The sequence below is a fragment of the Astatotilapia calliptera genome, chromosome 16 (assembly GCF_900246225.1).
Source record: "Astatotilapia calliptera chromosome 16, fAstCal1.2, whole genome shotgun sequence".
NCBI lineage: Eukaryota > Metazoa > Chordata > Actinopteri > Cichliformes > Cichlidae > Astatotilapia > Astatotilapia calliptera.
Genome location: NC_039317.1, coordinates 2,684,878 through 2,756,966, shown reverse-complemented (window position 1 = coordinate 2,756,966; position 72,089 = coordinate 2,684,878). Strand labels below are relative to the sequence as shown.

The window sequence follows — 72,089 nt, the reverse complement described above, 5'->3', positions numbered from 1 at the left end:
GTCTGGCAGAACTCTGCTGATGTGGCTTTAAAGTCGTCCTCCTAAGAGAATTGGATGCAACAGAATATATTTCAATCCATTTAACAGACCTATTGAAATCTTTAATATTATGTATTGAAGCCCTTTTCCTTTTATTGAATAACATTAAGAATTTTAAGTTATTAATAATATGTCGTCTTTTTGTATTAAGAAGCAATTATTTCTTACCTTACAATGGCCAAGAAGGAACACTAAACCTATAAGCATATTTGGTTTCAGCATCTGTCTGTGAAAGAATCCCACTCACAAGTTCTACTGCACAGTGGGTGACACAATGATGTTCTGCACAGCTTAAGTACTTGTTTTGATAAGCAAGATAAGAAGCCAGTTTTAGAAATTGTTTCAAAAATCTATTTTGTATCTCTCTGTAACTTTTTTTAGCAACTGAAAGTTATTATGCTCTTAGTGTAATCAAGAAATCAAAATGTGAAATAGACAAATTACACTTACAGATGTGCAAGCTTTCAGCTTACAAAAGAAAGAAATGATTTAATTTCTCTTTTGGGTGTTAGAAAGCCCATGGACCCCGGACTCTGATTTTGAAAGCCATCGATTAACAGCCTGTGAATGTAAGAGAAAAAAAGTTAATCTGGAGAGAGAGACAGAGGAGCAGCTGTACAAAAAGCATAAAAGAAAGCTGACGTCCAAAAATAACTTTGTCACTCACTGGACAAGAGGACCTGTGCATTACAGAAATCAACCAGGCAAACGTATTTTTAAATGTTAAAAAGAGCTTTGGGAAGCAGCCACCAGAAGATGAGTGCACTGTGGTCTTAAATGGATGGACAAAGTCACTCAACATTTTATCCCTTTATATTCATTAACCTGAGTAGGTGAATATCACAATGAGGCAAATCATAACAACAGGACCCTGTTGTAAAAATGTGTTTCAGGTCCATCTTAGACAACGTGAAAAGAAAACAATGTGGTTTACCTGCAAGACATGGTACCAGCATAGAAGGATAGCTGACTCTGGAAAAACCTTCTGCAAAGCATTTATTTCCGCAAAGTCTTTGTCAACCATAAATGCTCTACAGAAAAAAAGAAAACACTAAATGAGATTAAACAGTATGAAAATGTTTTTGCTATCTCAAAGCACCACTTCAATGCCAAATTAAACATTTCAACTCACAAGTAGATATATAAAATACTGCATACAGCCTATAGGAATAACTTTAACAACTGGAAAGGAAAGTTTTTGCAGCCCATGCTGCAGCTATAGCATTAGATTCTGGCATGTTATAACTTTTTTGAAAAGGAATTATTTCAAAATTAATAGCTGTCAATGTATTATTTACCTCGGGGAAGTTGTGAAAAGCTCACAAACTATTCCAAGAACAGTTTCCAGGGTTTTCTGACTTTCGTTGCTGACAATAGCATAGGCCACAGGGACTCCATGCCCATGATCATCTCTTACAACAAGTGTGAATAAGGGAAATGAATACTGGTTAACGCAGTGCGTGGTGTCAACAAATACTAACTGTTTTGCATAGTTCTCCATGTTTGATTTCATTACAGGTGTCTGCAAAACAATCATTAGTTCTTGGTCAGATGTGTATGGTTGATAGAAGAGAACATGTTCTTGATGTTTTCCATTAAGTAAGGTATGTACACTTTGACTGTCTCCACAGTTAAAGTGCTTCTTCCTCATCATGCAGGTTCTAACACTGTCAATGTCACGTGGTGTGACAAAATGCTCTCTGTTGTGAAGATCTCTGTGTCCATGTTCTTTGGCCCATTTATGACATTCGGTTAGTATGATGGCTGGCTTAGTTCCAAGGGAAAGCAGTTCCTCAATCTTCCTCCTCAAATCACTGGAAATATTGTTGAAATGTGCGTCTTTTGGGTCCGAAGGATCATGCCCATCATGCTTATCATATGTACGCTGCACGATGACTGTGTGGTCTTTCCAACATTTGAGTACTTTAAATGAAACATAGGCCTTACAGCCCACTGCTCTGTAGCTGTTTCGACTTTTTTTTTCCAGCTCTGATGCAGTTGAATTTGTAATAGTCTCTTTTCCTGTCTTTACCTGAGGCCACATTTAAACATTTATATTTCCAGTGCGCATGCGCCAACCAGCGTGCAGCCTGTTACAGTCGCTCCTGCTTTTCTCTTAGTTTAGCTCTTTTTTCTTACGTATTCTTTTTTTTTCTGACTTGTATTTTCCTCCGTTTTCTATCTCTTACTCAATCATGTGGATTGAGAGAGTTTTTGTTCTTCTGGTGGCCGTGGAACTGTTACTTTTATCATGGAACGGGACCGCGGCACATCTCCTACACGCACGGACTGTTTACTCCAGAGATCAGCTGATCGCCCTGATGCCGGCCGGCTCGCTGGCCAGGCCCGCAGAAGTACCAGCTGAAATTTGGAGGAAAACACATCGGGGATGCAGAGGTCAAGGACAGAAGAGAAGAAAAAAGGTGACGGTGAGACAGCGGAGGCTCGAAGCGAGGAGGAGGTTTAAACCGTGTCTGCCGTCTATCGTGATGGGAAATGTGCGATCGTTGGCAAATAAAATCGACGAGCTCTCAGCACTGGTATGGAGTCAGAGGGAATACCGAGAGTGTAGCCTGATGTGTTTCACCGAATCATGGCTGCACCAGGTCATTCCCGATGAGAATGCTTCCGTGGAAGGCTTCCACACTGTTCGGGCGGACAGGGACAGCATCGCTAGCGGTAAGCGTAAAGGAGGTGGGCTTGCTGTTTTAGTTAACAACCGGTGGTGTAACCCTGCCAACATAACAATCAAAGAAAGGATTTGTTGCCCGGACACTGAACTGTGTGCTGTTGGACTCAGGCCGTATTATTTACCCAGGGAATTCTCTCACGTCATCTTGGTGGCTGTTTATGTTCCCCCCTCTGCTAACCCCACAGCTGCATGTGACACTATCCACTCTGCCATAGCTCGGCTACAGACTCAGCACCCGAGTGCCTTTATTGTGATCTCGGGTGACTTCAACCATGTATCACTGGACAATACACTAACAACATTCAAACAATATGTGGACTGTCCCACCAGGGGAGAGAAAACTTTAGACTTACTGTATGCTATCGTCAAGGATGCATACAGCTCCTCCTCCCTCCCCCCACTTGGTAGGTCAGATCATAACCTGATTCACCTCACCCCCCGCTATGTGCCAATTGTGAGGAGGGAACCTGTGACCACCAGGACTGTCAGGAGGTGGTCAGAGGAGGCAATAGCGGAACTACAGGGCTGTTTCGAGGTGACCGACTGGGAAACACTCTGTGAGCCTCACCCCGAGGACATCAATGAGCTTACTGAGTGTATCACAGACTACATAACTTTCTGCACCGACTCCATTGTTCCAGCTCAGACTGTTCATTGTTACCCAAATAACAAGCCGTGGGTGACTAAGGACATCAAAGCCCTCCTCAACAACAAGAAGAGGGCTTTCAGAGGGGGCAACAAAGAGGAGGTGAGGAAGATCCAGGTGTTACTAAAGGACAAGATCAGAGAGGCTAAGGACAATTACAGGAGGAAGCTGGAGTGGAAACTCCAGCAGAACAGCATGAGAGAGGTGTGGAGGGGCATGAAGACCATCACTGGATTCAGGCCAACCAACAGCAGGGGAACTGAGGGAGGTGAGAATAGAGCCGACGAGTTGAATCTGTTTTTCAATAGATTCGACACCACAGTGTCTGCTCCCACCCCCACAACCTCACCTGCAGTCAGCCTGGAATCCAGAGCCACACCACTGTGCCAGCCTCTCTCTTCACATGTTGCCTCCTGTGAGATTCCTGACACCCCTCCCCCACCCATCACCTTCACTCAATACCAGGTTGAGATGCAAATGAGGAGACTTCACTCAGGCAAGTCTGCTGGACCAGACGGAGTGAGTCCCCTCGTCCTCAAGGCCTGTGCCCCCCAGCTGTGTGGAGTCTTTCATAAACTGTTTATGCTGAGTCTGAGTCTGCAGAGGGTCCCGGTGATGTGGAAGACATCATGCCTCGTCCCTGTACCAAAGACGCCTCGTCCCAGTGGCCCCCAGGATTACAGGCCCGTGGCACTGACCTCCCACATCATGAAGACCCTGGAAAGGCTCATCCTGGACCAGCTGCGACCCATAGTAAGACCACATCTGGATCCCCTTCAGTTCGCTTATCAGCCTCGTCTCGGAACAGAGGACGCCATCATCTACCTGCTCAATCGTGTCTACGCCCATCTGGACCAGCCAGCGAGCACTGTGAGGGTCATGTTTTTTGACTTTTCTAGTGCTTTCAACACCATCAGGCCGACCCTCCTGGGTGATAAGTTAGCAGCGATGCAGGTGGATGCTTCTCTGGTGTCCTGGATTGTTGATTACCTGACAGGAAGACCACAATATGTACGTCTCCCACAGTGTGTGTCTGACAAGGTGATTAGCAACACAGGGGCACCACAGGGGACTGTCCTCTCCCCCTTCCTCTTCACCCTCTACACCACAGACTTCAGCCACTGCACAGAGACCTGCCATCTTCAGAAGTTTTCTGATGACTCTGCGGTGGTTGGATGCATCAGCAGGGATGATGAGACAGAGTACCGGGCTGTGGTCGACTCCTTTGTCACGTGGTGTGAGCAGAATCATCTGCAGCTCAACTTGGCAAAGACCAAGGAACTGATCGTGGACTTCAGGAAGACCAGGAAACACTTGACCCCTGTTTCAATCCAGGGGGTCAGTGTTGGACATTGTGGAGGACTATAAATACCTTGGAGTACACATTGACAATAAACTGGACTGGGCTAAAAACACCACAGCACTTTACAGGAAGGGCCAGAGTCGTCTCTATTTTTTGAGGCGACTGAGGTCCTTCAACATCTGCCAGAAAATGCTGAGGATTTTCTATGAGTCTGTGGTGGCCAGTGCGATCCTCTATGCTGTTGCATGCTGGGGGAGCAGGCTGAGGGTCGCAGATGCCAACAGACTTAATAAACTGATCCGTAAGGCCAGCAATGTTGTGGGGATGGAGCTGGACTCCCTCAAGGTGGTGTCGGAGAGGCGGATGCTGTCCAAGATAAAGACAATGTTGGATAACACCTCCCACCCACTCCATGACATGTTGGTCAGCCACAGGAGCTCGTTCAGTGAGAGACTGAGATTACCGAAAAGCACCACTGAACGACACAGGAAATCATTCCTGCCTGTGGCCATCTCCCTGTACAACGCATCCACTTAACACACGGTTTGCTGCTACAGCTACACATGTTTCTTTTCCAAATATTTATTTATAAGTGACTTATGTATGTATGTATGTATGTATATGTATATATTGTACTATTCTTAGTTAGCATATTGTCTGTCTTGTCTTAATGTTGGTTTAAAATGGAGCACTGTAACAAAAAATAATTTCCCCCAGGGATCAATAAAGTATTCTGATTCTGATTATAATGTCCATGAAGAGTTAATGAGTTCAATTTTTCTAACACAACACTGAATGGGTCCTCCTGGCATTGTGACACATGCACACAAAGTTGTGTATCTTTTCCAGTTCTTTTTTTTTCGTCATTCAGAACACTTCTTCTAATTATATCGTCCATTTCTGGTGGAAAAATAACGAAGGTTTAATTAGTCAATATTCATTAATTCATTTTAACTTGTTTTGGGGTTTTTTGCAATACAATGTAAATATTAAATAAAATATTAAAAATATATTGTAACGGTGGACCCAAGAAATACCAGCCGGAGCGACTTTGACAATGCAGAACTTTTTATTAAACTCGGGGTTGTACGTGGACACATATACTCCCGCGCTCTCTTTCTCTGCTGTCACGTCCGTCTCCTCTCCGTCTGTCACTGCCAACATATAAAGAGACACAATCACTGTCAGATCCCAGCACACCTGTTCACCCCGCCCCTGCGCCGCCCCGGGAGCTCACTGCGTCACCCCTCCTCTGCAGCTGGCCAAGGACCACACCCACGCCACACATATATATATATATATATATATATATATATATATATATATATATATATATCCAACTACCGACCAATAACCTGCCTCAGTACTACATGGAAGCTCCTGTCAGGCATCATATCGGCTAAGATGAACAGGCACATGGGTCAATACATGAGCGGGACACAGAAAGGAATTGGCAAGAATACCAGAGGTGCAAAACACCAGCTACTGGTAGACAGAACAATCAGCCGAGACTGCAAGACCAGACTGACCAACCTGTGCACTGCCTGGATTGATTACAAGAAGGCCTATGACTCAATGCCCCACAGCTGGATACTGGAATGCCTAGAATTGTACAAGATCAATGGGACCCTAAGAGCCTTCATCAGGAACTCAATGGGGATGTGGCGTACAACACTAGAGGCCAACTCCAAGCCCATAGCACAAGTTACCATCAAGTGCGGGATCTACCAAGGAGATGCTCTGTCCCCACTGCTGTTCTGCATAGGCCTGAACCCCCTCAGTGAGATCATTAACAAGACTGGCTACGGATACCGACTACGGAACGGAGCAGTTGTCAGCCACCTCCTGTACATGGATGACATCAAGCTGTATGCCAAGAGTGAACGAGACATCGATTCACTGATCCACACTACCAGGCTATACAGCAATGACATTGGAATGTCGTTCGGACTGGAGAAGTGTAGTCGGATGGTAACAAAGAGAGGGAAGGTAGTCAGAACTGAGGGGATTGAACTACCAGAAGGCAACATTGCAGACATAGAGGACAGTTACAAGTACCTGGGGATCCCGCAGGCAAATGGGAACCATGAAGAGGCCGCTAGAAAGGCTGCAACCACCAAGTACCTGCAGAGGGTCAGGCAAGTCCTGAGGAGTCAGCTGAATGGTAAGAACAAGATCCGGGCCATCAACACATACGCCCTGCCCGTGATCAGGTACCCTGCTGGGGTAATAGGCTGGCCAAAGGAGGAGATAGAAGCCACTGACATAAAGACAAGAAAGCTCCTGACCATGCATGGAGGGTTTCACCCCAAGTCCAGCACCCTGAGGCTGTACGCTAAGCGGAAGGAAGGGGGCCGGGGACTGGTGAGTGTCAGCACCACAGTCCAGGATGAGACAAGGAACATCCAAGAATACATTGGGAAGATGGCCCCAACTGACCGAGTGCTCAGTGAATACCTCAGGCAGCAGAAACCCAAGAAAGAGGAGGGAGACGAGGAACCATCATGGAAGGACAGGCCCCTGCACGGTATGTACCACCGGCAGATAGAGGAGGTGGCTGATATCCAGAAATCCTACCAGTGGCTGGACAAAGCTGGACTGAAAGACAGCACAGAGGCACTAATCATGGCAACACAAGAACAAGCTCTGAGTACAAGATCCATAGAGGCTGGGGTCTATCACACCAGGCAAGACCCCAGGTGCAGGCTGTGTAAAGATGCCCCAGAGACAATCCAGCACATAACAGCAGGGTGCAAGATGCTAGCAGGCAAGGCATACATGGAACGCCATAACCAAGTGGCCGGCATAGTGTACAGGAACATCTGTGCCGAGTATAACCTAGAAGTCCCGAGGTCAAAATGGGAGATGCCCCCAAGGGTGGTGGAGAATGACCGAGCTAAGATCCTGTGGGACTTCCAGATACAGACGGACAAAATGGTGGTGGCTAACCAACCGGACATAGTGGTGGTAGACAAACAGAAGAAGACGGCCGTAGTGATCGATGTAGCGGTTCCGAATGACAGCAATATCAGGAAGAAGGAACACGAGAAGCTGGAGAAATACCAAGGGCTCAGAGAAGAGCTCGAGAGGATGTGGAGGGTGAAGGTAACGGTGGTCCCCGTGGTAATCGGAGCACTAGGTGCGGTGACTCCCAAGCTAGGCGAGTGGCTCCAGCAGATCCCGGGAATAACATCGGAGATCTCTGTCCAGAAGAGCGCAGTCCTGGGAACAGCTAAGATACTGCGCAGGACCCTCAAGCTCCCAGGCCTCTGGTAGAGGACCCGAGCTTGAAGGATAAACCGCCCGCAGGGGCGTGCTGGGTGTTTTTTTATATATAAGCTCCCAGGCCTCTGGTAGAGGACCTGAGCTTGAAGGACAAACCGCCCGCAGGGGCGTGCTGGGTGTTTTTATATATATATATATATATATATATATATAATATAAAACAAACAGGGGCTAAAAGAAGCTAAACTTTCATATGGTATGTCTCTGGCAACTTCTACATGATGTCCCAGGGACAACATCTACACGATGTCCCAGGGACAACATTTACGCGATGTCCCAGGGACAACATTTACGCGATGTCCCTGGGACAACATTTACGCGATGTCCCAGGACAAATTTGTAAATTTCTGGATTACTGTTAATCTCCATAGAATCAAGAACTCATGTCCAGTTTCACAGCTATGGACCAGTTAATTATGTTTCCAGGTGATAGTTTGATTCATAGATTCAGCACACAACCATAAGTCTAGGCCTTTTAGTCCAGATTCTCTTCACTTATGTTTGTAAAATGATCAGGGAAGCTACTGCAATTTTGCCTGACATTGTTATGACAGCTTTATTCACCTGTACATTTATTATATATCATAATATATTGACGGGGGAGGTATATTCACCTGTACTTTCATAATAAATCATAATACATTGACACGCAATTCTCTGTCTGGAGAACACTGGTTCGCAAGTAGCCTATCACTAGCAAACAAACAGCTATCCATTTCAAGGAAAACATGTATTATGCTTACCGTTTATTAAAGAAAAGTATCTTGAGAGGAATTGAAATTGCTGGATTGGACGACAAAAGGTTGAAATTGCTGGATCGGCGGACAAAAGGCGATTTCTCGAAGAACATTTCTTTTTGTAAGGCGGGTATTTTTCGAAGTCGCAAAAGTATGACGTCACAAGAAGGTGATTGGTTACTTGTAATGTGGACCCTGGAACAACATTTATTGTGATGGCAGCTACATTGTAGCCACAGCCACCCTGGGGCGCACTGACAGAGGCGAGGCTGCCAGACACTGGCGCCACCGGGCCCTCTGACCACCACCAGTAGGCAACGGGTGAAGTGTCTCGCCCAAGGACACAACAGCCGAGACTGTCCGAGCCGGGGCTCGAACCGGCAACCTTCTGATTACAAGACGAACTCCCAACTCTTGAGCCACGATCGCCCCATTTGACATATGTGAAACATGTCAAATGTATCCCTCATGAGTGATATCGAGTCATCTTGTGCCACAAACAACATTCCTGTCACAAGGTAGAAGCTGCAATCACTTTTTGGCAGTGATTTTTACTTCTTATTCATTCATTTGACATTAAAATGACTTTTTAAAAGAGTAATCTGCCCAAGAGGACAGCAGAAATTACAATAAATATAATAATAGTTCTCTAAACATATTTTAAGTGTCCCAAAAGGACTGGGTTTGTTTTCATATAGTTACAATAACACAGAGTTATAAATATACTTGGAAACAATGGGTCGTTATTAAATTTGATATATAGCCTTTTGTAAATCATGTTCACTAAAGTCTATTTACCAATATAAGTAAAGACATTGGAAATCAGTTTTTGTCAGACGATCACTTTTTGACACAACACCGGAGGTAAAACAGGTATGATCCTTCATATCTGGAGTGGGAAGGTGCAGACATAAATTCAGACATCTCTGGATGTTTAAGAGTTTAGAATTTCTCTGGTTGATTGGCTTTAGTCAGATAATTCAGTAATCACTCAAGATTAGTTCCCTAGTACTCCTGAATTCAAAGAAATATGTGCTTTCCCACAGGTGAACTCAGGTGACATGAAAGAAGTAGTGGATGTCCTCCTCCTCTGGCACAATGGTAACTCAGAAAAGCTCCTTGGAGTAAGGAGATCTGGCTCAGAAGTGGTTCTTTCTAAGAACGTATATCTGTATTTATAAATGACATACTAAGGATGAGTAATGCTTAAATAATGAGGAAAGTAAGCAGTGACCAATGACACGTTTAACAATGTGTCATTGTTATCCACTATTCTATGTTTGTTTATGAGTACAAGATGCTTTTTTCTATCAAATAACCTAAAAAATGACTGACTGCATCCTTTAAAAATACTAACTTAAATAAACCAAGATAACCCAGCAGTCCATAGGAAATAATTTATTTTAACTGCAAATGTAAAAGTAAACATAAATGAACCACAGAGGAAGTGACATGACTTTGAGGACAGATGTGATCAGGTGGAAAGTGCAGAAAGCTGACTGATGTCGATCTGTGGCTGCATTCAATGTTGGCCTGTCCTGTATCAGGCATTCAGGATTTTCTTTGATGGCCATTTAGCTCTTATGGCATGAACTTGCTCAGTGCATTATTATTGGCTTTTCTACAGTCTGATATTTGTTTAATAATTGATCGATACAATGTATTAAATAAGTTGATAAATAAGATGTTAAAAACGTCATCATCATATCAAACATGATCGATTTGGAGCGAGTTTGTTTGGCACATGCTGACTGCATTCTAATTGTAACCAGAAGAGGAGACGAGAGCAGAGAATAAGAGTGCAGCAGTTTGGTGAAAGGAACAGGAAAGGTGAAGAAGAGGTGAGCATCCAAAAGACGAGCAAGAGGACAGTTTCAAAGCAGACATCACGGCACAATAATATGGAATCAGAACGATGCCACCTTGAAACGAAACCGAAAAAAATATTGAAACCGAAAAAAAATATTGTAACTGAAATAAATGTACTGAAAAATCTTGTATTGAAACCGAAAAAAAAATTGATAGTGAAAAACAATTAATTGAAACAAATTTTTTTGTTTTCGCTTACAATTTTATTTTATTTTTTCGGTTTCAAACCATTTTTCAGTTTCAATCTGCTGGCACTGTTTTGGCGTCCGGGGAGCGCTGGGGGGGGGGGGGGGGGGGTGTTTCCGGCCCGCATGTATTTGCATACATTATAGAGGCCACTAGTGCTGACCAAGCTGCCATCTTTCTCTCTTCCCATCTTTCAATGGCTGCTTCAATTTCAGCTTGAACCTCCAAACCGCAAGTAAGTAATCATTTTTTGTCATCTTTTCTTGCTGTCCCACTGGGCTGGATATTAGTTTAGTTTTTTTTAGCTACATCTGGTGAAGTTGTGGTAAAATGCTGGTATTAGCCTATTCGTCGTAGCAAGCTAGCCTGAAGCTAATATTTGCTAAATTTAGGGACACCCGTGTCTCTTCAGGAGTTGGAGGCCGGTGTTCTAGGAGCGGATCTCAGGATTTCAACAGGCAGTGTTGGGCAGTAACATAATACATGCACCGGCGTTACGTATTTAAAATACAAAATATGAGTAAATGTATCCGTTACAGTTACTGTTCAATAGGTGATATTGAGAATACAGTTAGTTTGTTGAAATAAATGGATTACATGGCGGTATTTACCTGTTTCATATGTTAGGCTATGGTCTCTCTATTTTTGGTAATTCCACCCCGGTGGAAACCCAAACAAAACACGCAATAAGAGCCTCTAAAAATTATTATGCAAACATTATTTAATATGAAGGCAATAGCAGAGTGTTACAGGCATCGCCCTAAACAATGTAGCCTCATGGGCAGTGCTGCAGGGAGAATGGACTGCCATACCCGTTATGTGTCTGTGAGCGAGGGAGGGAGAGAAAGGAAAAGTACGAGCTGTCACCGGGCAGAAACAGGAGCTGGAAGCATGTAAATATAATAATAACCACTAAAGCCAAAAAGAGTGCCTGACGAGCCCAGCTGTAAGTAAGCTGTTAAGACTCGACTGTACACCATGTTCATGTTTTCCTCCGAAACAATAAGCAGCCTTTCAACGCCTCTCTCTGTCTCTCGCTAGCAAAGTCGACCCAGACAACAAAGTAAAGCTAGTTTTCAGCTATGAGCCCGACACGAACCCGACGTATTAGCCAGAGGTCCCTTTACTACGGTTCGGAGCCGCTGACCTGTTTTATATACGCGCTGAATAGTTTTCTACACGAGATCGCTGCAGCCTTACCTAATGTCCACCTACTGTTACTCATTTATATTAAGATTTTAACATCTAGTTGGTGTTGGTATGGCGAGTAGCCTTCAGTAATAGTAATAAATCACACAGCAATAGCACATTCATGTAGTTGTAAAGTATTCAGAATACATTACTTCTATAATCTTTGGTGGAATTGTTACGGGAGGTCTGTTAAGAGAGCCTCCATGCAAAAAGAATAGGAATTCTAGTAAGGACCAGCAACAAACCACCACGCACACACTGCAATGGGTTACACAAGATTTATTTGTTCTTCCTCTAGGCAAACTACCGGCTGAAGACAACCCCGGCCAGGGATCCAAAGCCCAAAGACCACCGCGGTCCGAGTTCTTCGCCTAGTTACAAACAGGGGAGAGAGGGTCACTGCACGAACACGCAACCAACCGTATCAATCCTGCAGCTCCATAAAACAGGTTTGCCACCCACCTTTTCAGGCTTTAACTTTGTTCGAGGCTGGGTCTCCACATTACCTCCCGGCAGTTAAACTTCCCCGAGCTGGTCCAGTTCTTCTTATCGGGGCGCAGGAGGTCTCCAGTCTAGTGCTCGTTTTCCTCTTTTCCAACACGTCCTTTTTTTCCAGCACGTCCTCTCTTTTCCAGCACGTCCTCTCTTTTCCAGCACGTCCTCTCTTTTCCAGCACGTCCTCTCACAGCTCCATAGGAATACGTCCTCCTTTCCACGTCCTCCGTTTCGTTAAAAGCAAAAACCAGGCCAGGCTAAAAAAATCCTTTCTATTAAAAATGCGCACACTTTGTCCTGGATCTCCGGGGCTCTCCTGCTTCACCGAGGTCCTACTAAAAACAACAACAACACTTCCTGCTTCCTCTCCCCTTTATAAAGAGGAACTCCAATCAGCCGCTCCCTGTATTCAACTCCGCCTCACTGGCAGCTAGGCTAGAGTAAAATCTCCCCTCCCACACAGGTGCAACAACCGTAAATAAACACAAAAACATGCAATTAATCCAAAACAAACTCAAAAACAAAACCAACAAAACTTAGGGGGGGGGGGGGGTTTCTCTCCGTCCTTTCCCACCATGCTATACTCCGTAACACCCACCCCAACTTTTTCCTAGCCCGTCCTCGGGCACTCTACTAAGTATATCGAGGTGGGGGCTTCCCGAGATTTTCACGGGCAGATCTCCTTAAACCCTCCTGAGTTGCAGGGGCGGACTTGTTGGAGGACGGATAGTGACCTGGCCCTGGCATCTGCTGTGCCATACTCCATAGAAGTAACCACTGGTCTGAGGCTGTCGCTATATCATGCGCAGCTGCCGTTCCTGGTTCTAAGGCGCCACCTCCTGTTTTATCATTGACGGAAGGCAAGAAAGTACATATGCGCAGGCGATTACGATGGACCACTCTAACAGGCCCATCTTTACCTTCTGGCCGAACTCTGTAGACTGGGTTCATAGGGTTTGGCTGGCCAACTACAATTTGGATCTCTTCCTCCCAGTGTGCTGCCAGTTTACCCTGTCCGTCCCTTCTTGTCGTATGGACTAAAACCCTTTCCCCCGGGAGCAATGGTGCTGCCCTAGCCCCAACATCATACCTGTCCTTCATCCGGCCTGCAGCCTTCTGGCTGCTCTTTTCCACCATCTGGTATGCCAGCCTCAAGCGCTCATGATGTCTCCTCACCCACTCCTGCGTCGTGGTTGACTCCATGGGTCTCTTCGTCCCCATAAACAGCTCGCCTGGCAGACGAGCATTCCATCCAAACATCAGGTAATGGGGGGTGTAACCTGTAGACGCATGGACAGAGTTATTATAAGCCTGGAGCAGTTCGGGCAAACATTGTACCCACCGAGTCCGCCTCTCTTCCTCTAGGGTGGACAGCATATTTATTAATGTCTGATTGAAACGTTCACAGGCCCCATTTCCCTGAGGATGATAGGCAGTAGTTCGACTTTTCCGACAATTATAATACTGACAGAGCTCCTTTATGAGGGCGGACTCGAAATTAGCACCTTGATCCGAGTGCAGTTGTTCTGGGCATCCAATTGGCTGAATAATATGTCTCAACAACATCTTCGCTGTAGTTGCAGCGGTCTGGTCCCTGGTAGGTATTGCCCAAGCATACTTTGTAAACAAATCAGTGGCGACCAAAATGTACTGGTATGAGTCTGCCGGTCTACCTAATGTCAGGAAATCAACTGCCACGGTTTGGAGAGGTGCGTGTGTAAGAACAGGACTAAGTGGGGCCCGACCGTCACCACGACCTTTATGACGTACACACCGTTCACAGGATGTTGTCCAGTCCCGCACTCTCTTCTCCATTTGAAGCCAATAAAAACTACGGCGCAGCATCGAAAGTGTCTTTGCCACCCCCAAATGACCATTCCTTTCATGGAAAGCCTTCCATGTTGGTTGCTGTTCCTCCAAAGGAACAAGGATTTGGTAGTACGCCTCACAGGTGTTGGAATCCACCCCCCTGCGGACCAGAACACCCTCCAACAACTCCAGCCGTGACCATTGTTTCATGTAGTTTAAGACTGCAGTAGGCTCCTGGCGTCTTTCCTCCCCAGATGGCATCTTTCCTCGGGCCATGTAGTATCTCACTCTATGCAGCGTGGGGTCCTGCTCTTGTAAGCCTTGCCAGCATCCTGGATCCCAATCGATGTTCACAGCCTGAACCCATGCTTTTTCGTCCACACTCTGTGGAGGCACCAAATCCTGGGGTTGCACCTGCAATGGCATTCTAGACAGAACATCAGCATTCACATTTTCCTGGCCAGGCCGATACTTAATATCAAATTGATAATTTGCGAGCTGGGCTACCCACCGTTGTTCCACTGCGCCCACTTTTGCAGTCGATAAATGGACCAATGGATTATTATCAGTATAAACTGTGAACAGAGACCCCCATAGATAATCTTTAAATTTCTCAGTCACCGCCCACTTCAAAGCGAGCAGCTCCAGTTTAAAGGAGCTATAGTTTGCATCATCCCTTTCGGCGGGTGCTAAGCTTCTGCTAGCATAGGCTATCACACATTCCTTCCCATCTTGTACTTGAGACAGTACTGCACCAAGGCCCACTTTACTGGCATCCGTATAAAGCCGGAAGGGTAATCTGAAATCAGCAAAAGCTAAAATAGGAGCCTCGAGCAATTTCTGCTTCAGAAGATCAAAGGACTGCTGACAATCCTCATCCCAATTTATGGGGATATTCTGTTTTTTATTCTTCGGTACTCCCACTAGCAGCGAGTTAAGAGGCCTAGCAACACCCGCAAACCCTGCAATGAACCGCCGATAATAACCGGCAAAGCCCAAGAAGGAACGCACCTGATGAATAGTCTGCGGGGCCGGCCACTTCTGTACAGCGGCAATCTTATCAGGGTCCGGAGCCACACCCTCACTGTTCACCAGGTGACCCAGGAACTTCACCTGTTGCTGGAAAAGAACACATTTATCAGGTCGCAACTTCAGCCCATAGCTCTTCAATCTTGCAAACACTGCCTGCAGATGTTCTAGGTGGCTGTCAAAATCCGGTGAATATACTATCACATCATCCAGATAGACAAAAGCGGACTCTGTGATTTGACTTCCCAAACAACTCTGCATCAACCTTTGAAATGTTGCTGGAGCATTACACAATCCAAAAGGCATTCTTTCAAACTCATACAAGCCAAAAGGAGTACAAAATGCAGTTTTTTCCCTGTCAGCTTCAGAAACTTTCACTTGCCAATACCCACTTGCTAGATCAAGGGTGGAGTAGTATTTTGATTTAGTCAGCATCGTCAAGGTCTCTTCAATTCTAGGTAATGGATGGGCGTCTTTATGTGTCACTGCATTCAACTTGCGGTAATCCACACAAAATCTCAATTCCCCATTCTTTTTCCTTACCAGGACAATGGGTGCTGCCCAGGGACTTGTACTCTCTCGCACCACCCCTGATCGAATCATATTATTCAGCAATTCTCGCACTTCCTGATACATTTTAGGGGGGATTGGCCTATACCGCTCTCTAATAGGAGGTGCCATACCTGTCGGAATAGAGTGCGTAATTACATCTGTGTGGCCATAATCCTCTTCGTCGGCAGCAAACACATCGCCCCACTTCCTCAAGAGACCATTTAACTTTTCCTGCTCCTCCATAGATAGATTCGACCGCCCTTGTGTCATAACTTCAATGTGAGGAGCTTTACCAGATGGTTCCGAGCTCACCTGGGATACGCCCACTTCAACGATGCCTGGCCTGGTTTGCTCAAACGTGACTTCAAAAGGTTCCTGAATGTCGACATTTTCCGTGGAGAATGTAGCCAGGGCCTCATAACGTCGTAACGTAATAGGAAAAGGATTGAGATTCCTTACTTTGATGGGGACCCGGCCTCTATAGACAGTTCCTAGCGATCGAGCAACGGCAACTGTACTAGGCCCTTCCAATGGCTCCACCAAGATACATTGTCCTTTCCTCAGTGTCTGTGGGGCCCTAGCCCAAATCACCTGCTCACTGTGTTCAGGGATCTTCACCGGGTGGCGGTAAGCGGGTCGCAGGGTCCCTACTTGTGGTACGGGGACAGCTGCCTGAATTCTTTGACAGTCCTGAAAAGCAGATGCCCAGGCTTGTTGAGCGTCTACAGTCGAGCCAACAGGCCAGGTCTGGGTCTGCGTCTGAGGTTTCAAAAAAAACACATCCCAACATGGAACGATGATGTTCATACCTAATATAGGTAATGCATTAGAATTATTGGGGTCGTCCTTTGAAATCACAATTCCCATATCTTTTAGGGTAATGTCTCCCACCTGTACTTCAGCTAACACATAGCCCACGTAAGGAATAGCCAATCCATTCGCGGCCTTCAGCTTTAGCCAATTAAGATCACTCTCTTTCCCCGGCTCCTGTTCACCAAACAATCTCCTAAAACAGGCTTGTGGCATTAATGTTACATTAGACCCAGTATCCAGCAAAAATGTCACTTCTTTACCATCAATGAATACTTCTACTTGACGGCATGCCCCTAAAAATTGAGGGTGGTTTAACTGAGTTGGACCACTATCATCCTTTCCAATCACCTGGCCCATAGCGACTGGATTTACTCGTTTAAAGCCATCTGAGATGAAGTGCCCCGACACTCTCTTGCCATGTGTCCACTAACTCCACACCTACTACAAATAGGCTGCCCATGCTCATCCCACTTGTGCGTGGTCGCTCCACTAACCGTGGGGTTTGCCTTGTCACCGGGGGTGGCTCGGACACTTCAACACCTCCCCTATATTGAGGGGAACTAAGGTTCCACCTTTCTCGCTCACCTCTAGGAGCTGAAAACGTCCGTGGCATTGGTGCTGGTCGGACAAATTCCCTCAGCTCCTCCTGAAGAGTATTTTTGAGATCCATAATTTGCTCCTTCATTTCTGCAAGGATCTCCACTTTAAACTTATCTCTCCAATTCAGAGTATCCTGCCACTTTAAATCCCCTCTTACTACAGCACAAGCGGAGTCCTCATGTACGCCATACAGCGCATCCGCTTCCAATTGCAGAGCCTCTTTACGCACCTGTTCAAATGAGAGGTCAGGATCGTGCCTTAATAAACGCCGCAGATCACGCTGTATCTCACCCTCCCTAAGACCCAAGACAAACTGATCACGCAGGTGCAGGTCAGCCCGCCGAAACCCTTGTGGCTCTTTTGTCTGCAGGCGATGGCCCAACTCCCTTAAGCGTAACGTGAACTTTCTAATAGGCTCTTCTGTCCTTTGTCTACATTCATAAAACATGGCACGCAGGGTACCCACGGCTGTTTTGTCCCCATACAGTTCTTTAAGCTGAAGAAAGATTTTATCTGGCGTATCCCGCTCCGCTTGTTCCAGAATAAGAATTTCACGTCGTGATTCTCCTCCTAATGCACTCAATACAAAATCACATTGCTGTTCTATCGACCACTTTTGAGCACGGAGCATTGCGCTAATTTGACTCTCCCAATCTTCATAATTCATATTAAGCCCACAAAATTTTGGTACCCAGGGCGCACCGATAAAAAATGGTGACGCCATATTCCTGGTTTCAGATAACTCATCCGCCATATTAATCAGTCTAAGGCAGGTAGGTTTGTATACTGGTCACAAATCCTGTCGACAACGCCAAATGTTACGGGAGGTCTGTTAAGAGAGCCTCCATGCAAAAAGAATAGGAATTCTAGTAAGGACCAGCAACAAACCACCACGCACACACTGCAATGGGTTACACAAGATTTATTTGTTCTTCCTCTAGGCAAACTACCGGCTGAAGACAACCCCGGCCAGGGATCCAAAGCCCAAAGACCACCGCGGTCCGAGTTCTTCGCCTAGTTACAAACAGGGGAGAGAGGGTCACTGCACGAACACGCAACCAACCGTATCAATCCTGCAGCTCCATAAAACAGGTTTGCCACCCACCTTTTCAGGCTTTAACTTTGTTCGAGGCTGGGTCTCCACATTACCTCCCGGCAGTTAAACTTCCCCGAGCTGGTCCAGTTCTTCTTATCGGGGCGCAGGAGGTCTCCAGTCTAGTGCTCGTTTTCCTCTTTTCCAACACGTCCTTTTTTTCCAGCACGTCCTCTCTTTTCCAGCACGTCCTCTCTTTTCCAGCACGTCCTCTCTTTTCCAGCACGTCCTCTCACAGCTCCATAGGAATACGTCCTCCTTTCCACGTCCTCCGTTTCGTTAAAAGCAAAAACCAGGCCAGGCTAAAAAAATCCTTTCTATTAAAAATGCGCACACTTTGTCCTGGATCTCCGGGGCTCTCCTGCTTCACCGAGGTCCTACTAAAAACAACAACAACACTTCCTGCTTCCTCTCCCCTTTATAAAGAGGAACTCCAATCAGCCGCTCCCTGTATTCAACTCCGCCTCACTGGCAGCTAGGCTAGAGTAAAATCTCCCCTCCCACACAGGTGCAACAACCGTAAATAAACACAAAAACATGCAATTAATCCAAAACAAACTCAAAAACAAAACCAACAAAACTTAGGGGGGGGGGGGGGGGGTTTCTCTCCGTCCTTTCCCACCATGCTATACTCCGTAACAGAATACATTTTAAAATTAACCTTCCCAACACTGTCAACAGGTTAGCACCTCATACCACAGTGCAGCAAAGCAGTCTCATGAGCGCTGGGAAGGACGAGCCCAGAGCCCAAAACAGACAGTGCAGGAGATGACAAGGTTAGTAATTGTGTGGTGAAAATGATACTTTGTTATCTTGATTGGCAAAAGAAAAGTAAATACAAAATCTGCTTCTCACATTTAGGGCATTTCCAAGATTTTTTTTTTTCTAAACTTCAATTTCTTTCATTACAGCTGTCCTGTGCCAGAAGTTCTGTTGACCCACAGTGAGAGGCATCATTTCAGAAACACCAGGAAGACTGAAACTCGTCACCAGGATCAAGCAGGGCTCGTGATCTTCACCAGCAGCTCCCTCACAAGAAGGATAAACCCAGCATTTCATAAACACTGATGGAGACCTTTGCTTTGTGTAATATTAGAAGTACTCAGATAATCCTCAGAGGGTCTGGACTTTTACATAATATAATAGAATAGAATTCAACTTTATTGTCATTGCACATGCACAGGTACAGGGCAATGAAATGCAGTTTGCATCCATCCAGGAGTGCTTTAGTGATATCGCTATATTACAATATATATTAGCAATAATATAGATATGTAAGTATATTACAGAAATGGGTCTATTATGGTATGTTACAATGCACACGGTATGAAGTATGTTAAGAATATTCTATAACTATAAGTATGTACAAGCTGTAGTGAGTACAAACTATGTACAGGCTGTGAACAGGATATAAATATGAAAAACTATACAGAATATGAAATAAATAACTTTACAGAAATCTGAGATATACAGCTATACAGAAATGTGAACTATGCAAGTTATAAACAGTTGTAGGATTAAAAATTATCATATGTACAGAATGATTATTTACACAGAGCTATACAGTAGTGCAGGTAAGTAATAGCTATAGCTATAGACTATAGTAATAGCTTTAAGTCCTGTAGAAAGTTAAATATATGTTGTGCTCACTGGTTACTCTAGTCTATCCTCACCTCCTCCATCACCGTGTGGTACGCTGGAGCCACTATCAGGGACAAACAGAGACTGCAGCGTGTTGTGCGCTCTGCTGAGAAGGTGATTGGCTGCAGACTCCCATCTCTGCAGGACCTGTACACCTCCAGGACACTGCGGCGTGCAGCTCGGATCTCAGCTGACCCTTCTCACCCTGGACACAGTCTGTTTGACCTGCTCCCCTCAGGCAGGAGGCTCCGGTCCATTCGCACCAGAACCTCTCGCCATAAGAACAGTTTCTTCCCCTCTGCTGTTGGACACATGAACAATAACCGTATGACTGTTCCCACCACTAACACATGACCCTACGCTGTGTTCACTGCATCATTCCATGTTTGGCACTGATCACCACCTGCACTCATGTATATATCATGTATATATCTATCTATCTACTTAGCACTTTTAATTCTTACTCTTACTCTGATTCTGAATTACTTTATGATAAATAACACACTATTGTCAAAAAACAGTGAAAGAATTCCAGATCACAAGTTTTTAGTTCAAATACAAGTAACAACCTTTGACTTTAATCAGGTTTTATTTAATTGTGTCAGAGAAAACATGTGGTCTTCATGTAGCTGAGTACATTCAGTGTTTAAAACAGAAGTTGTGCAGGTCTGAGATCAGCAGTTTTCTGAAACACCAAACTGAGGTACTGTTAATGCTGATGTATAGTGACACAGTTACAGGGGTGATTAATCCTTTTGACTTTTTGTCTTTAAATTTATCAATAAAACAGCTGCAGCTTTCACTGACAGCACATGTGGTACTTTAACCTTTGTACTGTTTTCTTCAGTTAATTTTGGAGTTACTACAAAGATAGATATAGGATGATCTGTGTGCTGTCACTGGGTGGTGCTGAGGTCTGAATCTGAGGACAGCTCCTGTAATCACAAACAGAACAGAATCATCACAAACTGAAATATCAAGTTTATCTCTCAAATCAGAAATAGAGCTGATCCTTCTCAGTCCTCACACTCGGGATCTGAAGTTGTTCAGTCCTACAGTTCTGCCGACAGCTGTTTATTTTTTTTATTTGTTTTAAAGGCCTTACTAACACATTTTCTAATATCATGTTTACCTTTGAGTTGTTGATGCTTTATAAATGGACATCTGCAAAGATGAGATGATGGAGCAGGTTTCAGTCGAGGTTCAGTCTGCTGCTGCATCCTGGTCACAACATACAGAGGTGTTATCAGCTCAGTATTGAACAAGAAATATTAATGCTTCAAATTATTTGTCCTAAAGGATGCAAGCTGTACAGAGTACTGCACACGTGACTTTGTGAACATAATTCATTAAAAATAATTTGGACAGTTTTTTAACCTGAATATTTGTAACAAACAGTAAAAAAAAACAAAAGCTAAAAAAAATAATCAGGGGAAAAATGTAACATTTTAACTTAAGCTGCCAAGCGGAAGTAGTTGGTTTCAGTACATAAGTATCGGGCTTTGCTATTTAATCCGTAGCTATTGACTAATGAGGGGAATTTAAAAGTTGGCGTTAATGTCCTTCCACATGTGGAAAGCGACAGAAAACATGCTGCTGTTTGCACATATTTAATAATCAGGTCTGCACAGGAGCAGAAGCAGAGTCCAGCCTGTTGCTCTTACAGTATAATACTCATAATAAAAGTACAGTAACCGTGGTTAGTCACTGAGCAGCCCGGTGCGTTTCTCTTGATTTCTTTAGTCAGGGTAAATTCATTCACCTGCACGGGTTAGCTAAACGAACTTTACAAAACAAGTTTCCCCGACAGCCGAGTGCTCATTTTAGCTAGCTAGGTCCTTAGGTAGCTAGCTAAGGACCTAAATTACGGATTAGCTTAACACATTTAACTTACCAAAAATAATGCGGTGGGGCCTCAGGTCCTCCTGTCCGGTAGTCCAATTTACTGAAGAACACCTCAGGCTGTCACTTTGAAATAGTTGGTAATGTAAACGCTGGACCTCTCGGCATCTGCCATTCCCGAACAGACACGTGCGAGTTTGTCCATGACCGCAGCCGCGTCGTCAGTGTTTTCTCCAGTCATTGGTCAGCATTATAATATATGCAAATACATGCGGGTCGGAATCCCCGCCCCCCAGCGCGCCCCCGTACACTAAAACAGTGCCAGCAGAGTGAAACTGAAAAATGGATTGAAACCGAAAAGTGGATTGAAACCGAAAAGTGGATTGAAACCGAAAAAAAAAAAAAAAATTGTAAGCGAAAAAAAAATTTTTTTTTTCAATTACTTGTTTTTCACTATCAATTTTTTTTTCGGTTTCAATACAAGATTTTTCAGTACATTTATTTCAGTTACAATATTTTTTTTCGGTTTCAATATTTTTTTCGGTTTCATTTTAAGGTGGCATCGTTCTGATTCCATACTATAAAAGCTGTAAGAGCAGAGATTCATTCATATCTTTACTATTTTTTCTTTAGCTTTTACTCCCGCTGCTTACAGTAAATCAAATATAAAGTACAAACAAGAAAAACTCAAATTGCATTGTTGTTCAGTATAATTCTGTGACTTCAACCTTTAGCTAACGTATGATGTTTGACATTTTATATAAATGTGACTATAACATATAGTCAATAATATTAAAAAGGTGCTGTTACTGAGTGAAACAAAGATTTCAGGTCTGGATTTAGCCCCAGTGTTTTAAGATCCCAGCAGCGCTCGTATTTATGGCCACATTTTTCAAAGAGACGAGCTTTCTGGGTGCTGACTCAGAGGGACCACTTTAGTTCATTGAAGCTTTAATGCCAGTTTAGTTTAAGACATTAAACTGGACACGTTTCGAATCAAATTGATAATAACAGAGCGATGCTGGACATAAAATCGGGGCTGTATCAAGACATGAGGACTAAACCCCAATTCAACCAGACCCAGAACTGATCCGGAATTAAAAAAGGACTACAACAGTTCAAAATCAGGACTACTGAGGATTTAACAAAGACAAAACCAGAATCAGAACTAGATGATAGTAGCACTAAAAATCATCATAGACCTGCACTACACTTATTTTTTTAATTCTACCAAAGTCCACTATTTAGATTTAGAAAAGTTTATATAATTATTGAGCCTTGTTGTGCAAACGAGCCTGCATAACTTAATAAATATAGAATTTGAAAAATAGCAAACCTAAAAAGAAACACTAGGTACACTGTAAAACCCAATAAGTTAATTTTACTCAAAACTTTTGGTGAAACTGATTACATAAAATATTTTAAGTAACTAAAACTTAAAAATAAAAGTTAAATAAACACACTTTATTTATTAGCTTTAGATAAATATTTTTAAGTACCATTGATAAATGTTTTTATGTTATATCCACATTTTTGGTTTAGTACTCTCTACTTGATATTTTGAGTTTCAAGTACAAATCTAGCTCAAGTAACTTTAAGGAATTAATTTTTAGTTTCAAAATGTTAACCATTTTAAGCTAATACAACTCAAAAATTTTAAATACAAATGCTTGTAATATCCAAATCTACTGTGTTTTGAATTTGATTTAAAAAAAAAAAGTGCCCAAAATAATTACACTTGTAAAAACATAAGACAGAAAATATAAATTCAAGTTACAGATTTATTGAGTTACTTTGACACAAAAAGCCCAAGGTGGCACAAGGTTACAATATTAGAAATAAAGAATTTCACAACATGTTTTAAGAGTATTCAAATTTGATTAACACATGAGTATGGCCTTTTTATTAAAAAAACAAACAAAAGGAAAAGAAAATCCTGCATTATTAGGTGGGAAAACCGAATGAAAGTAATAGTATAGTGCAGCTAATACACTGAAATATAATTGGTAACCTTTTTAATATGCCAGTACTGTGGTTATGCAAAATGCTCATTTGTAGAGTGCAATCACAGTCTCAACAACAAAGCAATAAAATTTTAAATAGAAAAATACTTCTTTAGAGACATAAACAAAGTGTTATAAACCTCCTTAGCGCCTTATGTCAGTTATGAGTAGTTCAGGAGGAACGTTCCTTAAGTGACATTCAAGATCCCACCTAGAAGCCAGAAATGAGATTGTCCTTCATTTTCTCTATAGATTTACAGTTATCTGACTAAAAACACAATCAAAATCAACTAAAACACAAGTGATAATGGGGGGAAAAAATAAATAAAAATAATAAAATCACCCCTTTTACTTTGGATGTGGCTTTTAGATAATGAAGTATGAAACAGAGTCTGCAAAGATTTCTTTATGCTATTCTCTCTTTTTATAAAAAACTTATCCAGACTTGGAAACATGATAAACTGAATTACTTGCTTTAACAGGCACTTGAGGGCTGTGTAGGAATCCTGGACATTATTCTGCTGCCAAAAGATCATTTTTAAGACTCAGCACTTTGGGCTTCAACTTCCCACCCTTCAGACCCATCAAAACTTTCTGAATAAAGTCAAAAATGTTGGCCAAACATTTTGGGTAGCTTAGGTGCAGGACGTCAGTCAGTCCAAATATTACTAGAAATGCATCAGCCAGGGTGGTGAAAACAATGATCATGTTACCCTCGACCAAAACTGCAGTCTTCTCAGGGCAGAAGAATGTTGCATCGCTGGAATTGGCTCTGATCAGGAGGAGTCCAAGTGGCACTTCACTAATATCTGGTCTATCAGAATGCATCATCTACAGAAAACAAAATTACTACATGTTAGTGCATTCCTATTTCTCTTAGTTTCATCTATACAAGTCACATTTCTGGATTATTACTAGCTCAGAAATCAATTGTTTGAACAACAAAAAAGCCACAACACACCAAGATTTGAGAAAACAAACTGACAAAAATAGTACTTTTAGTAAAGCAAAGTCATACCTCTTCGTAGCAATAACAACAGAAAGTCAATAGGAGTTATATATTTTTTTCATTTGTACAGTGATGTATGGTTGGGCTAGGAACATTATAGAAGGTCTACGCACATTAAAAACATGTAGTGTTTCCATTATGTGACATGGACACTGTTGTAGACAGATCCAAGCATGGAGATGCTTCTCAAACTCTCAAAGTGTCATAATGTTTTGAGAAATCTAAACAAGGATGCTACTAAGATATTGTTCACAACTTTGTCCAAAACTTACATCCCATGTTTTGATGAAGGTAGAGGTGTCTTCGTACAAATAGGCAGAGAGGGCATGAAGCACACCAGCACTTTGGGCATGGATATCAGCTTGTTCCTACATCACAAGAAAATTTTTATTTTAAATTATTGGCTAACCTAGTCAAGAATGGTAATTAAAATTGAAAAATTGATCAAATCAAATGAAGCTCAAAAAACAAGACAAAACTCACTAACCTGGAGATTATAGCTTCTGAAGAGCTGAGACAGGACATCAGACACGTTCCCTGTGCAAACAGCTTTCTTTCTGAATAAGCTCTGGAGCCGGGGAGCATGTTGGTCCAGCACAGCATAAAAGTGGTTCTTCAGGTGGAGGTTTGTAATCCTGTGGAATTCTGCACAGATCTGAACACACAGGATACATTTGTGTTTACAAGTTTCAATTAGTCTATAAATCTTTGCAAAATACATCAAAATCCTTACACTCCAAAGGCATAATTTGTTCAGACAGGCCAGATAACAGGGGTTGATATAAAATACATCTTGTTAGATACATCTATATACATTCTTACCTGGGACTGGGATTTCAGAGTAGGCCAGCAATCCAGGATCTGACCTACTGGTAGGTCGTCATTGATGATCTCTTTGCATTGCAAGGCCAAAGTTGTGAGCATCAGCTTTGTAATCAGGATTCTTTTCACTTTTCTCGACTTCATCTACAATCTGTAGTCTTAGCTGGTCAAGGTAAACAGCATCTTCACCCCTGAAAATTTACTTCTGCCCTGGCATGGACATAACAGTAAAACACAGAAGACAAGACAGACTACACAGAGAACAGAAAAGACACACAACCAAGGAGACACAGATGAAACATAACCAGCCCAGAACTCAACTAAACCTTAACTAATAATAACAACAATACAAGAACTTCACCTCATTTCAATATAACATAAGAAAGCAAAACTACAAAATAAACTCAAAATGCTGGTTCACAGACCCAGCCCCTGACAGATAAAAAACTAAGTCTTTCACTAATGAACACTGGGCATCAGAATAAAATAAAACGAAAAAATAACTGTTTGGCAAATATATTATTGATGGATTCACCCTTAAGCTAACCTAAAATAGACCAGGCACAACAATTTTACAGTTCAGAAGATTCTACATTTCAACTTGGTATACATAACTATTTGCAATGTAAACCAAGTTCTACCGCGTAATTATGTAATGATTATTCACTGCTTTTGTAAGTATGTCCTGTGCCTACAATTTTGCTGCCCCAGTTTTAATATGTACAACTCCAGAGAACTAAACGTAAGTTTTAAGTTCCACTAGTTAGCAAATGGGCTAGCCAATATCAATATCCACGTATGCGCTAAGTGTGAAGCAGCGCAGCAGTGCATATTGATTCAACAATTTAACCACAAGGCAGTTTATAATCTGCAAATCCAGAAATGCCTTCTAAAGACTTCTTTTAAAATAGTAAGAGATTAGAAAAGTTATTAACACATTATTAGTCCCAGGGACTAATAATGTGTTATACGAAATATGAGCGTATTAGCATAATTCATGCAAACACTTTGGGGCCAAGCCGACATGGATAAAACGACGCATGCATGTAATTCTTAAATGCCTGCTAGAGTTGTACATTTATGACGATAAAAACCCATATTACAACGGAGAACTATAGTTTCAGAAAAAATAAAACTTACCACAAAGCGCTCCTGAAGATGCCGCGAAGGCGGTAAATGCAGCTAGCCAAGTGCAGAGGGTTAGCTGTTCCAGTTCAAAAGTCCGTAACATACCATAGCATGCCCTCCTTTATCCAGCGTCAAAGGCAATGCCGCAAAAAACCCGTTGACAAATGTTTTTATTTCTGTTCGGATATTAACGTTCCACAAGTTTCTTTCGGGGTAATGAGCGGGCATTCGCACTCGAAGCGAGGAATCCAAGATGGTTGCCAGCACTTCATAAAGAAACAGGTGGCGCACGTAGGTACGTACGTAGGCACGTAAGTGACGTCAGTGTTAAAACTCAAATTATTTGAGCGCAATGCTAGAAACTAATCAATATATTCAAGTACTGATAACTTGAAAAAACAAAATTGTTCAAACTACTTAAAAAAATAAAGGTGTATGAACTTATAACAGGTTTTTAAGTAGTTGGAACTCATTTCATTTATCAAAGTATTACTATTCGGTCTTACAGTGTACGAGATACATGAGTACCTGTGATACGGTGATACTTTTGGTAAACAACCATTTGACTAACATGTGAGTCTCACCTGCTCTTGTTCCATCTCTGTTCTGTCCTCATTCTCCATCTCCCTCTCTGTTCCTCCCTCTCCCTCTTTGTGCTGACAATCATCAAATATACAGTTGAAACCAGATATTTACATACTCTTCAGATAAAAACACAAACACTTTTTTAATTGTAACATCAAATCAGACTAAATGTTTATTTTTTTAGATTGATAAATATAAAAAACATATTTGTTAACTTTAAGAGTAAAGAGAGAAACTGTCTGTATTTCTTAATTGTAAATGGCACCAAATTGTATTCAAAATTGAGCCACACTTATGGAGCTCCACAGTTCTTTTCCTGGTGTTTTGGTTGACATCTCTTGATTTTCCCATGTCAAAGAAACAGGCTCTGTGTTTTGCCTTATATGCATCCACAGCTGTGCCACCAATTTACTCACATGGACTCTACTAACCTATCAGAAGCTTCTTCAGCTCAGAATGGAATCGTCTGCAGTTTTCTTATTAATTAACAAACTTAGTGTATATGTACTCCTAAATTTGATCAAAGTGATAAAAAATAGACAGCTCTGTCTCTCTTTATTCTGACATTTAACTAATTCAAAAGATATTTCAATATTTATCTAAAACAAAAGTTTACTCTAAATTGATGTTGTACAGTAAAAATGTTTTATGTTTTCTCCCTAAAGTGTAAATATCTGGTTACAAATGTGAATATCCTGCTGTGTACTGAAATCCCTCTTGTTTTGCATAGAAATATACTGAACAACATACAAAGCATAATATATAAAATAACATTTACCTGAGTTTTTTCTTTGAAAGAACCCTCTAATGTCCATTCTTATATTTCAGTACATAACTGAAACCGATTTAGTCGGGGAGGGTAAGAACTGAAAATATGAAATAAACACACGTAAGCTAAGACTCTAAAAAAAAATAGCATTTGTTCGGCTTTTCATTTCGCCATTTGTTGATTCACTTGAAGAGCAAGTAACGTAATATTGGTCAAGTGATCAGTTTGATATCAATCTTTCGTGATTCACCGTCATATTTACATTATTTGTACGGTACGAATGATTTGCTTTGGTACCTGCTCAAACTTAAGCTCTCCTTAGTATGGCTGGCTCCGTTTCTCCAACAGCGCACTCACTGCTGGCAGCAGCTGCCCCGCCCCCTCGCTCAGTCACTTAGTGCCTGAGCTCGGATCATACCAATATCAGGGGGGATTCACGCACAGTCGTAAATGCAAAGTAGATGCAAATCTCATTGAGATGCAAATGAGGAGACTTCACTCACTTCACTCAGGCAAGTCTGCTGGACCAGACGGAGTGAGTCCCCTTGTCCTCAAGACCTGTGCCCCCCAGCTGTGTGGAGTCTTTCATAAACTGTTTATGCTGAGTCTGAGTCTGCAGAGGGTCCCGGTGATGTGGAAGACATCATGCCTCGTCCCTGTACCAAAGACGCCTCGTTCCAGTGGCCCCCAGGATTACAGGCCCGTGGCACTGACCTCCCACATCATGAAGACCCTGGAAAGGCTCATCCTGGACCAGCTGCGACCCATAGTAAGACCACATCTGGATCCCCTTCAGTTCGCTTATCAGCCTCGTCTCGGAACAGAGGACGCCATCATCTACCTGCTCAATCGTGTCTACACCCATCTGGACCAGCCGGCGAGCACTGTGAGGGTCATGATTTTTGACTTTTCCAGTGCTTTCAACACCATCAGGCCGACCCTCCTGGGTGATCAGTTAGCAGCGATGCAGGTGGATGCTTCTCTGGTGTCCTGGATTGTTGATTACCTGACAGGAAGACCACAATATGTACGTCTCCCACAGTGTGTGTCTGACAAGGTGATTAGCAACACAGGGGCACCACAGGGGACTGTCCTCTCCCCCTTCCTCTTCACCCTCTACACCACAGACTTCAGCCACTGCACAGAGACCTGCCATCTTCAGAAGTTTTCTGATGACTCTGCGGTGGTTGGATGCATCAGCAGGGATGATGAGACAGAGTACCGGGCTGTGGTCGACTCCTTTGTCACGTGGTGTGAGCAGAATCATCTGCAGCTCAACGTGGCAAAGACCAAGGAACTGATCGTGGACTTCAGGAAGACCAGGAAACACTTGACCCCTGTTTCAATCCAGGGGGTCAGTGTTGACATTGTGGAGGACTATAAATACCTTGGAGTACACATTGACAATAAACTGGACTGGGCTAAAAACACCACAGCACTTTACAGGAAGGGCCAGAGTCGTCTCTATTTTTTGAGGCGACTGAGGTCCTTCAACATCTGCCAGAAAATGCTGAGGATTTTCTATGAGTCTGTTGTGGCCAGTGCGATCCTCTATGCTGTTGCATGCTGGGGGAGCAGGCTGAGGGTCGCAGATGCCAACAGACTTAATAAACTGATCCGTAAGGCCAGCAATGTTGTGGGGATGGAGCTGGACTCCCTCAAGGTGGTGTCGGAGAGGCGGATGCTGTCCAAGATAAAGACAATGTTGGATAACACCTCCCACCCACTCCATGACATGTTGGTCAGTCACGGGAGCTCGTTCAGTGAAAGACTGAGATTACCGAAAAGCACCACTGAACGACACAGGAAATCATTCCTGCCTGTGGCCATCTCCCTGTACAACGCATCCACTTAACACACTGTTTGCTGCTACAGCTACACATGTTTCTTTTCCAAATATTTATTTATAAGTGACTTATGTATGTATGTATGTATATATATGTATATATTGTACTATTCTTAGTTAGCGTATTGTCTGTCTTGTCTTAATGTTGGTTTAAAATGGAGCACTGTAACAAAAAATAATTTCCCCCAGGGATCAATAAAGTATTCTGATTCTGATTCTGATTCTGAAATTCCCACGGTGTGCACTATGTCCTTCGAATATTGTGTGTACTTTTTGTTTTATACAGTTGTCAGCCAGGCATCTAACTATGAAAAAATTACACTCCAAAAGACCCCGGGCTTCTGACAAAACAACCCAGTAAGCCACCCCCATGCTCCTTCCCTGGTGTTAGTGTGACGCCCTGCATATTTAAAGGATTAGGATAAACTTCCGTTCTTACTGAATCTGTAACATTGCCTTGATCTGCCTACATCATTTTTTAAATAGTTTGCGTTGTTAAATGAGTTTTGTGTCACTGTGCACCAGTGTTGGTCAAGTTACTTGAAAAAAGTAATCAGTAACTAATTACTGATTACTTCCCCAAAAAAGTAATCCAGTCACTTTACTGATTACTTATTTTTAAAAGTAATTAATTACTTAGTTACTTAGTTACTTTTAAAAACACGATTTACAACCTGAATAGGTAAGAAAGCGATAGATCTTTCAGCCCAATTCTACTTTTTCTACATAATCCATCATACAAAATGTAATCAAATGAAAAAGTCTCTTTTTAAAACTTGTTTTATTAGTTTTAACCTTTTAACTTTATGCATCAAGCAAAAATTTAATTATATGCAACATTCTCTGACTGGAAGAAATTTGTTTAATATTTAAACCTATTTTCTGCACATTCCAGCACATAAAATATATATTTTTTGTGTGTTTACACTCACTCTTTCAAATAGATGCAAGTAAAACACAGCAGAAAATAAATAAAATCAAATTTTTTGTTTACATAGAAAGTAAAGGAAAAATGTCTTTGAGGTCTTTCCAGTGTTTTCGAAATTGTGTTTTTCAGATACACATCAAAACTTCACACAGAGAAACACACACACAAAACAACAAAATAAGTCAAATTACACGTCTCATTCCTTTTTTTGAGAATCTATGGGCTCAAAATGTGGTCATAAATATTTTGTACTTGTAAAAAAGATTTGTGCGTGCGTAAAAAAGATTTGTATGTGTAAAAAAGATTTGTGCGTGCGTAAAAAAGATTTGTATGTGTAAAAAAGATTTGTGGGTGTGTAAAAAAGATTTGTGTGTGGACTTAGCCCAAAAAAACCCCTGCAAGTTACAAATACGAATTTTGACCCTATTTTTCTTCCTTTAAGCTGATTGGTCAATGTCATGTCAATCACAAATTAAACAATCCAATCAGAGAACAGATGGGTTTGGCTGTCGGAGGGGCACTTTTTTGAACTGCAGGTCTTTGAAGGGTAATCTCTATATAAATATCCGATAGCAGTTAGGTCCCCTTACTTTCAGCAGCTGTTGAAAAGATAAAATTGTGGTATGTCAGTGGTTAGAAATACCATTATTACTTTAGGATTAGTTTAACACAAAGTCAGGGCTGACCCAGGACCATTGCTGTGAGTCACAGTGCGCAGCATAAAAGTCCTTTCACATCAGAGGCAGGATGTGCTGCTAATGCTAACTGCTAACTAAAAGCCAAGGATCCAGAATTTGTTGCTGGCTGCTGAGCTCTGTGGGTTTTTGCAGCAGCTCTACCTGTACTAGATGCACCTGCTCCTTGTCGTTTTTATCGCTGACTTTATGTGAACTACAAGAGTTTCTGTTTTTTTTGCTAGTTCTTCAAATGTTCAATAAAATCATGTATGCTAATTCATAACGAAGAAAGCTTTGTAACAAAGACCGTCATTTCCAAAACACTGCCTGCCCCCCCTGCGTCCGCAGCGCTGTTGAAAAGGCTGTGGAAGTCCCTGTATTAAACACGTAGACCTGTGAAACAACAATCACCAAACTCGGACGACAACAGACTGTTTTCCTTCGTGGTGATGAAGGAAAACGCTGGGTTGGCATGTAAAAGGGCATTTATTCCCTTCAAAGACCTGCAGTTCAAAAAAAGTGCCCCTCCGAGAGCCAAACCCATCTGTTCTCTGATTGGATTGTTACATTTGTGATTGACATGACATTTACCAATCAGATGAAAGGAAGAAAAATAGGGTCAAAATTCGTACTTGTAACTTGCAGGGTTTTTTTGGCTAAGTCCACACACAAATCTTTTTTACACACACACAAATCTTTTTTACACACACAAATCTTTTTTACACACACAAATCTTTTTTACACACACACAAATCTTTTTTACACACACAAATCTTTTTTACACACACACAAATCTTTTTTACACACACACAAATCTTTTTTACACACACAAATCTTTTTTACACACACACAAATCTTTTTTACACACACAAATCTTTTTTACACACACAAATCTTTTTTACGCATGCACAAATTTTTTTACACATACAAATCTTTTTTACACATGCACAAATTTTTTTTACACATACAAATCTTTTTTACAAGTACAAAACCGATTTACAAGTACAAAATATTTATGACCACATTTTGAGCCCATAAGAATCTCCCCACTTTTAGTTTTCATGGAAACAAACTTGTGTAATTGATGACATCATTTAAAATAACTTTGTCAGGCCAGTGAATAGCTGCCACATAAGTATAAATCTAAATCATACATGTGGGTAGGGGTGCATAGTCAGTAAAAGTCGCCAAGTCTCTGCCGAGCTCCAAACCTGCTCTGCCACAGACAGAAGCATCAAAAATGTGTGCTGGGAGCTTCATGGCAAGGATTTCTACAGCCAAGAAAATCTATATGTATGTGGCCAAGAACCTTAGTCCATGTAGGGCATCTTAGCACAGTTTACTTGTGTCAGCTAGTGGGAGGGCAGAGAGCGCAGCCTCTTCATTGTTTTATTGTAGAGTGACAGGAACTGCCTATGAGCTTCTAATCAGGCATTAGTGTTGACAGAAAATCTATCAAAGGAAATACATTGATGAAAATCAAAGAAGAGAAAATGTATGTGATGTTCCATTTTCCTGAGAACTGATTGGCTGTGATGACTCCTTCAAGTACCACATGCTACTTTGTCCTGCTAGTTAAGCCTGCTGTCTGTTCTCAGGCCTCCTCCTGTTTTACTGGCATATATCCGTCACCAGAGGGCTCCACTGACCTGCCTGCTGACATCAGAGCACACCCCTGTGTCATGTGACCTGGCAAAGCTGGACTCAGACCTGGCCCAGGCAAGTTCAAAGGCAGCTGTGGTAGAGAGAGCAGGGAGTATAGGCTGCATCCCAATTCAGGGTCTGCAGCCTTAAAGTATGCAGCCTTAACGGTCCACAAGGGCCGCGTACTCAAAGACCGCTAAGGCCGGAAGTGCGAGGCTTCTGAAATGGGACGGTCTAGCCTCTGTCGCGCTGCCCAGGTTGCCTAGCAACCATGATACTAACAGCTGGAAACGTTTCATACAGCTTTGTTTGACAGAAATGAAGGAGAAAATCTTTTGTTCATTTGTTTGTTTGTTTCTACATGAGCTTTGATTAGTTGAGTATCTGAGGCTGAGACCACAGGACTGTGAAATCATGATTATTGGGCGTCATTTCTGTACTGAACAGTCATTTAAGATTAGCTAGTAAATAACAATTAGCTCATGTTGCTCATGAGACTAAAGTCATCTTACTTTGGTAATGTAAATATAATATGGCCAATATAAAATATAAGTGATTTTATTTAATTAGGATAATTAGGGGTAAAAGTTTGAGTTATTGCTGTTAATTCTGGGGTGAATTTTAAGATAATAGGTAGTGTGGTTAAGTGAACAAAATGGGCTTAAACTGATGTGTTATATTTGTTGACTGTGGCGTCAGTCAGGCAAGTTTTAGTTCAGGGTACTCGGTTAAATTGTCCAGCAGAACGCGGTTCGGGCATCAAGGGATAACTGGAGGGCTGAGAGCTCACACGGATGCTTCTAAAAGTATATAAATTGATTTAGGACCGGAGCGCAGCTCCGTAGAGTGCAGTTTCGTTCAGCGTTTGGCACCGACTAATAGCTGCGGACGCGTGGTTATTTTTAGCCCGGAGTAGCCTTCCGCGGGGCTCGAACTCCCGTTAACAGGCGAGGCAAATCTAAGGGTGATGGCCTTAATATACTGCATTTTTTGATTGAAAGGGTGAGACCCGGCCGTTACCATTCAAACGTAGGGGACTGGTGAGCTTTAAGTATAGCTGAAAGCGTGTGGCGCCGGACGTGGAGCTCCTTCCTCTCTCACCTGCGGGAAGCGGTTATAAATTACTTTAGTGTTTAGAAATCTGACCGCGGCCGGAGAGGGCGTTCCCGACGCGGGGTTTATTGACCAGCAAGGCGAGGCCTGGGCTTGGAAGCTTTTAAATTAGTCAAAAAGTTAGGAATATCGGTATGGAAATAAAGAGAGAAATAAATGAGATAAGTGGTTCTGGCATGCGGTGTGTTTATGTCTATACGGGCCCGTGTATGTAAATAAAGTGTAAATACCGGTGGAGAAGTGTTTATATTGTTTAAAAAAGCTTGCATGTATAGACTTGGTTTTGTGTTTGTGGTGGTGCAGAAAAAAGAAAAGCGAGTCTCTCTCTGTCTCGAGCAGCTGCAAGGAGGGGGGCTTCTAACCCCGCAGTGTGTGGATGAGCAGAGAAAGAGAGAGAGGGGGGGCCGCGCATGTGCCCATTTAGTATTAAAGGAAAATGGGGGAAAACTGTTTTTCTCTATTTGTTTATATAAATAAAGTGTGAATCGGCTGTGTAAAGTGCTTACATTGATTATAACTGCGTGTGCTGTGAAAATGATTTAATGCAGAAGCTGAGTGTGTGACGATTGAATAAAGAGTGTGTTTGGTTTTATATTTTTAAAAAAGTAGAGAAACTGCAGTCTGTGGCGCAGCTTGAGAAGTTGTGAAGTGCATGAGAGCCGCGGCCAAGAAAAGGTGGGGGCTGTGAGTGTGTGTGTGTGACAGGAAGTTTGCATGCCCATACAAGGAGAGAGATGAGTTAAACTCTAGGCAGATAAAGCGAATGGAGGTTTTAAGAGAAAGAAATGAAAAGGATATTAATCGTATGTTTTAGTGCGTTAATACAGGTTACAGATAAATAAAGGTGGACTTCTCTCAACTTGGAATTTTGAGTACGGCGCCAAAACCAGTAGAGTAGCATAATTGGGAGAAAACAGGCCAGATTTTGGCTTAAAGTTTTAGAGCTTGACCTCGCACTTGTCCCCATCCTGAGAAGAAGCTCAAAGGACAGTTAATCTCCTGATGAAGACCAACAGAACATCGTGGACTGGAGAAGAATTTACAAGCAGCCAAAAGACAGTGCAACTGAACCGTTAACACTGAAACCAAACTGAAGGGACCAGCAGCATGGAAGGAACTACGAGATGGGAACATGCACTGTGAATTACAGGCTGGGCAGTTGAACGGTGGGAAAGCACTGGACACTGATTGTCAGATTTGCCATGCTTGGAGTAATCTTGAAAGAGACGACTGAAAGCATCAACAGAAAAGAAGAAACCACGTGATGAAACATGGACGGCGAAAGTGCAAGTACCCTCCTCGACTAAATCGGTTTCAGTTATGTACTGAAATATAAGAATGGACATTAGAGGCTTCTTTCAAAGAAAAACTCAGGCTGGGACTTAATCCAAAAGGAAAATACTGAAGAGAAACAGAGAAGAAACGGACTGTGTTTGCTGGAGAATTCAAGACAACAAAAGGACACTGAGAGAAGAGGACAGGGACCAGTGAGAGGTGAAGCCGGACGAGTTCGACTGCGAGAATACAGGGTATAATTGGAGTGAAATGAAAACCTGAACTCATGATGGTGTTTAGAGATGTCCACCAGAAAACTAAAGAGGTAAACAAAAAGAAGGTAAAATGAAGAGAGAAAATAACTGACAATTACATGAATGAATGGAAAACACAGATAGTTTTGAATTAAGAAATCAGTGAAATGATGCATGAATTAATCCTGACTATAACATACAGAGGCAATGAAGAAAGCAGCTTACACTCACTGAACATTAACAAAAATACATAGGAAAAGCAATGAAGACCAGCTTACACTTATACACATGACATAAGCTGGTATGTCTGACCAGAGAGAGGGAAACTGGTAGTTTAAGTACTCGTGATAATAATAAAATGTCTCAGTTGTGTTTCTTCAGGTGCAAAACAGACCTGGATCGATTCTCCACATGCAGCGGTCGGAAGAAAGTTATAGGTCAACATGATTGAATATGTTAAGGCAAGTTTCTGGTTGAATTGTTCACAGTGCCATGTCTCCATAAACCTGACAAGTGGGCCCTAACTTCTGGCTGAGGACCAGGAATGCTGTTAATAAGGTGGGGACTTAAAATTTGAGTTAGCAAATTTGGGAAAGAAAACTGACGGCTTAAGTGGAGAAATGTGCAGGAGTCTGAAACACTGCAAAAGTAACATATGCAAATTCACATACACAAGCAGAAAATGCATTTACCTTACAAGGACAAGCTCATAGAGATTAATGCAGAGACATTGATTAAACCTGGCTAAGAACACAAACATACGCAATGAAGAACAGCTTGCTGTTTGTATGAGTGATAGAATGGTGTGAATGTTTAATAGAATGCATTTGAGTTTGAAGTTGAGGAAATTGCATGATTATATGTTGTCGTAAGGGGGTTATGTCTTATGTTGAATCTAAGTATGTTAAAGTGCATAAAGGGGGTGATTGTTGTGTGCAAATTGTGTGGTTTTAACAAGACTTTCGGTGTATTGAGGAGGTGAAATTATGTGAGTTGACCCGGGAGTGTCAGGACTGCGGTGGCAATATTTGTGTGTTTGAGGTTGTTGAGGTTGTGGTGATGGGTTGATTCTGTCAGTGAGGTTCGGGTTGTTGTTGTTTTTGTTTTTAATAGAGGGAGTTTTAGGAAACATGGACATGTCTGAGAGGGGCCCATTATTTTTGTAACAGTGCACTCAGAGAAAACCTGTCAGGTGATTTTGTTTTGTGTTTTTATGAGCTAATAATCAGCTCTCTTTTTTCTCGTTTTTGTTCTAAGCAGGCCTGCAACAGTGAATAACAGCGCTGACAAATTCTCGGCAAGAGCAAATATAAGGTGGGCTTTCCAGATTACAACTGGCTGAGGAGAAAGCTACCTGTGGGGACCTGATCAGGTCGTAAGTCCCTGTCTAAAAGGATTGTAGCGAGTCAATCCAGTCCAAAACCTAAGGAACTATTTTTACAGGAAAATAAAAATGAAGGAGCTCATTTTGCTGAGGGTGGAGAATCTGATCACTTGCGCGGGAGGCTCCGCTATTAGCAAAATATGGTGTGACTGCATGTGAGTGAATGTGTGACTGGATGAAGGAGGGGAGGAATAAATGTGGACAAACAATTTGCTTTTACCAGAGAAAGTTTCTGTTTTATTGAGTTGGGTTAGATTATGGGATTATAGTATACTGGTATTGTTGGGAGAATGCCAAATGCTAAAGGGGGTATGTGTCAAAATAAAGGAAATGTGTCAAAATAAAGGGGGAATTTAGGGTTTAATAATTTAATTGTTTAATCATTTGGGATCATTGTATGACTTTTGGGTTTTTGGTCATTTGGATATGGTAAAACAGAAACTGTTATTTTTATGTTAAGGTTAAAGGAGTAAAGTGAACTGAATCCTGTTTATTAGATACAGTGCCAGTGGTTTTAAAGCTGTATGCAAATCTTAGAGGGAAATTGTGGGACACGTTGACAAAAAGATATGCTTTGGGGAAAATGAGTGAGGGTTGAAGAAGGAGAACAGGTTTGATTTCTTTTTTGATTTTTAGAAGTAGTGGTTATAAGGTAGGCTTACACATACAGATATTACATAGATTTATTTTTAGGATAAAGGGGAGAGCTTATAAATAGAGATGATTTTTATACATATTGCATTTTGTGCCTTTAAAGGAGTTGTGGCTCAATTCGTCTCTTGAGGGTCACGAGCCTTTGGCCAGCGCTATGATTGGCCAATCTACTGTGAGGATGATATGAGTTATTGAAGGATTGCACACGCTTACAGACACAGAGTCCAGAAACACACATGAGAGTATTGATTCCAGGCAAGAGGCCTCAAATTCGTTTAGCTTTTAACTGAACTTAAAGACGGACCAAAGAGGAAGGAAAGCATATATTTTGGTTACGTCTGATAAACTAGAATTAGAAGGTATTTTTACCTTAAAAGGAGCAAAATGAAATAAAAAGAGCTATATCAAAAACAGGTTATAACATAGGAAATGTGAGGGTAAAGTGAAGTTAGTGTTAACACACAGGAGTTGGTTGTAGGCAGCATTTAGCTATGATGAAATTTATGCAGGAGTAATTGCTTATATGTTTAAACTCAATTGATTAAAGTGGAAATGGGGTTTTGTTTCCGTTGTAGAAGATCTCTGGATCACAAGAGGGCTTCTTTTTATTTAATTTTGTTTTAAAGCTTTATTTTTGATTTTTGATTCATATTTTGAACAGTGCACTGATTTTTGTTTGTGAATCTTTTCTTTAAGCAGATCTGCACATCGGAAATTACAAGCATTACACGTCGGCGAGAAAATTGTTGCAAGTGAGTTTCTCCACATTAAAATGGGCTCAGGTGAAAGCCACTTATTGGGACAATTAGAAAATGAGGGCCCCTGCCTAAGAAGGATTCAGCGAGGTAATCCGATCTAAAGTTCTTGTTTTTTTTTTTGAAATGACGTCATTTTGCTGAGGGCGGAAATCTAAATGCGGCGATGGTTTCCACTATCAGCAAAGAAAGAAAGAATGGATGAATGAATGGGTGAATGAATGAAAGACTGGAAATAAAAACAAACTGACTGACTGGTAAAAGCTGACAAGACTTGACCACGACTCAAGGTTAACCTCCACCTAGATAGGCCAAAAGGGTGGATGAATTTATGTGTGTTTCTTTTTACAGGAGCAGAAGGATGACAGCAACATCTGAGGTTGCATGACGATTTAACTTTTAAATGTTCCTTTCTGTGTTTGTGAATCTACCAGGGTGGTTGTTCAGGGGTTTGTGTTGTGTTGCTCACAGAGATAACTGTGAGAAAGTGTGTACACACCTGCGCAGCGCTAACATTTCCATTTTTTCTACAGCATTACAGTTCTTCATGTGATTTGATGATGTGATTTCTAACAGAACAATTGGTGGATGTTTGTTTCTTTATTACAGGTTATGAGTTGCTGATGCTGCTACACTGTGTTGTTGGGAAAATGTTGAAGGTTAGCATTCTTTCTACAGCTATGGATGGCTAACTTTATGGTGTTTTTATGGCACCTCTGGAATGTGGATGGCCGACGCCTGCCCACCACACGATCAATGTGGTTTGATAATGTTTGTTTTGCTTTTGTTAAGAGTGCATGCGGAGGATTCAGTAGAAAACAGACAAGTGACATGAGAAAACAAATAAGGGATGCAGTTTCTATGGAACAGTTTACTAGGGGGCTCATAGTGATAAAACAAGTGGAGTGACATTGCTTAAGGGAAGTCACTAATTAAATTCGGGATAAAATAAATTGCGGCAATAATAGTGATGTAATGATTTGGGAAATCCTGAACGTGATACTTGTCTGTCGTGCTGAGTACTTTGTCACTTTCATGATCTATAGTTGGTTATAAATAAGATGTTTGATTTAACAGATTAGTTTTCCAGGATACAGGTTCCAGGTGGAGCTGGGAGTTAAATGAGCTTAACATGTAACTGCTGACTGATGTTTTACACAAGCTTACAGGTTGGCAGGAGATTGTTTTAGAGAGAATGTGTAACGTTCTTGTACAGGTCTCAGTGGGGAGACCCAGAGGAGGTGAGTATCATAAAGTGTAAAGGTCACTCCTTGGGGACTGGCATGGTGGCCAGAGGAAATCAGGAAGCCGATCGAGCGGCGAAAGAGGTAGCCGGCTATAAAGCACTACGGCAAGAACTAGGAATCAACATGTTAGAGGAGGCCAGGAAGGCCCAAGAGGAGGCGGCCCCGGAAGAGAAGGGGGTCTGGAAGAGTCGAGGAGCATGGGAAGAAGGAGGTCTTTGCCGAGGACCTGATGGACGACCGGTATTGTCTGCCGACCTAGCGGAACAGAAGATTGCAGAAGCACATGGGCTTGGCCATGTGGGTGTGGCCCAGATGGAGAGACATCTGTGCCATTGGTGGCATCCCTTTTTGAAGGATATGATTAAGGAGAAAGCCAGGACGTGCCTGATTTGTGGGAGGCACAATCCGAAGCCAGTGATTAAACCAGAGGCAGGTAAGTTCCCCATTCCAGAAAGACCAGGTGAAGAGATTGTCATTGATTTCACTGACATGATCGACGTGGGACCAGGAGAAGTCCGGTATTTGCTGGTAAGTGTGGATGCTCTGACGGGATGGCCCGAAGCGTGGCCAACAAAGAGGGAGGATGCAAAAAGTGTGATTAAGTGTTTAATCAATCATTACATCCCCGGCCATGGGTTTCCCAAAAGAATTAGGTCAGACAATGGAACTCATTTCAAAAATAAAGATTTGGCAGAAGTAGAACAGAAGCTGGGGTTGCAGCACCGATTTGGGACGGTGTATCATCCTCAGTCCCAGGGGAAGGTGGAAAGAATGAATCTAAACCTGAAAAACAAAATAGCCAAAATTTCTGCTCAGACGGGGCTAAATTGGGTTGCAGCCCTGCCAATTGCATTGATGATAATAAGATGTTGTGTTAATCAATCTACAGGTTTCACACCATATGAGCTGTTGACAGGACGACAGTTTCCAGGTCCTTGGACAACAGTCCCGACGGAAGAAAGTATGAAAATTAACAGAAAACATGCAGAATATTGGAAAGAATTAAAAGCTCTTGTGTCTAGTTTCACACAACAGGTTGCAGCAGGAGTGACCACGGTGGACAGGTCCGCACCCGACGCCAAGGTGGTGTGGCTGAAGGTCATCAAGCGAAAGTAGAGAGACCCGAGGTGGACGGGGCCATTCGAGGTGACGGCTCGAACCACCAGTGCGGTTCAACTGAAGGGAAAGGGGGAGACCTGGTTCCATTGGTCTCAATGTGCAGGGGCTGACGAAAGCTTACTCGAGATAAGCTCCGCCCAAAGTAACACAGGGGGGAACAGAGAAGCAGAATAATCCTCTCCCCCTGTGCAGCGGTTCTTCCCAGTAGTCTACCTGGGGAGACGAAGAAAGAAGAGGAGTGTCACGAGCTAAGCATCAATTCATTCCAGGCTCCTTATAGGCTAGGGCTCTAGTCTAAAGTAATTGATAGTTTAAAGGAATCGTAATAGTTTGTACGTTAATCGCATACTATTATACTCATAACTTTATACGCTTATCACGAAGTTTAAAGTAAAAGTAAAAGAGCCTGGGTACAGTGATCATGAAACTGTAGGAAAATTGGAAAATAACGGGGATGTTGGGGTTGATAAGTGTTATAACGTGTTTGTTTGTTAGGTTGGACTCGCAAGCGAGCCCAAGAGGAGGAGTTGTCAAGAAAAACATGTTATTTTACTGTCACTTTGTTATCATTTACATGCACTGTCATTATTTCATCATTACTTCATTAGTCTGTATTAGTTTATCATCAGTATTATCATGTATCATTTATCATTGAGTAAATCTGCTTAATCTTGTATTCTAGAGCACGCAGAATAAGACACATTCCTCTGTAATATTCTATCATGCAAAAAACCACCAGCATAGCTGCAGCTCCAGGCGGACCACAGTAACCAATTGATTACATCAGATTGTTGCAACATCCTCCTGGTTATATAAGGATACTTGGACTTTCTTTGGCCTGGACGACAATCTCACATAACTGCACACTCGATACACAATTGTTTATGTTCTTAGATACTGATGATTGAAAACATCTGGTTGTAATTCTGGGAAAATGTTGTTGTTCTGGAGATAGAGGAGATAGGGGAATTCTTCTGACGTCATAAATGGCTATAAAGTTTGCTGTAACAGGGCAGTGGGATGAAGACGTCTTCCCACACTTGTACTATCAGTGTGTGTTTAATAAATCACTTTTTTGGACTTTTTTTTTTTGCTTATTTTTCCTTCCAAACCAAAAGAACCTTTACATTACTTCTTCAAAAAAGTAACTGAGTTACAATATTCTAAAAGTAATTAATTACTTGAAAAGTAACTATTGCATTACTTTTAAAAAAACATTTAACCCTCTGGGGTCCAGGGTATAATTGTCCATTTTAACTACTTTTGATCTTCCCTCCACATTTTACCTTTAAAAACTATTTACTTTGTTTGGTCTCATCCTTTTCAGCACAACCTCACGTGTCTGAATTTACAGTCATGTTTTCATTTTGACAAACTGTATTAACACAATTGATCTACAATCAGTCAAAACACATAAAACCAGAGTAGAAAAAGTGATATTTTTTACTGTAACAACCACAAGCATGTTTAATGAATCATATTTCATAACTTTAAATGCAAATATAAATTATATAAATTGTCAAAGTTATTTGCATTCATTTACCTTCTACCTTGATTTTTCGATAACCATTTCAAACTATTTACAGAACAATCAGCTGTTCTTCAATAAGATGCCACAAATTATTTGTGCCACTGTGAAAACATCACAGCCTGATACCTGCAGGTCTGACAGCAGCAGGTGCATCACTCCTGTTTTACCTGGAGACAGCAGTCGCCTCATTGTTCTGACACACAACACAGAACTACACACTTACTACACAAGAAAACACATTAACTACACACTCCAAACACGCTAAACGTCACAAATCTCACATCTCAAAACTCTTTCTCTCTCTCTCTCCCTCTCTCTCTCGCCGTTACTCCTAAAACTTCCCTTGGTTTTTTTTGTTTTGTTTTTTTTTCCCTCATAAGCAGAGAGTGCTCGCTGCGCAGTCCTTAGACAGTAAACGTGACGAAACTATTGAGGAAAAAACGCCGCGTATATATAGTTTATCATGACTCTGGTTTTACGTGGCCTATCAACACAGTTTATAAACTGGTATATGTCACCTTGTTGCTTTGTCTTTAAGTGGTCATGTGATTGGCTTACCACGACTACTTTATTCTTCCTCAGTCAAACAGCAGCACTCATGCGATTGTTTTGCCCCCTGAGCTCCAGGTGTTGTGCTAGACAGAGATCGTGATCACCGTCCACGGGAGCGCAGCTGCTTAAAGCTGCAGCGTCCAGATTACTTACAGCTACTTCCTGCAGCTGATATAAGATGCGGTAAACTGAAAACAGCTTCAACCGTCTGTTTGTTGAAATAGTAACAGACCGCATTTTCTTGTTAGTAACTGTAATGGCGTTGTAACGATGGGAATAGTAATTAGTTAGATTACTCGTTACTGAAAAAAGTAACGCCGTTTGTAACGCCTTGACAGGGAGTGCAGAATTATTAGGCAAGTTGTATTTTTGAGGAATAATGTTATTATTCAACAACAACCATGTTCTCAATGAACCCAAAAAACTCATTAATATCAAAGCTGAATGTTTTTGGAAGTAGTTTTTAGTTTGTTTTTAGTTTTAGCTATTTTAGGGGGATATCTGTGTGTGCAGGTGACTATTACTGTGCATAATTATTAGGCAACTTAACAAAAAACAAATATATACCCATTTCAATGATTTATTTGTACCAGTGAAACCAATATAACATCTCCACATTCACAAATATACATTTCTGACATTCAAAAACAAAACAAAAACAAATCAGCGACCAATATAACCACCTTTCTTTGCAAGGACACTCAAAAGCCTGCCATCCATGGATTCTGTCAGTGTTTTGACCTGTTCACCATCAACATTGCGTGCAGCAGCAACCACAGCCTCCCAGACACTGTTCAGAGAGGTGTACTGTTTTCCCTCCTTGTAAATCTCACATTTGATGATGGACCACAGGTTCTCAATGGGGTTCAGATCAGGTGAACAAGGAGGCCATGTCATTAGTTTTTCTTCTTTTATAGCCTTTCTTGCAGCCACGCTGTGGAGTACTTGGACGTGTGTGATGGAGCATTGTCCTGCATGAAAATCATGTTTTTCTTGAAGGATGCAGACTTCTTCCTGTACCACTGCTTGAAGAAGGTGTCTTCCAGAAACTGGCAGTAGGACTGGGAGTTGAGCTTGACTCCATCCTCAACCCGAAAAGGCCCCACAAGCTCATCTTTGATGATACCAGCCCAAACCAGTACTCCACCTCCACCTTGCTGGCGTCTGAGTGGGACTGGAGCTCTCTGCCTTTACCAATCCAGCCACGGGCCCATCCATCTGGCCCATCAAGACTCACTCTCATTTCATCAGTCCATAAAACCATAGAAAAACCAGTCTTGAGATATTTCTTGGCCCAGTCTTGACGTTTCAGCTTGTGTGTCTTGTTCAGTGGTGGTCGTCTTTCAGCCTTTCTTACCTTGGCCATGTCTCTGAGTATTGCACGCCTTGTGCTTTTGGGCACTCCAGTGATGTTGCAGCTCTGAAATATGGCCAAACTGGTGGCAAGTGGCATCTTGGCAGCTGCACGCTTGACTTTTCTCAGTTCATGGGCAGTTATTTTGCGCCTTGGTTTTTCCACACGCTTCTTGCGACCCTGTTGACTATTTTGAATGAAACGCTTGATTGTTCGATGATCACGCTTCAGAAGCTTTGCAATTTTGAGACTGCTGCATCCCTCTGCAAGATATCTCACTATTTTTGACTTTTCTGAGCCTGTCAAGTCCTTCTTTTGACCCATTTTGCCAAAGGAAAGGACGTTGCCTAATAATTATGCACACCTGATATAGGGTGTTGATGTCATTAGACCACACCCCTTCTCATTACAGAGATGCACATCACCTAATATGCTTAATTGGTAGTAGGCTTTCGAGCCTATACAGCTTGGAGTAAGACAACATGCATGAAGAGGATGATGTGGACAAAATACTCATTTGCCTAATAATTCTGCACTCCCTGTACTTGTAACGCCGTTACTTGTAACACCGTTATTCCCATCACTGGTCATTACACATGTCTAAATACAGGGCAACAAAATACAGTTTGCATCTAATCAGTAAGTGCAATAAAAGCAGATGATATAAAAGGAAGTTCAGTAGAGAGCAAATATACAGATGTACTGATATATACAGACAAGGGTAGTACTGGTGATGGCCAGAGGGGCCGATGGCGCGATATGGCAGCCTCGCTTCTGTCAGTCTGCCCCAGGGCAGCTGTGGCTACAACTGTAGCTGCCTCCACCAGTGTGTGAATGTGAGAGTGAATGAATAGTGGTATTGTAAAGGGCTTTGGGTGCCTTGAAAAGCGCTATATAAATCCAATCCATTATTATTATTATTATTATTATTATTAGTATAAATAGTGAAATAGTTATGAACAGAGATCAAACATACAGCTGAACTACAGACAAATGTATAGCATACAGATGTTTATATTGCTGTACAGACGGGCAGATATACAGGTGTACTATGGACAAATATACAGATGTGCTACATATATACAGATGTAGCAGTGTGAGATAAACAGATCTACAGAGTGCTATGAATATATCTACAGCAGTGGAAGTGTAGCTCTCTGAACAGACTATAATAGTGAACAGTGTAGGCACTATAACAGAGACTATGTCCGTGTCCTAAAACTATAGCAGTAACCCATGTGAACATATGGTGAATGTTGAGAAAGAAATTATCATGGTCACTGGGAGGAGGAGTGTAGAAGGGATCACTGAGTGTGGATGGAAAGGTTCAGCGGGGACTGAGTTCAGTAGGGTGACAGCTGTGGGGAAGAAGCTCTTCCTAAACCTGCTGGTTTTAGTCTGAAGGCTCCTGTAGCGCCTTCTGGAGGGGAGGAGCTGGAGGCAGGATGAGAGGAGTCCCTGAGAATGATGCATGCTCGGCTAACCCTAACCCTCTTGTGGACATCCTCAGTGGCAGCAAGTGGAGTCCCTGTGATGCGTTGGTTTTCACCACCAGCTGCAGTGCCTTGCGCTCAGCAACAGAGCAGTTTGCATACCAGACTGTGACACAGTTGGTTATGATGCTCTCTATCACACAGCGGTAGAAGTTAACCAGTATATGAGTAGACAGGTGGTTCTTCTTCAGTGTCCCCAAGAACTTGAAGCTGGAGCATTAGAAGGAAAAGCATGTCTTTGTGCCCCCCTCTCCCTATTAATGCCCTACGTGGCCCCCTGGCAACACTTTGCTAGACCCGCCCCTGCACAGTTACCAGCTGTCAGCTACTTAGAAAAGGATCCTGGTGTTATTTGTCTCTCAGAAACAGTTCATAACTTCCCTTCAACTCATTCATGTCACCTAAAAGGTAAACCTGTTTCTCCATCACCTGTTCAGCTCTGATGATTCAGTAAGGACATCTCCTGGTTTCATCTTCATGTTTCCCTCTCACCACATATCCAAACTGACATCATGACCAGCAGCTTTACAGCTGTGGCTCCAGCAAACATCAGCTGATACTAGAAATTAATATTAAATAAATTCTAACAACAGCTGATCAAGCTTAAACGTGCTGCTGTTGTTTAGCCTGACATCCGCTGGTTTCCTCTTTCTGGCGCAAAGTGGGCGATAAACAAACAAGAGAGACGTAACTTGCATGTCTTGTGTCTTTTTCCATTCTAGCTGTAGTCTGGGACAAACTGTGTTCCTTTTCAGCTCAATACGAAACGCGTAATATTTTCTCTGAATGCGGGACGATTCTGTTTTTTACGGAACGGTTGGAAACTCTAATAACTAACCTTATGAATAAAGTTCAACATCACGAACATCATAGCACCCACCCAACTGTACTGTATAGAAACTCGGTCATGCTAGCTAGTACGCAGTACGAGTTATTGTAACTGACTGTAAAAAGTCAGCACAACGAAACAGTTTGTGTGTTTGCTGATGTTTGTTGAGCTGATAGATACGTTGCATTTGAAATTACCTGCCACAACATGTTACTCCCTTTACGTTTGATCGTCTTCTGTAGGGCTCGTTAGATGCTGGAGTACAGCAACCACAACTTACGGACAGCTGCAGTCGTTGCAGAGCTGTGCCAAAAAAACAAAACCACACAGTGGCCCACTTGGACCCGTTACTATGGCACATGTCATCTCTTTGTATGTGACGTCCCCTGGTGATTATTTTAAAGAGGACTGAAGGCTCAGAGTGACAAAAACAATAAGTCCCTGTAAATTTGTTAAAGCAAAAGTAACGAGAAAATGTAAGGAGTCCAAAGTACAGATATTTGTTTAAAATGTATTGAGGAAAAGTAAAAAGTATTCCAGTAAAGTACAGGTACCTTAAAGTTCTACTTTAGTATAGTGGAGTACAAAGTATATGTACTTTGTTGCTTCCCCCTTGTGATGAACTGAGGCGAGTGAGCTGTGCAGCTCTTTGGATGTTCTGGGCTGTTTGGTGACCTCTTGAATTAGTCGTGGCTGGACGGCCACTCCTGGAAGGTTCACGGCTGTTCCGGTTTGGTGGAGTGCCATAGCTTTAGACATGGCGTTATAACCCACACTGACAGATCTCAATTCATTTGTTTCTGATTTCTTAGGATGCTGGCATGATGTCTGGCTTTTGACCAGTGAAACTTCCCTTTCTGTCAGTGTAAAGAAGTGACATGTTTAACTGTTTTTCTACTTGATAAAGAAAAAGCTGCTGTGACAAAGACAGAAATCTGTTGGCACGGCTTTTTGTACTTAAATCGTAAGAAATAAATGTGTAAAATCACAGAAAAAAGCCCTGACAGCTCATTGCCCACACTGCAGTTTTTTCCTTTTGTTTTGAAAAAAGTAAAGTCTATAACTACTGTGTTACTAACCCTCATGTCTGCTGCATTTCCGCTCGTCAGACTCACCTAATGAGATGGCTGGAACTGTTTCTTTTTGGCGAGGTGTCTGATGTCAGCTGGCTGTGATCGTGATGGTGCTGCTCAAAGCTGTTTTTTAGCTTTGAGCTCGTACTTGTTTTGCAGCCCAATTATTTCCATTGGAAGGTGTCTGGCACATCAGATGGTTGTACATTAAATGGCGTAGCAAACATGTCCAATTCCTTTTGGATATTCTCCACATCTTGAAACCTCTCCTGCTTGAATGAGTTTTGCACACTCACTGGCATATTCAGTTGTAACGTCAGGCTTTTGCTCTTGCAGGGTGGGAAAGTGTACAGTGTTTCCCTTTTCCAGTTGTCCTTGCCACAGCCTTAACTTCACTTCAAATGATTCCACATTTGAAAGCAGAGAGTTGATGAGCTGGTTGGGACCTTGCAGCTTGATGTTTAATTCAATTTCAATTCAATTTTATTTATATAGCGCCAAATCACAACAAAAGTCGCCTCAAGGCGCTTCATAAAGCTCTGACATGTGCTTGGTGATGTTCACCATGAAGCCAGGTCACTGAGGAAATTGCCATCACTGAGCTCAATGACAGGTTTCCCCTTTATCTCCATGAAGCGTCTGACTTCTTCCCACAGTGTATAAAATCATGCAAGCATATTAGCACAACTCAGCCATCGCACTTCACAGTGATAAACCAGATGGCTGTACTCTGACTGAAGCTTGCTGAGTAGCTCCTTGAACTGACGGTTGTTCAACCCTCTGCTTTTGTTTGTGGTGGACACGACGGTTTCATCACAGCGTTAAGCTTCATGGAATGTGCACACAGACTCTTTGATGTGTGACGCAGTGTCAGCTGTTCCCTTAAAGTTATCTCTTTCTTGTCTTAGTGGCGCTGTCACTTGGTGTTCGCACTCTCTGCGGTAGAGTATCACTTCCTGTGCCTGTTCCAACACACAGTGGTGTTTTTGAGTAGCTTATCTACATAGCAACTTAATTAAAATTTTTTAGATAACTTCCTTTTTCATTGTATAATCTTCACGTGCTTCATCTGAAGCACACTCTCTGTGTTCTCACTCCCTAATTTGTGGCCAAAGTATTCACTCACTTTACAGTTTCGCTATCTTAGCTTAGCTCGTAGCCAACTTGCTAGAAGAATTGCCTCTTTAAACTTAAAACTGCTGGCTAAGGGTAAATATAAATCCAGTAAAATCCTAATTCAAGTCACCAGTAATGACACCCGGTTACGTCAGCTGGAGGTAGGGCTGGGCGATATGGCCCAAAATTCATATCTTGATATTCTTTAGCTGGATGGCAATATACGATATACATCTCGATATTTTTTTTAAAGCCATAAAGTAAGAACAAAACGAGAGTTCTTAGTCAAACCTGTGTCCCAGCTCGCACACAGGCACTTTTATTAACGTACAGCGCAGATATACATGAACAAAATTACTCCAAAATAAATTATCAGTATGTATTAAATAATAATGCTCCATAAATAAAATAAAACAATGTTGTTTTTGTGCATAACAAAACGCACACAATTGTGCAGTCAAAATGTAAACTAACAGACGCTGAGCATAATAACAAAGACAGGCAGACTTCACAGCTGCTCTGTTCCCAACCTCTACTGCGTGACTGACAGCCTGGAGTTTGAAATCCGCATTGTAACCGTGTCTCTGAACAGGAGCCATCTGTGGTCTTTATACACACACACAATACGGTAATATTACGTTGAAGCACAGTACACATCACTCCGCGAGGCTCCTGACTACGCTAGCCATAATGCTCCGATAATCCATCAAGCAGTGCGGCTCTGTAGCTTACCAAAGTCGTACTTAAACATTTTTTGACAGATTGCTGAGTGCCTTGTACCACATAAAATCGGTTCACGGTCAGTAAGCACAACCAGAATTCATACATAAGGCGCTCTGTCGATTTTTTAAAAATGAAATGATTTTAGTGTAAGCTAACAGTACGAAAAATACGGTATATAAGTTTTGTAAGTCGGTTTGTTTCGGGGCAAGAGGCTGGGAGACTTCGCGGTCTGGGATACAGCACAAAGTTTCACACACTCTTCATTTTGCACTTTATGGCGCTGTTGTAAATACTGAAAATACTAGTAGTGCTCCAACCTTTAGTCGGGATGCTTTCCCGGCATTCTCTACACAATACATTATTCTGCTGCTCATCTGACACTCAAAATAATAGTAATAATATTTAGTACTATCAACACTAATCTTGTTAAAATGATGTTAATGCCATAACTGCATTAACGTGGCAAAGCTCCGTTAACAGGTTAGCGCGGATCACCCTGTGTGTGGGGCTGCGCTGTGTCAACGCGTTAGCATGGTTAGCTCATTAAAGCATTGATGCCATCCAGCTGTCCACCAAAACTGCTCAAACAAATCCTGTCATTAATTAATGCTCCAATCTTAAATGTGATCAACCTATCTCTAATAATCAGCTATGTACCACAGGCCTTCAAGCTGGCTGTAGTTACACCTTTACTCACTGAGGAGATGATGGAGCGGGTCAATGCTGGGCTCAGATCTACCCCCGGCCCAATCCCTTTTTGTCCTCCATAAACCCCCCACCAGAGCGGCCAAAGGTTCGCCATCGAGCCCCACCCTCAACAGAGCAATTGAAGTCACACTGCCCAGCCTCGCCCCCCTTAGTTCCTCCTTACCACCTTCATGCCCTGTCTCCGCAGTCTGATGTGTGATGTGTGAAGGGTCCGGGCTGCGAGGATTATGGCAGTGGTGACTTTTCCCAGGAGAAGCTGGGACCCTGTTTACTAGAAGGTTTTAAAATTTCTGTACTTTTAGGTGACAGAAGGAGACATGTGGCCTGGTCAAAACACAGAGAGCTGCACTCTAAAAGATCTTTAAACATAGTAAACATACCTTGTGTGCCACAGACTGCTCCCAAACATGAGGGGGCAAGTAATACCTCTAAAACACTTAAGTTGGCTTTATTAAATGTCAGATCTCTAGCTGGGAAAACATTTTTAATTAATGATTTAATCACTGAGCACAGCCTTGATTTTATGTTTTTAACTGAAACTTGGTTGGACCAAAGTAACAGTGGAGCTGTTCTCATCGAGACGACCCCTCCTAACTACAGTTTTATCAGTGAGGCCAGGGCGAGCAGGAGAGGAGGAGGGGTTGCTGTCTTATTTAATGAATCATTTCAATGTAAGCAGCTATCTCCTGGACGTTTTCAGGCTTTTGAATATGTGGCTTTACAGCTGAAGGCCCCATCCAAAGTTGTGTTTCTTAATGTTTACAGGCCTCCCAAATACTGCACAGACTTTTTTAATGACCTCAGTGAACTGCTGTCTGTGATCTGTGTTGATTTCGACTGTGTAATTATTGTTGGGGATTTTAACATCCATGTGGACAACCCTCAGGACAAAGGGACTAAAGACCTGAGTAACACTCTGGGCAACTTTGGGCTGACTCAGCATGTAACAGAGGCCACACATAATAGAGGACACACTCTTGACCTACTGATCTCCAAAGGCCTGAGCATTTCAAAGGTTACTGTGTCTGATGTGGGCGTGTCTGATCATTACTGTGTTTACTTTGAAAGTAAAATCTCAGCCCACACAAATATATCAACAACAGTGATCACAAAACGGTGTATAACTGAAAACAGTAGTGCAATTTTTAACCAGGTCTTCCCATTAACACCTGACCTGCCCAGAGGGTCAGTCAATGAGCTCGTCAATAGCTTCAATGCTAACATGTTAAATGTAATGGACACTATTGCTCCCATTAAGGTGAAGGTTATCTCTGGAAGGAAAAAGTCTCCATGGAGAAACTCCATACTAGTGAAAAATGAAAAAAGAGAGTGTAGGAAAGCTGAGCGCAGATGGAGAAAAACAAACCTCCAGGTTCATTATGACATCTATAAAGAGAAACTTCACAATTATAATTTACAACTGAGGAGTGCAAGAAGGTCCTACTTCTCTGACATCATCACTAAAAACAGCCATAATGCTCGGGTCTTATTTTCTACAGTTGACAGGCTATATGCTAGCAGAGGAGATTATCCCCACTGCGAGAGTCACCACATTCCCAAACCAGAAACCGTGGATGGACAGATCGATCCGCACTGCAGTAAACGCCAGGACCGCCTCCTACAACACGGGTCTCGCCACTGGCGATATGAGCGCCTACAAAGTGGCCTCATACGGCGTGCGGCGCGCGGTGAGAGATACCAAACGCCGGTACCGGGAACGTGTGGAGTCCCGCTTCCACCAGGGTGACACACGGAGTATGTGGCACCGATCAACGCCGACTCTGCATTCACCAACGAGCTGAATCAGTTCTACGCCCGTTTCGAGGTTAGCCAGGCGGCTAATGCTATCTACCGCCTGACTACCGAGGACAGTGACGTCATCAGCGAGAGACCGGTGACCAGCATCGCGGAGCATGACGTCCGAGCGGCATTGAGGAGAGTGAACACAAGGAAAGCGGCGGGGCCAGACGGCATCACCGGCCGTCTGCTGCGCTGCTGTGCTGACCAGCTAGCAGGTGTGTTCACTTACATCTTCAACGAGTCCCTGGCGAAGTCTGTGGTCCCCACATGCTTCAAAAGATCCACCATCATCCCTGTGCCCAAGAACAGCAAACCCTCATCCCTGAACGATTACCGGCCAGTTGCACTGACCTCGGTAGTAATGAAGGTGTTTGAGAGGCTGCTGAAGAACATCATCTCCTCCTCCATCCCAGACACCACAGATCCGCTGCAGTTCGCCTACAGATCCAACAGATCCACAGAGGATGCCATCGCCCACGTCCTACACACCACTCTCAGCCACGTGGACAAGAAACAGGGTAACTATGTGTGAATGCTGTTTGTTGATTACAGTTCAGCGTTTAACACAATAGTGCCCTGCAGACTGTTCACAAAGCTCAGGGATCTGGGACTTAACAGCTGTCTGTGTGCATGGGTGTTGGACTTCCTCACTGGCAGAACTCAGGTGGTGAGGGTGGGCAGGTGCTTCTCCAACAGCATCACCATCAACACAGGAGCACCTCAGGGATGTGTCCTCTCGCCACTGCTCTACTCCCTCTACACTTCAGACTGTGTGGCCACCCATGGCTCCAACACCATTGTGAAGTTTGCTGACGACACAGTGGTGTTGGGTGTCATCTCCAACAACGATGAGGCGGCCTACATGGATGAAGTGAAGAATCTGGCATCATGGTGCCAGGACAACCACCTCCAGCTGAACGTCGGTAAGACCAAGGAGCTGGTGGTGGACTTCAGAAGGGGTCAGCACAGAGACTACAAGCCCATTATCATCAATGGAGCTCCAGTGGAGAGGGTGCAGTCCTTTAAGTACCTTGGTGTCCACATCTCCTCAGACCTGACATGGGCTGCCCACATTCAGGTCCAGACCAAAAAGGCTAGGCAGCGCCTGTATCACCTACGACAACTGAGGAAGTTCAGGGTCTCTCCAGAGATCCTCGGGATTTTCTATACAGACGCTGTGGAGAGCATCCTCACACAGAACATGACATCGTGGTTTGGGAACAGCTGTGTGAAGGACCAAAAAGCTCTCCAGAGAGTGATCCGTACAGCAGAACGCTGCTGCAGGATTGCTCTCCCCCCGCTTCAGGACACCTACACCAGGAGATGCCGGACTAGAGCAGCGCAGATACTGAAGGACCCGTCCCATCCTGGCAACAAACTGTTCCAACTTCTGCAATCTGGTAGAAGGTTCCGCATCTTCCGGGCAAGGACAGAGAGACTCAAGAGGAGCTTCTATCCCCAAGCCATCCGAGCCCTAAACACACACACCCGCCCTCTCACATCATCTATAATTGACTGAGACAGGACTCTTCCAGACACTAAACCAAGGAACAATGTACATTTCAAATTCCTTTAATTTTAAATATGTTTATATTGTCTATCCTGTAAAATAGTCAGATGTCTATTCATACTAATGTACAGAATTCACCTGCTTGCTGCTACTACTGCACATTCACCCAATATATATATATATATATATATATATATATATATATATATATATATATATATATATATATATATATATATATATATATACACTCAACAAAAATATAAACGCAACACCTTTGTTACTGCTCCCATTCCCCATGGGATGGACGTAGAGACCTAAAATTCATTCCAGATACACAATATAACCATCCCTCCCAAACAGTGGTCACAAATCAGTCCAAATGTGTGGTAGTGGGCACATCTGCCATATTGAGATAATCCATCCCACCTCACAGGTGTGCCACATCAGGATGCTGATCTGACATCATGAGTAGTGCACAGGTGTACCTCAGACTGCCCACAACAAAAGGCCACCCTGGAATGTGCAGTTTTTTGCGCTATTGGGGGTCTGGGGACCCAGAACCGGTCAGTATCTGGTGTGACCACCATTTGCCTCATGCAGTGCAACACATCGTCGCATGGAGTCTATCAGATTGTCAATTGTGGCCTGTGGAATGTTGGTCCACTCCACTTCAATGGCTGTGCGAGGTTGTTGGATATTCGTGGGAACTGGTACACGCTGTCGTATACGCCGGTCAAGCACATCCCGAACATGCTCAATGGGTGACATGTCCGGTGAGTATGCTGGCCATGCAAGAACTGGGACATTCTCAGCTGCCATCTGCCCTGAACAATGTGAACCATGATTCATCCGTGAAGCGCACACCTCTCCAACGTGCCAGACGCCATCGAATGTGAGCATTTGCCCACACAAGTCTGTTACGGCGACGAGCTGGAGTCAGGTCAAGACCCCGATGAGGACGACGGGCATGCAGTTGAGCGTCCCTGAGACGGTTTCTGACAGTTTGTGCAGAAATTGTTTGGTTGTGCAAACCAATTGTTCCAGCAGCTGTCTGGGTGGCTGGTCTCAGACGATCTTGGAGGTGAACCTGCTGGATGTGGAGGTCCTGGGCTGGTGTGGTTACACGAGGTCTGCGGTTGTGAGGCCGGTTGGATGTGCTGCCATATTCTCTGAAACGCCTGTGGAGACGGCTTATGGTTGAGAAATGAACATTCAATGCACGGGCGACAGATCTGGTTGACATTCCTGCTGTCAGCATGCCAATTGCACGCTCCCTCATTGCTTGTGGCATCTGTGGCATTTTGCTGTGAGACAAAACTGCACATTCCAGGGTGGCCTTTTGTTGTGGGCAGTCTGAGGTACACCTGTGCACTACTCATGATGTCAGATCAGCATCCTGATGTGGCACACCTGTGAGGTGGGATGGATTATCTCAATATGGCAGATGTGCCCACTACCACACATTTAGACTGATTTGTGACCACTGTTTGGGAGGGATGGTTATATTGTGTATCTGGAATGAATTTTAGGTCTCTACGCCCATCCCATGGGGAATGGGAGCAGTAACAAAGGTGTTGCGTTTATATTTTTGTTGAGTGTACATATATAATGTTCTTCCTCTACCCCCCCCCCCCCCCCCCCCCCCCCACACACACACACACACACAATTTTTGCACATGTCGAGGAGCGTGTCAGGCTACATTTCACTGTGTGTTATACTTGTATAACTATGCATGTGACAAATAAAGAACCTTGAACCTTGAATAAAGCACCAAATCCACACTTTTAAGCTTAAATTTCAAAACTTACATTTAACTACTGATTTTATCTACTGTTCTGATTTTATCTGTTTTGATTTTATATACTGTTTTGTTTGTTTGTTTGTTAATTAGTTAGTTAGTTTGTTTGCTTGTTTTAATCAATTTTAAATCATGCTTTTTATTTGTTTTTGTTTCTAATGTCTCTGTAAAGCACTTTGAATCACCTTGTTGTTGAATTGTGCTATACAAATAAACTTGCCTTGCCTTACTCAAAAAGCATCTCTAGACCCAGCAGTCTTAGCTAATTATAGGCCAATCTCCAACCTTCCTTTCATATCAAACATCCTTGAAAGAGTAGTTGTCAAACAGCTAACAGATCATCTGCAGAGGAATGGCTTATTTGAAGAGTTTCAGTCAGGTTTCAGAGCTCATCACAGCACAGAAACAGCTTTAGTGAAGGTTACAAATGATCTTCTTATGGCCTCTGACAGTGGACTCATCTCTGTGCTTGTCCTGCTAGACCTCAGTGCAGCGTTCGATACTGTCGACCATAATATCCTATTAGAGCGATTAGAACATGCTGTAGGTATTACAGGTACTGCACTGCAGTGGTTTGTATCATATCTATCTAATAGACTCCAGTTTGTGCATGTAAATGGAGAGTCCTCTTCACACACTGAGGTTAATTATGGAGTTCCACAGGGTTCAGTGCTAGGACCAATTCTGTTTACATTATACATGCTTCCCTTAGGCAGCATCATTAGAAGACATAGCATACATTTACACTACTATGCAGATGACACCCAGCTCTATCTGTCCATGAAGCCAGATAACACACACCAATGAGTTAAACTGCAGGAATGTCTTAAAGACATAAAGACCTGGATGCCTGGAAGGCCCCATCTTATCTTAATGACCTTGTAGTACCATATCACCCCATTAGAGCACTTTGCTCTCGCACTGCAGGCTTACTTGTTGTTCCTTCATTTTATGTTGTTTTTTTTTTTTATTTCTCCAGGCTAAATGATGATCCTCTAAATTTGTGACACGCCATTTCCTCTCCAGCTTACGAGTCATCTGCTTTATTCTACGTGTTTGAGAATTATACCACGGAGTCAGGTACTTCTGATTAGAGACCTTAGTTTTCACAGGAGCTACAGTATCCAGAGTCGTACGTAGTGAGGAGGTAAAATTATTAACAAGATGATCGACCTCTGTTGGGGTAGCGTTCAGATAGCTGCTCTGCTCTATGTTGGTACAGGGCATTGAAGATGATAACAGTGGGTGGATTATATTCTTAAACTTAGTTACAGCGCTTTCAGAAAGACATCTACTGTGATAAAGTCTACTCTCCACTGCTGCGTAATCAATTATTTTAAATGTAAATTGTGAGATTATAATATTATTTTATGCCATGTTATGCCCCTAATTAAAGATTGTGAATTATTATGTAGTTTTAGTTTGCATTATTCTCCTGAATTAGAAGAAGGTGATAACTATTGCATTTGTTAAACTGATTTGCATTATATTAGACTGCTGATTTATTGTGAATGAATGATATTGTTTTATGATGCATTATACTGCTGAGTTATAAGAAATACTGTTCGCAGAAAGTCATCGCCTTATTTGTCTGATTAGAAGAGAACAGAACATGCTGGAGTTTTCTGCCCCATCTCAACAGGAGCAGATAAACAGGGAGCCAAAGTCGTAACTTAGGCGCTGTGTGAGAGAAAGCATGTGAATGTTTAGGCTTTTATGATAAGGTGGGGGCCACTAGAGGCTATAAGAGTTTGATCAATGCTCCACCATTTTGAGATCTGATGCTGTCTGCGTACGGCATCCATCTCCCACGCGTGTGTTCATTAAAATCATCGTTTGACTCAACCCGGCCGGACCAGTGTTGTTATTGTGGTTTTTCCTCTTGTGTCCATCCCAATATTTGAATCCGTAACAAAATGTTATCAGGAAATGATCAGACAGGGGAGGGTTTTCAGGAAACACTGTTAAATGTTCAGTTTCTATGCCATATATTAACACAAGATCTAGAGTGTGATTAAAGTGGTGGGTGGGTTCTTTTAGATTTTGACAGAAGCCAGTTGAGTCTAGTAACAGATTAAATGCCATGTTCAGGCTGTCATTTTTAGCATCTACATGGATGTTAAAATCACCCACAATAATTATTTTATCTGAGCTGAGAACTAAATCAGATAAAAAGTCTGAGAAATCAGACAGAAACTCTGTGTAAGGCCCAGGTGGACGATAGATGATAACAAGTAAGACTGGTTTCTGAGTTTTACAGCTGGGGTGGACGAGGCTAAGCATCAGGCTTTCAAATGAATTAAAAGTCTGTCTGGGTCTTTGGTTGATTAATAGGCTGGTGTGAAAAATTGCTGCCACACCGCCCCCTCGGCCTGTGCTTCGAGGTTTCTGGTAGTTAGAATGACTCGGGGGTGTTGATTCATTTAAACTAACATAATCATCCTGCTGCAACCAGGTTTCTGTAAGGCAGAGTAAATCGATTTGTTGATCAATTATTAAGTCACGTACTAACAGACACTAAGATGAATGATTCTAAAAAAAAAAAAAAACTATTTTATGGAGCATAAAAGAGCAAAAACACTTCCAGACCATCTCCGAGGCAAGCTTTCCCAGATGAATGTGCCTGATCCCATCTGCCGGTGGATCACTGACTTCCTGACGGACAGGAAGCAGCACGTGAGGCTGGGAAAGAATGTCTCGGACTCCCGGACCATCAGCACCGGCTCCCCTCAGGGCTGTGTTCTTTCTCCTCTGCTCTTCTCCCTGTACACCAACTGCTGCACCTCCACCCACCAGTCTGTCAAGCTAATCAAGTTCGCAGACGACACCACCGTCATTGGGCTCATCTCGGACGGGGACGAGTCTGCCTACAGGAGGGAGGTTGAACGTCTGGTGTCCTGGTGCAGCCACAACAACCTGGTGCTGAATGCCCAGAAGACAGTGGAGATTATTGTGGACTTCAGGAAGCACACAGCCCCACTCCCCCCCATCATCCTGACTGACACCCCCATCACCTCTGTGGACTCATTCCGCTTCCTGGGTACCACCATTACCCAGGACCTGAAGTGGGAGCCCACCATCACCTCCGTCATCAAGAAAGCCCAGCAGAGGATGTACTTCCTGAGGCAGCTGAAGAAATTCAACCTGCCAACACGGACGATGATGCAATTCTACACTGCAATCATCGAGTCCATCCTCACCTCCTCCATCACCGTGTGGTACGCTGGAGCCACTATCAGGGACAAACAGAGACTGCAGCGTGTTGTGCGCTCTGCTGAGAAGGTGATTGGCTGCAGACTCCCATCTCTGCAGGACCTGTACACCTCCAGGACACTGCGGCGTGCAGCCCGGATCTCAGCTGACCCTTCTCACCCTGGACACAGTCTGTTTGACCTGCTCCCCTCAGGCAGGAGGCTCCGGTCCATTCGCACCAGAACCTCTCGCCATAAGAACAGTTTCTTCCCCTCTGCTGTTGGACACATGAACAATAACCACATGATTGTCCCCGCCACTAACACATGACCCTACGCTGTGTCACTGCATCATTTCATGTTTGGCACTGATCACCACCTGCACTCATGTATATATCTTTCTACGTAGCACTCATAATTCTTATTCTCATGTATATATCTCATGTATATCTCATGCACATATCTTTCTTTCTACATAGCACTTTAATTCTTATTGTCTGCACTGAAGCACCGCAGCAATTTCCTAATGTTGTAAACCTCAACATCTGGCAATAAACCCATTCTGATTCTGATTCTGATTCTGATTCTAAAATTAAGCAGTTTCCTATCAAAATTGCTTAATAAACATTTATTTTGTTTATTTTTATTTTATTAGTATTTTCCTTAAATGTGTTAAATGTATATTTTCTCATCTAAATGTCCACTGAGCTGTGCGCCAGGGGGCGGTAATGCGCCTTAACATTGGTTGCCAACCAAGAAGAAGAAGAAGCTGTGAGCCAGGAGGGAGGGGGTGAGTGAGTGAGTGAGTGAGTGAATGAGTGATTCGTTCGCTCGCTCTATGATTCAGCACAGGAGGGAGGGGGTTAGTGAGTCCTGAGTGATTCGCTTACGCTTATGATTCAGCACAGGAGGGAGGGGGTTAGTGAGTCCTGAGTGATTCGTTCGCTCTATGATTCAGCACAGGAGGGAGGGGGTGAGCGAGTCCTGAGTGATTTGCTTACGCTTACGATTCAACACAGGAAGGGAGGGGGTGAGTAGCTCAAATGTGTTGTTAGCATGTTAGCAGAGCGATGCTACTGTGAACCGAGGAGCTATTTTCTTGATGTGAGCTTCTACTCAGGGTTTTTTCTTCCAGTTCAGAGCAGAAATGCTTTTGTTAAGAAACTGGCTGTTGTTTGTTCCCCCCGCAATTTTAATTATAAGCTAGATATATTTCTACTAAGCGAATTAGTTTGCTAACAGAAACAGGGATGAGTCAGTGAGTCAGTTGGGCTTGTGAGTCATGATTCACGAGTCAGTAAAGTGATTCTCGAGTATTGAACGATTCGTTCACGAATCAAACATCACTAAACAAGACCAGGTTTCCAATGTCGCCTGCTCTGGTCCCTGGAAGACCATTGACTATGGTTGCCGGTGTCTCTAGCTTCACATGTCTGAGAACAGAATCACCAATTACCAGAGTTTGACCCCCGACGGGTGTGTCGCCGAGTGGGGAAAACGGTTAGACACATGAACAGGTTGGTGGTGTACCTGGGGCTTCTGTTTAAGACTATGCTTCCTCCTCACTGTCACCCAGCCGCCCTCTTTCCCCAGCTGCTTGGGGTCTGCCGGGGAACAGGGAGCGAGGCCTACGCTATCTTGGCTGCACCGCTACAGGGGCCTGGCTAGCTACGGGTGAATGAAGGGTGCGAAGCAGAGTCTCCTCCAGAGCTGCAAATATGCTACATTTGTTACAGATATAATTACTGCTAAAGGAGGCCGAGGAGTAACTAAACATCTGACACAATGAGCAAAAAACTGCAGGACGGACAGGTGAAGAGGCCATGGTGCTAGTGAGTTGGCTATGAGTTAAGCTAAGCTAGCGAAACAGTAAAGACTCAGTGAGTGAATACTTTGGCTATAAATTAGGGAGTGAGTACACAGAAAGTGTGCTTCGGATGAAGCACGTGAAGATTATACTATGGAAAAAATGTATCTTACGGTTTTTAATTAAATTGCCAAGCAGATAAGCTACCCAGAAACACCACTGTGTTTGAGCAGGAACAGGAAGTGATACTCTACCGCAGAGCGAGTTAACACCAAGTGACAGTGCCACCCAAAGGAGCCAAGCAAGCCACCCTGTCCCTCTACTCACTTTTGAATACAGTGATTAATAATCACACCATAGTCACACCAATAACTACGGATTAAATACCAAAGCCCAATATTTATGTACTGAAACCAACTACTCCCACTTGGCAGCGTAAGTAAACATGTGTGTTTAATTTTTCCACTGATTAATTTTTTAGTACTGACTGTGGTTTTTTTTGTTGTTTTTTTTACTGAGTTTGTTGCAAATATTCAGCTTAAAAACACTGTCTGAATAATTGTTAATGAGGTATGTTCACAAAGAAACAGCTCATATGTCAGCAGAACTGTAGAACTGAAAAATGTAAAAGTAGAACTTCAGATCCCGAGTGTGTGAGGACAGAGATGGATCAGCTTTATTTCAGATGCCTTGATGCATGCTCAATCATCCAGGAAAGTAAATCTCCAAAAGTTGATTCTGTTCATCTGGATGCAACGTTTTCAACGGGAGAAACGTTTTGTCACTCGTCCAAGTGACGTCTTCAGTCTCAGCTGACTACAGGTTTCCCCAAACTTATAAACAGTACATTTGCACAATGACTGAAACCAGCCCACTGAATGAACAATGGGCTGGGAGGTCAGTTTCTTCATCATAATTATTCAAATTCTCATGACCACTGAGGGAACAATCAGCCCACTCCCGCACCTGGAAATGTACGAAGGTCTAAATATTTATCCAAAGGGCTCACTGAAGATCAGCTGATTTCTACGGGGCAAAAAGTACTTAAACTATTTCAGTTACCCACTATGACCATTGCTGCAGTGCAGGATGAACAGCACTGATGGGGCTCTGATATATTCATGTAATATATTATGACAGAAAGTGCTACAGACTGCTTTCAAAGTTTCATCCTCTGTTAAGTCTAATTGTTGAATGTTGCCATTGTGTTTCTTAAATTTGTACAGTCTTAGTTTAAGCAGCAGGATCAAAGCCATTCCTTTGATCCTGACCACCTCTCCAGCCACTCTGTGCTGGGGGAGGTTTTATTGTAGATACATCCTATCTGAAAGATCTGTTTCTTTCGATGTAAGCTTCCTGGGTTTATGACCCTTTGGTCAGCAGGAGGTCAAACACACACACACACACACACACACACACACACACACACACACACACACACTTACAGAAGTTCACACATATACATTTACATACAGTGCCTTGTCTTTGTAACCAAAGGGGGGTTGCAAGGGGAGGTGCTTTGTAAACTATTGTTTGAAGTTTGTCAATAAAAGGCAGCGAGAGGAGGCCATCATTGGGGTCTTTGTCGTGCTGGACACAGATGAGAGGCCTCCCTTGCGCAAGTAATGGATCGATCGACTGTCTTGTTTTCTTCATGATGAATAAGTCTCTAGAATTAGCGGGGTTTGTGGAAACACAGACCCAACATCCTCCACAGCATGTGTCCTGATCAGCAGGCTCCTCTTTGGCTCAGTGTTAAAGTAATTATCTGATTATTCCTGTGAAGCAGTGCCAGAAGCTGCATTGCATTTCCACAGTTGATTGAGATTAAGCCAGACTGAACGTGCAAGCATAGCAGATTGGGCTGCAGTTCTGCTGGACCATGACCAGGAAGAGATGCAGCTCCAACAGACATCTCCAGTACAGGACTAGAGCTTTCCCAGGCACTGAGCAGGAAACAGCACTGAGGTAAGACACGCTACACTGACTATAATGCATGAACATACCTGAACTCTTATACTTAATTACATATTAGGGGAAAAGTTCTTCTCCATTATTTATTGGGTTTTATGAACAGGACAAGAACATTAATAAATTCCATTTATTAAATTAGAGTTTACAGTGGAGGGACTACGGTCCTGCATTGGAGGTCTTTCAGATTATTTAACTTCAAGTTTGTAATATGTGTTTGGCATTGCAGCCGAGTCCAGGCTAAGAAAACTTAAGTTCCACTGTGAGCTGGAAGAGTCACAACTGCAAAGGGTGAATTATTTTAAGCGTGACGCGAACAAGTTCTAAATCTTCCTCTCGTGCACACTGTTAAATCTCCCAATTCTTTTGATCGTTGGGCTGAAGGAAGGACAATACTCGGTGTATAAATGCTCAATCAACAATCTTTTATTCCATACAATTCAACACTTTATGAGCATAAACCATCCGGATGGGAGATGAGCGCGGGAGGGTGTCCGCCTGATCTCAAAGCGTCTGAGCGTTCCTCACATTCTTATAGCTTCAGCCCCTCCTCCACCTAGTCACAAAGCCTAAACATCCACATTCTTTCTCTCTCAGTAAGTCCAAGTTATGACCTCGGCTTCCTGTGCAGTCTGTCCTGTTCTTTTCTAGTCAGACAAATAAGGTGATGACTCTCTGAAAACAGTATTTCTTATAACTCAGCAGTATAATGCATCATAAACAATATCATTCATTCACAATAAATCAGCAGTCTAGTGTAATACAACTCAGTTTAATAAGTGTAATAGTTTCACCTTCTTCTAAGTCAGGAGAATAATGCAAACTAAAACTACATAATGATTTCACAATCTTTAATTAGGGGTCTAACGTGGCATAAGATAATATAATAATCTCACAACACATACACATCCACACACATGTGCACCTGTCTAAAGACAGATCTGACTTAAACTACAGTCATTTGATTAAATGTTTTGATCTGAAGTATAATAAATGAGGCTTCTGCTCTTTAAACTGTTGTCTCATATTAGCTCAACTTAAACAAATTATATTCCTGCCATCTGTCCTAAAATATCTGATCTCAGGGCCCACACACATCCGTTGCCTGACGTTGGTGTGGATCTCCAAGCAGCTTTGCAACCCATTGAAACCCTTCTTTCATGCTGTGTCTGAATTATTAATTACATATCTGTCATCACTGATGGTTTCATGGATCTTTCTGCTAGTCTCCTCATCAGATTTTCCACCTGATAGAAAAAGATGGTGGGTGTTGGTTCGGAAGGAGAGACATGAAGCCATATTTAAATGACCACAGAGGGAAGCAGTACTTTCCTTAGTGGTCATGATTTGTGGTTGCAGGAAGTGTTGAGATGCTGACTCAGCTGATCCTAGGATGGACTGCGTTGCTAAGCAGCCTCCCGTCGGCTGCTTCCTCTATTACAACAAGTGAGTCAAACACTGGATAACAGTTAAGTCCATAAACACTAACACTTTCTTGCCTCCTAAGGTAAAGCACCCACCTCAGTGAGTTTCAGATTAAACCATTAAGATGTGATTGATACTTCAAATGGCAAGGGCCCTTCGTGGTCACACGACAAGTAGCGGATATTAGGTGGTGTGGTCGAACAAGGGAGGGGCCACACAGATATATCACGTTGACCAAGGAGGTCAACGTGATATATCTGTGCATGGAGAGAGGCTGAAAACACTTCTGTGTTGAGCCTGGTGAAGGAGAGAGCTGAGTTGGGGCCGGAGAAATTAATCAAAAATATTGAAGTAACTGTCTGTTAATGAGCATTTCCCCTACCTGGCAGCTCCATCTTGAACGTCCTTTATTGAATATATCCCCTGTGCAACTTTGTACATGTCCAAACCATCTCAGCCTTGCCCCTTTGTTTCCAAACTGCTCAGGCAGAACTGTTGTGATGAACTCATTGTGGTGTGAATAAGGCATGGCGGGACCACAAATTGTAATTTTGAGCCATTTATTTACACCCAAGCTGCCAGCTGCACATCACACCACAAGACCACTCATAACCCTGCTTTTCCGTGATTTAATGCTGCGGCCGTGACCTGCATCTCCAAACGATACATCATAGCAGGTCTCACTAACATCTTGGACACCTCCCCTTTCACTCTTGCTGCTATTGTTCTGTCACAAATCGCCCCTGACACTCATCTCCACCCTACCTGCTCTTTCTTCTTGACCACTCTTGTGCACTATTGCCTTAGATGGCTGACTTCAGGTATGTAAACTCATCTATCCTTATTACCTCTCTTCCTTCCATGTTCACCTTTCCACCTGTCTCCCTCTCGTTCACACTAGAGATGGCACGATACCACTTTTTTATGTCCGATACCGATATCATAAATTTAGATATCTGCTGATACCAATATGAATCCGATATAGTGTATTTTTTAATTGTTTATCTGCTGGTTTCCTCTTTCTGGTGTAAAGTGAGCCAAAAACAAACAAGAGAGACGGAGTCGCGACAGAAGAGCCGATCAGATGATCATTGATCAGTTTTATGAATGAAGTAGCAGCAGGAGAGGGAGAGAGAGAGAGAGAGAGAGAGAGAGAGGCAGTTGCTCCATATATCGGTTGTTAAGCTTAACGCTGGAATGCTTTTCTGGCAGATCAATGACCTCAGTCGCCTCAAAAAATAGAGACGACTCTGGCCCTTCCTGTAAAGTGCTGTGGTGTTTTTAGCCCAGTCCAGTTTATTGTCAATGTGTACTCCAAGGTATTTATAGTCCTCCACAATGTCCACACTGACCCCCTGGATTGAAACAGGGGTCAAGTGTTTCCTGGTCTTCCTGAAGTCCACGATCAGTTCCTTGGTCTTTGCCACGTTGAGCTGCAGATGATTCTGCTCACACCACCTGACAAAGGAGTCGACCACAGCCCGGTACTCTGTCTCATCATCCCTGCTGATGCATCCAACCACCGCAGAGTCATCAGAAAACTTCTGAAGATGGCAGGTCTCTGTGCAGTGGCTGAAGTCTGTGGTGTAGAGGGTGAAGAGGAAGGGGGAGAGGACAGTCCCCTGTGGTGCCCCTGTGTTGCTGATCACCTTGTGTGGGAGACACACACACTGTGGGAGACGTACATATTGTGGTCTTCCTGTCAGGTAATCAACAATCCAGGACACCAGAGAAGCATCCACCTGCATCGCTGCTAACTTATCACCCAGGAGGGTCGGCCTGATGGTGTTGAAAGCACTAGAAAAGTCAAAAAACATGACCCTCACAGTGCTCGCCGGCTGGTCCAGATGGGTGTAGACACAATTGAGCAGGTAGATGATGGCGTCCTCAGTTCCGAGACGAGGCTGATAAGCGAACTGAAGGGGATCCAGATGTGTTCTTACTATGGGTCGCAGCTGGTCCAGGATGAGCCTTTCCAGGGTCTTCATGATGTGGGAGGTCAATGCCACGGGCCTGTAATCCTGGGGGCCACTGGGACGAGGCGTCTTTGGTACAGGGACGAGGCATGATGTCTTCCACATCACCGGGACCCTCTGCAGACTCAGACTCAGCATAAACAGTTTATGAAAGACTCCACACAGCTGGGGGGCACAGGTCTTGAGGACAAGGGGACTCACTCCGTCTGGTCCAGCAGACTTGCCTGAGTGAAGTCTCCTCATTTGCATCTCAACCTGGTATTGAGTGAAGGTGATGGGTGGGGGAGGGGTGTCAGGAATCTCACAGGAGGCAACATGTGAAGAGAGAGGCTGGCACAGTGGTGTGGCTCTGGATTCCAGGCTGACTGCAGGTGAGGTTGTGGGGGTGGGAGCAGACACTGTGGTGTCGAATCTATTGAAAAACAGATTCAACTCATTGGCTCTATTCTCACCTCCCTCAGCTCCCCTGCTGTTGGTTGGCCTGAATCCAGTGATGGTCTTCATGCCCCTCCACACCTCTCTCATGCTGTTCTGCTGGAGTTTCCACTCCAGCTTCCTCCTGTAATTGTCCTTAGCCTCTCTGATCTTGTCCTTTAGTAACACCTGGACCTTCCTCACCTCCTCTTTGTTGCCCCCTCTGAAAGCCCTCTTCTTGTTGTTGAGGAGGGCCTTGATGTCCTTAGTCACCCACGGCTTGTTATTTGGGTAACAATGAACAGTCTGAGCTGGAACAATGGAGTCGGTGCAGAAAGTTATGTAGTCTGTGATACACTCAGTAAGCCCATTGATGTCCTCGGCGTGAGGCTCACAGAGTGTCTCCCAGTTGGTCACCTCAAAGTAGCCCTGTAGTTCCGCTATTGCCTCCTCTGACCACCTCCTAAAATTTTCTCTCCCCTGGTGGGACAGTTTGTTTGAATGTTGTTAGTGTATTGTCCAGTGATACATGGTTGAAGTCACCCGAGATCACAATAAAGGCACTCGGGTGCTGAGTCTGTAGCCGAGCTATGGCAGAGTGGATAGTGTCACATGCAGCTGTGGGGTTAGCAGAGGGAGGAACATAAACAGCCACCAAGATGACGTGAGAGAATTCCCTGGGTAAATAATACGGCCTGAGTCCAACAGCACACAGTTCAATGTCCGGGCAACAAATCTTTTCTTTGATTGTTATGTTGGCAGGGTTACACCACCGGTTGTTAACTAAAACAGCAAGCCCACCTCCTTTCCGCTTACCGCTAGCGATGCTGTCCCTGTCCGCCCGAACAGTGTGGAAGCCTTCCACGGAAGCATTCTCATCGGGAATGTCCTGGTGCATCCATGATTCGGTGAAACACATCAGGCTACACTCTCGGTATTCCCTCTGACTCCGTACCAGTGCTGAGAGCTCGTCGATTTTATTTGCCAACGATCGCACATTTCCCATCACGATAGACGGCAGACACGATTTATAGCTCCTCCTCGCTTCGAGCCTCCGCTGTCTCACCGTCTCCTTCTTTCTTCTCTTCTGTCCTTGACCTCTGCATCCCCGATGTGTTTTCCTCCAAATATCAGCTGGTACTTCTGCGGGCCTGGCCAGCGAGCCGGCCGGCATCAGGGCGATCAGCTCATCTCTGGAGTAAACAGTCCGTCCTCTCTTGGCTCTCTCTCTCTATTATCTGCGTTCTTGAGAGCCACAAAGAGTCAGTGAGACTCTTTCTGACCTTCTCCATTCTTCTCCATCAACACTCTCAAAGCAAACATCACATAGAGCTCTTTCTTGATAGGGAGCCACACTGCTGCTCACTGATTGTCACCTCTCTTCTCAGCCTAGCTTCCACAACACTTTACTTTATCTTCATAGTATGTGTCATTAACTTTAACCTGTGTAGTTACTAGAGCTCTGCATATCACCCTTGCTCTTGAACATCAGTTCCAGTGCCTTGATGCATGCTCAGTCATCCAGGTAAATAAACCCCAAAAGTTGATTCTGTTCATCTGGATGCAACATTTCCAGTGGGACAAATGTTTCGTCACTCATCCAAGTGACTTCTTCAGTCTCAGCTGACTGACATTACATTTTAATAATCAACGAATTGACCTCCCAGCCCGTTGTTCATTCAGTACTGCTGGTTTCAGTCATTATGCAAATGTACTGCTTATAAGATTGGGGAAACCAGCAGTCAGCTGAGACTGAAGACGTCTCTTGGATGAGTGCCGTGTTTCTCTCACTGAAAACGTCCAGATGAAAAGAATCAACGTTTTGGGATGGGTACCAGTACATTTCTTTTCCATTCCTCGGGCATGAGGACTGTGGTGAACAGTCTGGTTAAACAGCCTAAAAGGTCTGCTGCCCTCTCTCCTAGAAATCTGCCAGCCACCTTTCCACTCTTCATTCTCTTCACAGCGGCCCACACGTGTGCAGGGCATTAGCAAGGAGGAAGTGTGGGCCGCTATGAAGAGAATAAAGAGTGGAAAGGTGGTTGGTGACTGCACATGCAGCAGCATGACTGCTGTGCAGACAAGTCAGACAGTGAAATATACAAATCAAGAATCAATGCCCCACAATATTTAATGTCTGAGCCACAGAGCCTTGATCATAGGACCACTCTGGATAACATGATGTCATGGATGGTACGTAAAATCAAAACACAAGATGTGATTTGTTTTAGAAAGTGTTTTTTACTTCACATACTGCCTAAAACCGTCACTATGTCATGATTATAGATCTGATTGATCTCAGTGCCCTCCTTTCCCAGAATGCACAGGGAACACAGTAATTAACATGATTTTTGTACTCTCTGCCTGTGCAGGATTCCCATCCAGCAGAGGCAGCAGGTGGTCAGTTTCAAAATGTGAAGTCTTCATCACTCCTCCTCTTCCACCACCTATGTTTCCTCCAATCAAATGGAAAGCAGAGCTAATGGTGATGATCTCCCTCCTCTCTGTTACCCACAAATTAGCTTTGTTTTAAAATTATTCCTTCAAGACTTTCTTCAGGAATAAATGTTTCAAACCCTTTAGCCTTTAGCCCAACCTGCAGCACCCACATTGATTCATTCAAAGAAAGAAAAGGTGTGAGAATTGAAGCATGATGTAAAAGAACTCGTTTTTTGTAATTTCTCTGTAACTCTCCAGGTTGACATAACAGAACACATCACAGGACCTAAAGGAGAAAAAGTATGCAGGACCATCTTTTTACATATTTAACCCCCCCCCCCCCCCCCCCCCCCGCCGCCGCCATATGTACTGTTACGGTAATGGTACTGTTACTGTTGCAGGGCTGTAGGGGAGCCAGAGGATCGAAGGTACAGTGTAAGACAGTTATCCCATCTTTTCAGGCTCATAAATACTGCATGTAAGATGTCATGAAAGCAAAAGCTAACTGGTGAGTGTATTTCAGGGTCAGCTTGGTGTGTTAGGTCCAGAGGGAGAAGGTGGAATGCAAGGAGCCATGGGACAGCCAGGTCAAAAGGTTATACAAAGTCCGTCCATACAGACATACACCACAACACTGACTGCATGGTCACTACATGGTCAAGGAAAGACTTGCTCTGATCAAATAAAAACAGAAATTACTATTTAATTTAAGAGCTAAAAAGAACTAAAATGAGGAGAAAAGAAGAAGTTCTGGTTTCTTCTTGTTAAAAGGGAGTTTTTCCTTCCCACTGTTGCCAAAGCGCTTGCTCACAGGGGGTCATATGATTGTTGGGTTTTCTCTGTATGTATTATTGTAGGGTCAATATAAAACGCCTTGAGGTAACTGTAGTTGTGATTTGGCGCTGTAACGAAAACTGAACTAAAATGTCAGGAGTGTAAAAGTAATGGATAAAGAGACCTAACATGTAAAATAGAGAATTGCAGAGAATTGAAACAGTGGTGAAAAAATGAAAAAGAAACTCTTTGTGTAACACAAAGTTCATGTTTTCAGTAATGCGACTGTGTGACTAAGAACTCTGAGGTGTGCATTTATGCAATAATAAAGTCATATCCTGTATTTGTAAAGCTATGACTAATAAACGGGTAAACAGCCTGTATTTGTATAGTGCTTTACTAGTCCCTAAGGACCCCAAAGCGCTTTACACATTCAGTCATCCACCCATTCACACACACATTCACACACTGGTGATGGCAGCTACATTGTAGCCACAGCCACCCTGGGGCGCACTGACAGAGGCGAGGCTGCTACTTACATATTTACATTAAGGACAATGGTTACTATAAGCAGAGTACTGTACAGTTATTAAATTAAATAAAAATAACTACAGATAAGAGGCAAAGCAGGTTTTAGTGTGAATCGGTTGATTAAATTATTGCAGTTACAGCGCAGATGGACTGACAATGACAATTGCCCCAATACAATTCCCACTGCACCCTGCACGTGACACTGAGGCACTTCAGGGTTTTTTTCTTTGGCCCAAGGTCCCTGATGAAAATAAAAAGCTTCATTTACGGACATACAGGGTGGGGCATTTGTTCTTGGTTTGCTGTTGGCTGCCAGGGTTGATTTTGTTATTAATCATGGTTGTAATGCTTGTGCTACCTGTTATTTCTTGTGCACACCAAGGTCTTTCAATAAGTATAAAAGACTCATCTTATACAGTTTAGGTCATTGTGACACAAGACCCAAACACACACGGGTTATGCTTAGTGTCTTTTATTTTGGAAATAACCTTTGGCACCTGCCTCGGACGCAGCCACTCCCTCCCAGCATCATCTGCTCCATCTCACTGTGGGCACACAAGACATCTCCTTCATTAACACTGTCCCGTACACCTGTTGCCTCTCCTCCTCCGTGCCGCCCAGAGTTCACTATGTCACCCCTCCTCTGCAGCAGGCCAGCAAACCACGCCCCCGCCACAGTCATCCTTTAAAAAGGGGCAAAGTTTCATGTTTTTACAGGAAACACCGAGCATAGAAAACATATCACTAACTTGATTTCTCAGGTGTATCAGTCGCCTTTCCATCCAAAGCCAGATAGGTTTTAAGAATATTAGATGTGATAGACATCATCAATGTTCCATTTATTGAAATAATGTATAAATCTAAATGTTTACACAGTGAAAATATGAGCTGATATGAGTCAATGTTTCCACAGGGAGAGAAGGGAGACAGAGGCTGGAGGGGCCTGTATGGAGATATAGGAACTCCTGGGATGATGAAGGTACATTAAAGGCTGGATATATTATTTATATGACTAACCAGCCAGTAGCCATAGTATATACTACCTGATTTAGGACACATCTCATAAACTACATTAAAGACTGTGCTGAATAGATGAGTTCGTCCTGCCCACATGCAGACATATATGTTATTCACACTCATCCCGACTCCTGTCTGGAAACCAAACAGCAGTTTCCCATTTGTATTTTGTTTTAATGCTACTGATACTAAGCTCCTTTGTGTGTTTATGTAGGGCAATAAGGGGCAAAGCGGATTCAGTGTAAGTGTTTTTTCTTTTTTTACTGTTATACATTTATACATATGTTCCGATGACACTTGCTATTTTTATTGTTCAGGGTGATAAAGGTGTCAAAGGAAAAACAGGCCTGGAGGGAGTGAAGGTGAAGAAATCAAAAGAAGAACAAACATTGCTCCTGTTAGACATTATGTGACTGCGTTGGCTGATGAATCTGTGCGTCTCTGCAGGGGGAGCGTGGCATCCCTGGAAACCCAGGACAGAAGGTGAAGAACTGGCTGAGACACATTCGGTGAAAATCTCTGGCTGTGCAGTATGTTAAGGCCATTCTGTTGTGCTGGTGCAGGGAGACCCAGGCCAATGGGGCGCTGCAGGGAAAAGGGGGGAGGAGGGATCCAGAGGAAAGCCTGGGGACAGGGGGAGCACGGTAGGCACGAAGAATGAAACACAGAGTGTGTGCATGGTGGGAAACCCTGCAAGGGGTTGGCAGTGCTAGAGTCGGAAGAATGACACACAAGTGTGTGTGTGTGTGTGTGTGTGTGTGTGTGTGTGTGTGTGTGTGTGTGTGCGTGCGTGCGTGTGTGTGTGCGTGCGTGCGTGTGTGTGTGTGTGCGCGCGCGCGCGCGTGTGTGTGTGTGCGCGTGTGTGTGTGTGCGCGTGCGTGTGATATTGTTCCCGTTGCATTCATGCATTTTTGTTTAAAGAGCTGCCTGTTGAAACAAAAGCTAGCTGTGAGGTAGGCGTTTACTAAACGTCTACTAACCGTGAAGTTTTGTACCGACTTCATCCTTTGACACACACA

The 72,089-nt window shown here is 43.1% G+C and overlaps 2 protein-coding genes and 2 long non-coding RNA genes across 4 annotated transcripts; 2 read left to right on the top strand and 2 right to left on the bottom strand.

Moving 5' to 3' along the window:
- Nucleotides 1-20,852: 20,852 nt before the first annotated feature.
- Nucleotides 20,853-21,953, bottom strand: LOC113008358 (uncharacterized). Its single transcript, XR_003270012.1, has 3 exons — nucleotides 21,875-21,953; nucleotides 21,113-21,201; nucleotides 20,853-20,915 (listed from the first exon to the last, which is right to left on the bottom strand). It is a non-coding gene; the product is annotated as an uncharacterized LOC113008358 (long non-coding RNA).
- A 2,198-nt stretch (nucleotides 21,954-24,151) lies between these two features.
- On the bottom strand, nucleotides 24,152-27,192 carry LOC113008526 (uncharacterized). The gene is made up of 4 exons (XM_026145994.1): nucleotides 25,657-27,192; nucleotides 25,322-25,489; nucleotides 25,107-25,202; nucleotides 24,152-24,656 (listed from the first exon to the last, which is right to left on the bottom strand). The coding sequence occupies exons 1-4, from the start codon at nucleotides 25,798-25,800 to the stop codon at nucleotides 24,339-24,341; spliced, it is 726 nt and encodes a 241-aa protein (XP_026001779.1). The 5' UTR covers nucleotides 25,801-27,192; the 3' UTR covers nucleotides 24,152-24,338.
- Nucleotides 27,193-62,298: 35,106 nt separating this feature from the next.
- Nucleotides 62,299-68,706, top strand: LOC113008183 (uncharacterized). Its single transcript, XR_003269992.1, has 3 exons — nucleotides 62,299-62,491; nucleotides 63,854-63,940; nucleotides 68,682-68,706. It is a non-coding gene; the product is annotated as an uncharacterized LOC113008183 (long non-coding RNA).
- Nucleotides 68,707-71,718, top strand: LOC113008507 (macrophage receptor MARCO-like). The gene is made up of 9 exons (XM_026145971.1): nucleotides 68,707-68,794; nucleotides 69,007-69,048; nucleotides 69,150-69,176; nucleotides 69,272-69,343; nucleotides 70,967-71,032; nucleotides 71,285-71,311; nucleotides 71,388-71,432; nucleotides 71,518-71,579; nucleotides 71,634-71,718. Exons 1-9 carry the CDS (start codon nucleotides 68,759-68,761, stop codon nucleotides 71,716-71,718), a joined length of 462 nt encoding a protein of 153 aa, XP_026001756.1. The 5' UTR covers nucleotides 68,707-68,758.
- The last annotated feature ends 371 nt before the right edge of the window (nucleotides 71,719-72,089 follow it).

Coding starts and splice junctions, on each gene's coding strand:
- LOC113008526 (XM_026145994.1), bottom strand. CDS start 25,800: ATGAAGTCGAGAAAAGTGAAAAGAATCCTGATTACAAAGCTGATGCTC. Junction 25,490..25,656: donor CTCTGAAATCCCAGTCCCAG/GTAAGAATGTAT, acceptor CTGTGTGTTCAG/ATCTGTGCAGAATTCCACAG. Junction 24,657..25,106: donor CCTTCATCAAAACATGGGAT/GTAAGTTTTGGA, acceptor TGTTTTCTGTAG/ATGATGCATTCTGATAGACC.
- LOC113008507 (XM_026145971.1), top strand. CDS start 68,759: ATGTTTCCTCCAATCAAATGGAAAGCAGAGCTAATG. Junction 69,177..69,271: donor GGGGAGCCAGAGGATCGAAG/GTACAGTGTAAG, acceptor AGTGTATTTCAG/GGTCAGCTTGGTGTGTTAGG. Junction 71,312..71,387: donor AGGGGCAAAGCGGATTCAGT/GTAAGTGTTTTT, acceptor TTTATTGTTCAG/GGTGATAAAGGTGTCAAAGG.